Source organism: Spinacia oleracea, chromosome 5, assembly GCF_020520425.1.
Source record: "Spinacia oleracea cultivar Varoflay chromosome 5, BTI_SOV_V1, whole genome shotgun sequence".
In the NCBI taxonomy this organism is placed as follows: domain Eukaryota; kingdom Viridiplantae; phylum Streptophyta; class Magnoliopsida; order Caryophyllales; family Amaranthaceae; genus Spinacia; species Spinacia oleracea.
The window spans coordinates 30,242,306-30,313,507 of NC_079491.1; the positions used below are offsets into that span (position 1 = coordinate 30,242,306).

Here is a 71,202-nt window from a genome sequence, read left to right on the forward strand (position 1 = left end):
GATCTAGAAATCAACCAACTTTCAAAAGTCCATTAAAATAGAGCTTTTGAATGTTAACTTGTTGATATGGTCTAAGCAACAATGCCAAAGATTAGTGGAACTCAAATCAAGGGGTTGATTTGAACCTAGTAAAGTTTTTATTGTTTAAAGAGTTGTTTGTTTTAATCAAGCATATTGACTCATCCCGTAAATGACCATTTCATTCAAATAAACAAACAAACATTGTTTTTGTTTTTCTTGAATGTGAGTCTTTCTGTTTTTGAAACAGAAATCTAGGTATGCTGATTATGGAACAAAATAGCCATTAAGTTCCAGCCTTTGAAAGGACTTTAAAACAAACTAGATGACCCTACAATTAATGTAGAATTTTCATGCTTCATTTCCCACTTGTAGGCCACCAGTGTATCCTAGCTTCCATTGTTTGAGTTATTACCGAAGTAAGAACCTCAAGCGGTATATGATACCAAGGAAGTTTGATTGCTAGGTCACTTCTCTTTAAACATTAACTTTTAGGTAGAAACGGAATTATAAATTCCTTTCATTTGTTCCTTTGTTTTCCTATTTCTTGTACCCTTTCTTATAGTTTTAAGAATTGAATTCTTTAGTGTTGACTTTTATACTTTGTTAGACATGTCCAATGTCACCAACAAGGTTCTTTACCATTTTAATTTATGTTGAATATTTTGTTTCAACTAGATGATCTTACCAGAAGCTTCTAAAGTTCTCTAAGCATCGATCTATTCGAATGTCTAGGGACTAGACTCATTCGAGAATTAAATGGAAAAAAGATTTTAGGTTGTTAACCATTGGTAAAGCTGAGCGTTTAAACTCAATGCTTTATGATCTCAAAACTACATTGTATTTTGAATTCACAAGCACCAATCGGTTCGCCATTCGACTTTGATACTCGAAAACAACCATAAAAGTCGCTAAAAGAAACGTACATTTTAAATTGCTCATTTTCTCTCATTTCCGTGAATCGTTCTTGGATTCACTACCAATCGAGGAAATTTACTGTTACCTTTCTAAAAGGATTTATTGCAGTGCAAGATATTTAATTATAAACAATAATTAAAACATACATTGAAGCATGCAAAGTCTAAACTTTTATCATGAGTAATAACTTGAAATTAAAGCAATCATGCAATTCAAACAAGTTATTAGCATTTTATTCGAATTTATTGTTCCGGCAGGTGTGAATAAAATGATTCCAAGATCCTAAAATCATTGAAGAATTAAGCACAGTTTGTCGACTTAATCCTAAAACATCTTAGGTAAGCAAAAGCCTTTTGCTAATAGTCTAGAAACTATTCTTGGTTGATAGGTACGTCTAAGAACTTATTAGGTAAACCTATCGATTTTGCCACGACATAAAAGGACTCCTTACTTATATCGTTGAGTTTCACCAAAACTAACATGTACTCACAATTATTTGTGTACCTTGCCCCTTTAGGACCAATAAGTAACACCTCGCTGAGCGAAAACTATTACTAGATTGATGTAAAGGATATCCAAGCAAGTGTATATTTTGGCATGGCACCTTTTAACTCAATTTTTAAGTTTGGAACTTAAGGCTCTTACTATGTTGGTTAGATTTTAAGTGAACTAAAATCCTTAATCATGCAACATAATCAAGCTTTGATCTCATGCATATTTAAGACATATTTAAAGCAATAAATAACTTAAAGCATGCATAAGATAAATGTGATCTAGTATGGCCCGACTTCATCTTGAAGTTTTAACTTCAAAGTCCGTCTTGAAAATCTCCGTGGGAGGCACCATTTTCTTCAAATAGGATAAGCTATAATTAAAACTAATTACAACTATTTGATGGTACGCAGACCATATTTGAATTGAAAAACAACTTTGGTACTTTAGACCAATTACATTCAAATTAATGGTACGCAGACCATATTTTCTATCCTATTTGGGCCATACTAGTCACTTCATAACCTGCAAAACAGTACATATACAATATATACCATTCACCCATTCATTATCATGAATGGCCCACATAGCAGGTTAGTAAAACACATTATGCATCACATAAACATTTGCAGCAATTAATCAAGGGCACCAATAATCTACAAATTATTCAGTCCTTATTAATTCTAATCAAGTTGTTTTAACCTTAAGGATTTGTAGACCTAATCAACAGTTTATGACTAAAAGGGGCTCCCACTTAAACCAATAAATTCATATGCTTTACTAATTTTAAACATAAAAATGTATTTCTAGTCTAACCAGAAACATACAAATTTAATTAAAATTTAAAGCTCATATAAATTTATAATTGAATCCATAAATTTAATTTAATTTCAGTCGTATTTAAATTAATTCATGATTTTAATTTTAGTAAAATAATTAGAATAAATAAAATTTATTATAATTACAATATTCAAAATTAAAATCCAAGAAAATAATTTAAATTATTAATTTTAAAATTAATTAAAATTACGTAAACTGAAAATCTCAAATTAAAATTTCAAAACGATCTAATCGCAACGCAACAACCCCACGCAACGCACGCCCATGGGCCACACGCACACAGCCATCGCTGGCCATGTGCGCGCAGCCCATGCGCTGCGTCGCATCGCTGTTGCTTACCATCGCAAGGCATCACGCGAGCTGGTGCTCGCTGCGCGCGCCAGCGCTCGATGTACGCGAGCCATCGCTCGCTGCGCGCCCCAGTGCTCGATTTATGCGAGCCATCGCTCGCTGCGCAACTGCCTTTCCCGCACGCGAGCTTGCGCTCATCGCACGAGGCAGCAGTATGCGAGCTGGCGCTCGCTGCGCGCGAGCCATCGACGTTGTGCGTAGCGCTCGTGGCACGCGAGCTTGCGCTCGTTGCGCGTGAGGCTCCGCATGCTTGCGCGAGGCAGTGCGCGCTGTGGCGCAGCACGCTTGCTGCCCACACGCGACTGCTCGTGCCTTGCTCTCGCCCCTGCCCACACGCCCATTGCTCACAGCCCACGACACAAGGCAGGGCTGCTGCCTTGTGCTCGTGCACCATGCCCTTGCTCGCTGCATTCGTACCGCATGGGCGACGAGCTCCCTTGCTCGTCGTCGCATGCCCGCACTATACAACACCCCTTAAGGGTAACACGTAGCGTCCATTGCTTTGTGCGTGCAAGTTATATGAGCGAATCGCATAAAAATTAAAATTTATTTTCAAAATTAATGACAAATTAATAAATAATATTAATTTCATAATTTTAGGGCGAAAAATCGAAAATTTATTATTTAATTGATTTCCGATTAACATGGATTCATGTCTAGGTCATAAAAATTTCAAATTTAACATAAATTTACAATTTTTATGGTGGTTTTTAATCATAGGTATCTAATTAAATTATAACTAATTATGAAAATCAAATTAATTCTAAATTATTCCAACTTTCAACAAATTAATCATAATTACAAATTAGATTGCATAATTAACAAGGCTAGGCATTCAAACTTGTTAAACATATACAGTAGGTCAATCAAAAATTCAAGATTTATCAACAAGAATCGCAAATATTTAATTTAATATCTTAAATTTACGAAATTTTGCATTCGAAAAACTAAAACCTCCGAAAAGTCATAGTTAGGCTTCGAATTTGAGAATTCTGGCTTCGGCCGAAAAAATTATTTTTGTCAAAATTTTAGAATGCCTTTTACATGCGGAATTGACACAAAAATCACTCGATTTGGATGAGTAACGAAGAAACTGCCGAAAAACTGCGTACGTATAATTAATAAACGCAATTTGCAATTAATTAACAATTACGAAAATTAATCACCCCTTTTAATTCTTGCAAATTTGTAGTATTTAACCATGTTCATGCAATTTAGATTATGAAAATAATAAGAGGCTCGTGATACCACTGTTAGGTTATGATTCATATGACAAAACATAAATCATGCGGAAAAACCATAAAGCCAGGAAAGCATATTATTTACACATAATCATTTAGCATAGTTTAGATGCATACACTTTGTTGCGTGCCCTCCCTAGCTGCGCCCGAACCGAACAAGAACAAGTCTTTAGGACTCCAAGTGTCGTCCCTCCTGTAGATAGTCCACAGCACGTCCGGATCCGCCTTAAGCTTGACCAACTAGGATCGCCCTTAAGGTACTTAGAATTTTCGGCTATTGTAGGCAATTATATGACTGAATTTTTGCTCTCAAAAATCACTTTGAATACTTGAATACTCAATCTAAATTATGAGCCCTTAACTCATATTTATAGACCATGGAATAAGTAATCGAATCATACTAGGATACGAATTAATTAAATTAGAATCCTATTAGAATTCTTATTTTAATTAATTTATCTTTTAGGATTAGGAATTTTAATCATTAAACAAATCCTATACTCTTTAGGTTTCGTATGTGAAGACAAACTCTACACGAGCATGACCCGCAAGCGTGCAGGCCATGCCCGCGCACAGCCCACACGGCCGCTCGGCCCACGCGAGCTACAAGCCCACGCGAGCTGCAGCAATGCTCGCAGCCCACTGCTCGCAGCTGCGCGCGCTGCCACGGCCAGCTGGGCCTGGCCTTGCGCTGGGTCTGGCGTGGCCTTGGCTGTTCGTGTGGCGCGCTTGGCTTGTTGGGCGATGGCCTGGCTTCGTGCTGGGCCTTCGTCTTGCAGGCCTCGTCCGATGCTAATTCGTACGATACGCTTCCGATTAAATTCCCGATTCCGGATTTTATTTCCGATACGAACAATATTTAATATTTTCGATTCCGGAATTAATTTCCGTTTCGAACAAATATTTAATATTTCCGTTTCCGGAATTATTTTCCGATTCCGATAATATTTCCGTTTCCGGCAATATTTCCGATTCCGGCAATATTTCCATTTCCGATAATATTTTCCGATACGTACCATGCTTCCGTTTCCGGCAACATCTACGACTTGGATAATATTTATATTTCCGATACGATCCATATTTCCGTTTCCGGCAATATCATCGTTTCCGGAGTATTCATTTCTTGCCTGTGACGATCTCAGCTCCCACTGAAACCAAGATCCGTCGATTCCGAATATCCATAGATGGAGTATTTAATGCCATTAAATACTTGATCCGTTTACGTACTATTTGTGTGACCCTACGGGTTCAGTCAAGAGTAAGCTGTGGATTAATATAATTAATTCCACTTGAACTGAAGCGGCCTCTAGTCAGGCATTCAGCTCACTTGATCTCACTGAATTATTAACTTGTTAATTAATACTGAACCGCATTTATTAGACTTAATATTATATGCATACTTGGACCAAGGGCACTATTTCCTTCAGTATGAACACAGGGAGGTGGCCTAGACTCAAAATAATGACGTGGCATAAGCCTATAATACTTGACCAAGCGACTCTCAGACTTAGGCTAATTGGACCATAACTTTTGTTAGTTGACACTTTAGATTTTAACCCTTGGGTGTTCATTTGTCATGTGCCATTTTGCTTAATGTTGGCAAGGTAGTTAATTGGGGAGATCGAATTTTATTTTTGCAAGAATAGAATCATTAGTGCGGCTTCTCTCTTAGTGTTTATTGCTTTACCCCAATAGTAGCCTTATGGTATGCCGATCTAGGTATTTTCATGGTTGGTCATGTTGTATTCATGGAAAATCTTTTAGTCCGTACTTAGGAGTATTTAAAGGAGCAGGTGGCTCGAGAGGACTATGATAGTCGTGACCCATGTGATCATTAGCCTTGAGGCCATTAACTTTTGCTAATGGTATTGACACTTTAGGTTCACTTTTGGGGTTGTGCGACTATGGGGAATGATTTTCAGAATGTGACCGTTTTCATTTTGCAAATACTATAATATATTCTTTTTATTGGTGAGAGAGAGTATTGAGGCCGTGGATTCTTAGCAAGGGATGACAATTACATATGGGTGCTTATTGATTTAAATGTTAGGAAGGGAGACTCAATATGGTTTAACCTTTTAGCTTGCAGAACGACACCAAGTATTAGGACCGATTCTATGGATAAGACAACTAAGATTTAGGATTTAGACTGTACTTTGGCATAGCCTAGTCTAGACTCGGATTTTTTTATTTTTTATTTGAACATTTATTTTTCTCTTGAAGACTTTATTCGAACATTATATATTTTTTGAATACTTCGCCATGTGACATTCAAGGTCGTTTAATTAGCATGCTCGGTTTTGGTGCCAAGCATTGTCGCCGTAGGAGGCCTAACAACGACACAAAGAGTTATTTATTTTTATTTTTTAGTCGCTTTTAGAATCGAGTGCCTTTCCATACGCCCTTGCAGCAATTTTTACGAAAAGTTTTTTTTTTGCTACGTGTTTTCTTTTTCGCGGGCACCGAGGCTGCTGCGCCTGACCAGAAGGCCAAACAACAACTTCAGCGCCCAGCGTTGGGCGTGTGAAATTCTGGCGCCCAGCCAGGGGCGTTGAAAATGCGTCCCTGGCTGGTTCTCGTTTTCTGTTTGCGTCTACTTTTGTTTATGCGACTTCGATTTTGCGTGCTTGCTTAGTAACGTCCTTTACGCGTTGTGCAGCGATTGTGGGATTCGTTACAGGCCATCCCGAGCGTCGCTTATTTTTGTGGCGATCGTTCGGGTTTGCGGAACACGTATTTCGGTATAACTCTTTGGCAAATTGGTTTATGAATGTTTGGCCAACTTTTAAGGTCGTTGGTTTTTCTAGGATAGTTTGTCACACACAATCATATATTTCGCTACACATAACTAACATTCCATTATGAGGCAATAATAACATGTCATGTAGTTTATGATAGGCTTCTATGGGTAGTTATTTGCGCCTGGCTTGGTACCGCTTCTATCGTAGATCCAACACATGCCCCGGTCGAGGTAGTGTCTTCAACAGACGAATTTCGCTCAAGAGGCCAACCCGCAAGTGCAAGCCAAGGGGGCATGCAGGCGAGAGGGACCTAATGAGCGAGCGATTGGGTTCGGGATAGGTGTACTACCTGCACAAGTACCGAGTGGGCAACATGCGCGGCGTGTGTACCCCCCTATTGGCAAAAAAAGGTATCCTTAGTCCCAACTCCCGAGGGAGCCGAGATTCGTTATGCGGTTCTGCCCGTTCACATTAATATGCTGATTTTCAGGTCGTTCCAACTTGATGGGGAAATAAACGCGGGGTAGGATCGTTTCACCCTTCGGCTATTTAGATTACCTACAAGCACGAGTATTTCCTTCACTATCCCCAGTGGAGTCGCCACTGTGAGGGGGTCGAAAAAGCACGAGGCTAATGCGTGACCTCGTCCCTCGTGGGTGTGACGCTTCTTTTTGTCAAATCAAGTGTAATTGGATTTCCTGTGAGTTTATACCTAATTGACTAGTAATATAGGAGTCGTCATTCAGTTTTTAACGACAATGAAAAAAACTGACAAAACCCGGTTATCATGACATAAAGGGAGTGCAATTATGTTTGACCACGACGGGCGTAGGTTCCCTTGTGATCCCTGGTGGTAGGGATCGCTCAACGTACACCCGTAGGGTAGAGATTGAGGGTTCGGGGGACTGTAACTACCGAGAGGAGTACTCGGTCTTCGATAACTCCAGAGGCAGGATATCCTTACTAGCTCAGCATAAATAATTGAAGGGACATGCGTTAACTATTAAACTAATATGAGTCGATTTTAATAATATGCAACATATAGTACTAGATCGAGCGCAATTATCTGATTTAGATTGTTTTAAGGGACCTAGCATGATAATCCAATTTCCCAAAAATATCATATTTATTAAGCGTGATCGAACAATCACATTTCGGTTAGTTTTAACAGTTCATAAAAGGGCGAGGAAAGCAATTAAATCAAAGAAAAGGGACACATTACGACGCACCCTTGAGAGGTGCGTCACGGTTCTCAGAAAACTAACCACTTTGACTTTGCTATTTCTCCTTTTATTTAACGAATCTCAAATTATGGGACGGGATACGTTCTGTTCGATTTATGGATCGATTGCGACAGAACGCGTGATCAGTTTTGCAGCGTGAGGCTTAGGCTTAGGGGTTTAGGGTCAATACTCAGAATATAATTGTGTGTTGTGTGTCCTTTTCACGTCGAACTTAAGGCCCTATTTCTAGAAAAGAGTTCGTGGAAAGATAGAATTGCAGAACTCTAATCCACGAGGAATTAGGAAAAAACACGTACCAGGCATTTTCAGCGCCCGGGCCTGGGCGTTGAAATTGCTGTTTGGGCCGTTTCTTTGTCAGATTCGGATTCCTAGAATCCGGAGTATTTGAGATTTAATTGATTCCCTTAGTGCGTATTAACCTTGTGACGGGATGCGTCTGGGCCCGTTACGAACTCTAGGCTCGTTAGGATTTTAATTAATACGTGACTCTTACTTTCGAATCATATTAGGAATAGGATTCTCTCGCAATTTCTATCTCATTTAGGATTTATATATGTTGGAGTGCAACACCTAATTCTGACAGGTTTCTATCTTTTATGACTTGCCACTTTTAACAGCTACCCATTACGGTAGTTACTATTTTTAGCAGGTTTCCATAAATAGCAGGTTTCTATAAATAGCAGGTTTCAGGTGAAATGAAAAGGGGTAATGAGATTCGTTATTTTATAGGAGATGCGTTGTCAAGTGGAGATTTACATTTTCATCATCGAACCTTCCCTTTCGGGAATGGGGACAAAAGTAGGTGTCTACAGAAACCAAGATCCGTCGATTCCGAATATCCATAGATGGAGTATTTAATGCCATTAAATACTTTATCCGTTTACATACTATTTGTGTGATCCTACGGGTTCAGTCAAGAGTAAGCTGTGGATTAATATCATTAATTCCACTTGAACTGAAGCGACCTCTAGCTAGGCATACAGTTCACTTGATCTCACTGAATTATTAACTTGTTAATTAATACTGAACCGCATTTATTAGACTTACCATTAAATGCATACTTGGACTAAGGGCATTATTTCCTTCAGTCTCCCACTTGTCCTTAGGGACAAGTGTGCATTTCCTAATTCCTTTGTCACTTGATGCTTGCTCTTGAACATAAGGTAAGTGTTGTCATCTTTATTATGTCCAGAGGTGTTTCTCGGTTTCAGAGTTCAACTGATCAAATAAACAGATAATCATAGCCTATGATTCATCTGAGAACGGCCATGCATTTTACAGTTTCTAGCTCTCCGAGTGGCCTTGTACAACTTTTCAGCATCTCATCCCGATTTATGGGAGGACAATCCCAATCTTGTGTTCTTGAGATTAGACTTTGTTTAATAGGTGATTACCCGAGCGTTGCCTTTATAGCCTCCTTTTACGGTGCGACGGTTGACAACGTCAAAGTAACCAGTTCTCAAACAAGTAATTTCAAATCACTCAGGTATTGAGGATTAATGTCTAATAATTTTAATGAAATTTACTTATGACAAATTTTTATCTCTTACAGTAAAGTTTCATAGGTCTGTCCGATACTAGTCTTCCCAAAGTAAGTATCTATGCAAATGATTACGACATTGCCATGTCCACATAGTTTAAGAAACAGAACTACTAGTCATCTTGCATTCTAGTCGTCTAACGTTTTCTATGCGTCCATCTTTATAGAAAAATCCGACCAGGGACCTTTTTCAATCTTTGACATTTAATTTCACTTGATAGACATTTCTTAGTCACAGGACTGGTCCTGACAGTCTATCTTGAATATATCGTCAAATTGAAGGGACTCATCATTTACTAAACCACAATTTAAATGGAAAAATGAATTCAATTAATTTATGTGAATGGTCAACCAATAATGTTTTACAAAGTATTAAACTCTAAAACTTTAAAACATTAAACTAGAACATCAAACCCAATCTCCAATATGCTTGATTCCCATTGTCGCAGTGTGCGAGTTGTGCTTCGCTTGTGGCAGAGGTTTAGTCAATGGATCTGAGATGTTATCATCAGTTCCAATCTTGCTTATCTCGAATTCCTTTCTTTCAACGAACTCCCGTAGAAGGTGAAATCTACGAAGTACATGCATGCTTGACTCTTTGGTGGTGTCTAGGCTCCTTTGCCTGTGCAATAGCTCCGTTATTATCACAATATAGAGCTATTGGTCCTTTAATGGAGGGGACTACACCAAGTTCACCTATGAACTTCCTTAGCCATATAGCTTCCTTTTCTGCTTCATGTGCATCAATGTACTTCACTTCAGTTGTAGAATCCGCAATGGTGCTTTGCTTAGCACTTTTCCAGCTTACTGCACCTCCGTTGAGGCAGAAGACAAACCCAGACTGTGATCTGAAATCATCCTTGTCGGTTTGGAAACTTGCGTCCGTATAGCCTTTAACAATTAATTCATCATCTCCACCATAGACCAGGAAATCATCTTTGTGCCTTTTCAGGTACTTCAGAATATTCTTGGCAGCAGTCCAATGTGCCTCTCCTGGGTCTGACTGGTATCTGCTCGTAGCACTGAGTGCATACGCAACATCCGGGCGTGTACATATCATAGCATACATTATTGAACCAATCAATGATGCATATGGAATCCCATTCATTCGTCTACGCTCATCAAGTGTTTTTGGGCACAAAGTCTTGGTTAGAGTCATTCCATGAGACATGGGTAGGTAGCCTCGCTTTGAGTCTGCCATATTGAACCTTTCAAGCACCTGATTGATATAAGTGTTCTGACTGAGTCCAATCATCCTTTTAGATCTATCTCTGTAAATCTTGATGCCCAGTATGTACTGTGCTTCTCCTAGATCCTTCATCGAAAAACATTTCCCAAGCCAAATCTTGACAGAGTTCAACATAGGAATGTCATTTCCGATAAGTAATATGTCGTCGACATATAATACTAGAAAAGCAATTTTTCTCCCACTAACCTTCTTGTATACACAAGATTCGTCTGCGTTCTTGATGAAACCAAAGTCACTGGCTGCTTCATCAAAACGTATATTCCAGCTCCTTGATGCCTGCTTTAATCCGTAGATAGATTTCTTAAGCTTGCATACCTTTTTAGCATTCTTTGGATCCTCAAAACCCTCAGGCTGTGTCATAAACACAGTTTCTGTTAAAACGTCGTTAAAGAAAGCGGTTTTGACATCCATCTGCCATATTTCGTAATCGTAATATGCAGCGATTGCTAACATTATTCAAATAGACTTTAGCATTGCAATTGGCGAAAAGGTTTCATCGTAATCCACACCGTGGACTTGCCTGTAACCTTTTGCAACCAATCTAGCTATGAAAACTTCAAGTTTCCCATCCTTGTCCTTTTTCAGTTTGAAAACCCATTTGCTTCCTATGGCTTGGTAGCCATCGGGCAAATCGACCAAATCCCATGCTTGGTTTTCAGACATGGAGTCTAATTCAGATTGCATCGCTTCTTGCCATTGCTTGGAGCTAGGGCTCGTCATATCTTGTTTGTAAGTCGCAGGTTAATCACTTTCAAGTAATAGAACTTCATGGCTCTCGTTCGTCAAAATACCTAAGTACCTTTCCGGTTGAGACCTGTATCTCTGCGATCTACGCGGGGTTACATTTCTAGATGGTCCTTGAACCTCACCAGTTTCTTCTAAAGAACTCTGAGTTTCAACCTGAATGTCATCTTGTGCATTCTCTAGAGTTTGTTGTTCGACTCGAATTTCTTCGAGGTCTACTTTTCTCCCACTTGTCATTTTGGAAATGTGATATTTTTCCAAAAAGATACCATCTCGAGCAACAAACACCTTGTTCTCAGATGTATTGTAGAAGTAATACCCCTTTGTTTCCTTTAGATAGCCCACAAGGATACATTTGTCAGATTTTGGATGAAGTTTGTCTGAAATTAATCGTTTGACGTATACTTCACATCCCCAAATCTTAAGAAAAGACACATTTGGAGGCTTTCCAAACCATAACTCATATGCATGGAGTCTTTTCAGCAGCTTTAGACGGAGCTCTATTTATAGTGAGTGCAGCTGTATTTAGTGCATGTCCCCAAAATTCTATTGGAAGTTCGGCCTGACCCATCATCGATCTAACCATGTCTAGCAAGGTTCTATTCCTCCGTTCCGACACACCGTTCCATTGTGGTGTTCCAGGAGGAGTCAATTCTGATAGAATTCCACATTCTTTCAGATGGTCATCAAATTCATAGCTCAGATATTCACCGCCTCTATCAGACCGCAGTGCCTTAATCTTCTTGCCTAATTGATTTTCTACTTCACTCTGAAATTTCTTGAATTTGTCAAAGGATTCGGACTTATGCTTAATTAGGTAGACATAACCATATCTACTGAAGTCATCAGTGAAAGTGATAAAGTAGCTGAAACCACCTCTAGCATTTGTACTCATTGGTCCACACACATCTGTATGGATTAAACCCAATAGTTCAGTTGCTCTTTCTCCAACTTTAAAGAAAGGTTGCTTTGTCATTTTGCCAAGTAAACATGATTCGCACTTACCATAACCCTCTAAGTCAAATGGTTCTAGAATTCCTTCCTTTTGAAGTCTTTCTTGGCGCTTTATGTTTATATGGCCTAATCGACAATGCCACAGATAGGTGATATCTGAATATTTCTTTTTGGCCTTTTTGGTATTTATGTTATAAATTTGTTTGTCGTGATCCAGTAAATAAAGTCCATTGACTAATCTAGCAGATCCATAAAACATCTCTTTAAAATAAAACGAACAACTATTGTCTTTTATTAAAAAGCTAAATCCCTTAGCATCTAAGCAAGAAACAGAAATGATGTTTTTAGTTAAACTTGGAACATGGAAACATTCTTCCAGTTCCAAAACTAGCCCAGAGGGCAACGAAAAATAATAAGTTCCTACAGCTAATGCAGCAATCCGTGCTCCATTTCCCACTCGTAGGTCGACTTCACCCTTGCTTAACCTTCTACTTCTTCTTAGTCCCTGTGGATTAGAACATAAGTGTGAGCCACAACATGTATCTAATACCCAAGAAGTTGAATTAGCAAGTATACAGTCTATAACGAAAGTACCTGAAGATGGAACGACTGTTCCGTTCTTCTGATCTTCCTTAAGCTTTGGACATTCTCTCTTGTAATGGCCAATTCCATCACAATAAAGACAACTTAATGTGGACTTGTCCAACTTTGTCTTCTTTCTTGACTCAGCATTGCGCTTGGACTTTCCACCTTTCTTGAAGGGTCTTCCTCTAGTCTTGAGTAAATCTTTGGCTTCACAGTCGAGTATTATCTCAGCCTTTCTGACAAGGTGAACAAACTCTGCAACTGTTTCTTCTCTTGGTTCACTTAGGTATAGTAGCTTGAAGCGACCAAACCCACTGTGCAGTGAATTGAGCAAGATAGAGACTGCCATCCTTTCGCTTATTGGTGTTCCTAGCAGACTTAGGCGATCAAACAATGAAAGCATATGGTCTACATGGAACCTTAGTGGGACGCCTACCCTTTGTTTAGTGCGAAGGAGCTGAACATGTGTTTCTTGGACCTCCATCCTAAAACACCTGTTAGGAGAACTAACCTTTAGAACAGACATTGATTCAATCAACTCATGGACGTTTAGGTCCTTGTCCTCCGTGCTTCCACGGTAGATATCCCTCAGATACTTGATGAGCATAAAAGGTTCGTAAGCTACAAACCTTCTAGCCCATTCATCAGGGATACTGTTCAGCATGAGACTCATAACCTTTTTGAGATCCGCATCCCAGGCGGCAAATCTTTCAGGGGTCATGTCTCTGGCATAGTAGCTTGGCATGGGATGGAGCAGTGCATACTCAAGTCCATTGAGTCTGACTACTTCAACTAGCTTAGCTTCCCATTCAAGAAAATTTGTTAGGTTCAGCTTGACCATAAGCTTAGAACCTATGATGATGTTTTGATTGTTGTTTGCCATAGTTAAAACTACAATTGAAAAAAAAAAAGCAAGTAAATAACCTATTCACAGTTTCTCTTAATAAACTCAAATTCTAGCATGCATGCATAATTTAATGTTCATTAAGCATTTTATTCAAGTTATGTGTTCCGTCAGGTGTGAATAAAATGAATCCAAGATCCTTAAATCATTGAAGAATTAAGAACATTATGTATTTAGACTCAATTCTAAAATATTTCAGGTAAGCAAATCCTTTGCTAATAGTCTAGAAACTACTCTTGGTTGATAGGTACGTCTAAGAACTTATTAGGTAAACCTATCTCATTTGCCACAACCTAAAAGGACTCCTTACTTATATCGTTGAGTTTCACCAAAACTAACATGTACTCACAATTATTTGTGTACCTTACCCCTTTAGGATCAACAAGTAACACCTCGCTATGGCGGAAAACTATTACTTAGATTGATGTAAAGGTTATCCAAGTAAGTGTTATTTTGGCATGGCACCTTTTAACTCAAATTTTAAAGTTTGGAACTTAAGGCTCTTATTATGTTGGTTAGATATTAAGTAAACTAAAATCCTTAATCATGCAACATAATCAAGCCACAATCTCATGCATAATTTAAGACATATTTAAAGCAATAAATAACTTAAAACATGCATAAGATTTAAATGTGATCTAGTATGCCCCGACTTCATCTTGAAGCTTCAACTTCAAAGTCCGTCTTGAAAATGGATTGGAAACTCCGTCTTGAATTTCACCATGGGAGGCGCCATTTTCTTCAAATAGGATAAGCTATAATTAAACTAATTACAACTATTTGATGGTACGCAGACCATATTTAAAAGCAATAAAATTTGGTACTTTAGACCAATATTACATTCAAATTAATGGTACGCAGACCATATTTTCTATCTTATTTGGGCCATACTAGTCACTTTCATTAACCTGCAAAACAGTACATATACAATATATACCATTCACCCATTCATTATCATGAATGGCCCACATAGCTGGTTAGTAAAACACATGTTATGCATCACATAAATATTTGCAGCAATTAATCAAGGGCACCAATAATCTACCAATTATTCAGTCCTTATTAATTCTAATCAAGTTGTTTTAACCTTAAAGGATTGTAGACCTAATCAAGAGTTTATGACTAAAGGCTCCCACTTAAACCAATAACTTTATATGCTTTACTAATTTTAAACATAAAAATGTATTTCTAGTCTAATCGGAAACATACAAGTTTAATTAAAATTTAAAGCTCATATAAAATTATAATTGAATCCCCTTTTAATTTATTTTCAGTTGAATTAAACAATTAAATTTAAATTAATTTAAGGTTTTAATTTTAGTAAAATAATTAGTATAAATTAAAATTTATAATAATTATAATAATCAAAATTAAATTCCGAGAAAACAATTTAAATTATTAATTTTAAAGTTAATTAAAATCATTTGCAAACTGAAAATCTAAAATTAAAATCAAAACATATCAATCGTAGCAAGACGAGGCACTTGGGCTTGCGCCCAAGCCCCATCGAGCCACGAGGCTGCTGCGCCCCGCACGACTGATCGCTGCACAAGGCACGAGCAGCACCGCCACACACACACGCAGCCATCGCAGGCCACGTTGCGCGCAGCCCCATTGCTCGTCGCGTTCTGTCTTGCTCGCTGGGCGAGCCAGCGCGCGCTGTGGCGCAGCCCCATCGCTGCCCACAGGCGTCTCGCTCGCTCGTTTGTGCCTTGCCCCATCGCCCTCGCTCATCGCACATCACACACGCCCAGGCGCTGGGCCTTGCGCGCGCGCCTTGCTTGTTGCTCGCTACATTCGTACCGCACTGGCGACGAGCTCCCTTGCTCGTCGTCGCATTGCCGCACTATACAACACCCCTTAAGGGTAACACGTAGCCGTCCATTGCTTTGTGCGTGCAACATTCATGAGCGTTTTTCATAAAAATTTAAAATTTTTAATTCAAAATTAATGACAAATTAATAAATCATATTGATTTCATAATTTTAGGGCGAAAAATCAAAAATTTATTAATCAATTAATTTCCGCTTATCATGGATTCAAATCTAGGTCATAAAAATTTAAAATTTATCATAAATTAACAATTTTTATGGTGGTTTTTAATTATGGATACCTAATTAAATCGTCAATTAATTATGAAAATCAAATCAAATTCTAAATTATTCGAATTTCAACAAATTAATTACATTTACAAATTAGGTTGTATAATTAACAAGCTTAGGCATTCAAATTGTTAAACATATACAGTAGGTCAATCAAAAATTCAAGATTTAACAACAAGAATCGCAAATATTCAATTTAACATCTTAAAATTACAAACTTTTGCGTTCGAAAAACTAAAACCACCGAAAAGTCATAGTTAGGCTTCGAATTTGGGAATTCTGGGTTTGGCCGAAAAATATTTTTTTGTCAAAATTTTAGAATGCCTTTTACATGCGGAATTGACACAAAAATCACTCGATTTCGTTGAGTAACGAAGAAACTGCCGAAAAATTGCGTACATATAATTAAATAAACGCAATTTGCAATTAATTAACAATTACGAAAATTAATCACCCCTTTTAATTCTTTGCAAATTTGTAAAATTTAACCATGTTAAGCAATTATTATGGAATTAATTAGAGGCTCGTGATACCACTGTTAGGTTATGATATATATGAACAACATAAATCATGCGGAAAAACCTATATGCCAGGATTCAAATTAATTGCACATAACAATTAGCATAATTTAGATGCATAGACTTTGTAGCGTGCCCTCCCTTGCTGCGCCCGAACCGAACAAGAACAAGTCTTTAGGACTCCAAGTGGTGTCCCTCCGTAGATAGTCCACAGCACGTCCGGATCCGCCTTAAGATTAACTAACTAGAATCTCCTTCAAGGTATTAGAATATTCGGCTATTATGGGGCAATTATTTGACTGAATTTTTGCTCTCAAAAACTCACTTTGAATACTTGAAACTTGTGTATAAATTGTGAACTAGGATCACATATTTATAGGGGTATGGAAAACAAATTGGAACCCTATTAGAATTCTAATTAGTTAATTAGAATTTAATTAAAACTCTATTTAACTAATTTATCCTATTAGGATTAGGAAATCAATCGTTAATCGAATCCTACTTGACTTAGGATTTGTGTGGAAGCACAAACACACACACACGAGCATGGCCCACGCGAGCCTGGCCTTGCGGCCCACGCGAGCCTCGCAGCCCACGCGAGCAGCTATGCTCGCAGCCCATTGCGCGCGGAGCCATGTTGGCAGCCTTGGCCTGCTGGGCCTGGCCTTGCGCTGGGCCTGGCGTGGCCATGGTTGTCTTGTGTGGCGCGCTGGCTTGCTGGACGCGGGCCTGGCTTCGTGCTGGGCCTTCGTCTAGCAAGTCTCGTCCGATGCTAATTCGTACGAAGCGCTTCCGATTAATTTCCCGATTCCGGAATTCATTTCCGATACGAACAATATTTAACATTTCCGATTCCGGAATTAATTTCCGTTTCGAACAAATATTTAATATTTCCGTTTCCAGAATTATTTTCTGATTCCAATAATATTTCCGATTCCGACAATATTTTCGTTTCCGGCAATATTTCAGATTCCGGCAATATTTCCATTTCCGATAATATTTTCCGATACGTACCATGTTTCCGTTTCCGGCAACATATACGACTTGGATAATATTTATATTTCCAATACGATCCATATTTCCGTTTCCGGTGTATTCATTATTTGCCTTGACGATCTTAGCTCCCACTGAAACCAAGATCTGTCGATTCCGAATATCCATAGATGAAGTATTTAATGCCATTAAATACTTGATCCGTTTACGTACTATTTGTGTGACCCTACGGGTTCAGTCAAGAGTAAGCTGTGGATTAATATCATTAATTCCACTTGAACTGAAGCGGCCTCTAGTTAGGCATACAGTTCACTTGATCTCACTGAATTATTAACTTGTTAATTAATACTGAACCGCATTTATTAGACTTACCATTAAAATGCATACTTGGACCAAGGGCATTATTTCCTTCAGAAAAAACACCTTGCTTCACATGTAGAAAGATGAGGTTCGTTTCCATTCAATTTTCTGATTTCAATTTTAATTTGCAAACGGAATAAGATTATTTTTGCTAGTCTAAATTTTAGTTAGGGTTTTTGCCCCAAAATTTTGCTATATTCTGATTTATGTAGTGAATTTAGCTAAGATTTTATATAATTTGGGATTTTAAAGTGGGTTTGTATGTCTATTCATTAATTGATGATGTAGATTGGTTCAGCATCAACCAACTCAATATCCAACATCTGAAGAATTGAGCATTGGTAAAATCAATTTCAAGGTCTTAGCTTTGGGAAGATTGGAAGAATTCAGATCGCTTCACAAAGTAAATTTATATCCTTGTGTATTTTTCTTTGTCGATACTTCTATTTACAGATTGATTGATCATCTATGTGTCAAATGTCTGAGGTGGTTTTTTGCTCAGTCTATTTATGTTTACGTTTTTTGATTGCTTTGTTGCTGTATGATGTTGGAATTGAGGTGATTACAAATGATAATTAATGGAGACATTATTATAATTTTTTTCCTTTTCGGTTTGGTTCATTTTGTTAATGAGCTCAATCTTAAGTATTTTTATGAGCATAGAATGTGAGAATAGGATGTTATCTTGGGGAATATTTAGTCAAGGGCTTCCATTCACATTTGGTAATAAGAATTATTAATAGTTATACATGATACTTAGTGGCCAAGATGAACTGCCAATGAAAATAAGAAATCATATTATTCTGTGGTTTATCATATTATGTCTTGTTAGATACTACTTCAAATTTTCTAATAATCAAAGGAGAGATTAATGATATGGATTTATGTTGTTTGCACCATGTATCCTATGATTAAAAGGGGGAGATTATTATATTGTGGAGGAGAGGACGGGGGTTTAATATTCTTGAATACAGATCTTCGTGCATTGTAGTTTCATTAAATCTAAATGGTAACTCAATCATTCAGGCAGTAAAGACTGGTTGGAGTTTTGCTGGGATAAAATCTTTTTGCAGATGATTGGAATGCAACTTTTGTTCAACTTTCATTCCCTTTTTCTTTCATATTAATTGGTGTTAATCTATTTCCCCGCTTTAAGGAGGAGTGATTATCCTTAATTTACATGTAATTCCTCTTTTTTGTTTACTTCTTATTGTTTCATGCTTAACCAGATATAACTTTGACTTCTTTTTCACTTGCAGATTTTTTTAAGTTAAACGCCCAACTATAAATATTCTAGTGTATAGTTGGACTTGCCACACTAGACTTTATACTCCTCTTCACTTGCAACTTTTTCAGGTTTCTATTTGGCAGCAACTGTAGAAGGTTTACCTGATGTTTCATCCCCTTTGCGTTCCTGTTGTTTGTATTTGAATGGTAGGAACAAATCGGAGATCTTCTAGAGCAATGGCTCCGTAACTGAAATGATCTTCTCATGAAGTCGCAGCCATGGTCATATGACTCAACCATGTAAGTAGTTATCTTTAAGTTGGTGTGAAGGTCTGTTGCAACTTTGTAAGACTGAATGTAAAAGTTATTGAGTCTTACATAAATTTTCACTCTATATGCATATATAGCTTATTTGCCTTGCAAATTTGTATACAATACCGTTTAGGAATATAGTTTTCCTTTTGATCTTCATTTGTCATTTTCCTATTATTTGATCGTCATTTGTTGTTTTCCTATTATTTGATCTTCATTTGTTGTTTTCCTATTATTTCGCAGTTTCCTGTTTCTGGTTAGGACAGACTACTGGGAGATTCGTGGCTAAGTCACGCATACAAAGCCAACAAGTATTCACGGGAACATTGACCCTACAGAGGACCATGACTTCAACTTTATTGGGGTTTAGGCCAGCAGTGAAGTTGTAGTAGCCTTTTGTTCTTCAATAACCAAGGATATTGGCTTGAAGACTGCTTGGAGGTTGGCGGAGAACTGGAGGCGGGCAAATCTCCTCTTACTGAAAGTGAGTATCCGTTATTCCTTTTAATGTCTTACATGATACCTTTTTTCACATTATTAGCAGCCTTTTATTGTTCTATTGGATATACAAGTTCGGTTCTCTTAACTTATATAAACTTACAAGTTCTGCACTGAACTTTGACCAACCAAGGATTTGTTTGTTGGAAATCATCAACATGTAACTCAGTTCTCATTACAACTATTGTTCCGTATGCATAATTCTTAGAGTTTTGTCTTTCACGTTTGATTTTGCTCTCACCTAGCTCCATTTGAAATTTTTGTGTCTGCAAGATGTTTTTCAGGGTTTCTATCCAGCTTAGATTCTTTTCCAAATATGATTTATTATATCATAGCGAAGGAAAACGTGTGATATTTAGGCCGCTGAAGCAAGCGTCAGGTAATCGGGTTGAGTTGTGTATGATGAAGAGAAGAAACTGATGGATCTGTGGAGGTTGAGATGTCTGAACAGTAACAAACTTCTATGACATTTCTTCCCTGCATCTCTGCACGCGCACACACACACACACACTAAAGTATGAATTTGATTCTCTGAAACAGAACCAAAAATCTAGCATTTATCAGTATCAACAAGCCTAATGTTTTTACATTCTTGGAAGGCCCACAAAGTCTCTTGTAAACTTTATAGATAGACTACTCTGCATAATTTCTTGTTTTACTTTACAAATTTACTTTTCTTGTTATTTATGTGATTTTTTTGTGCGATGTATAGGTAGCACAGAAGATTTTAAAATCCAATCTCCAGATCGAGTTATAGGTTTTAAAGGAGGAATAAAGTTTAAAAATACAAAGGGACAACAATGAATCCACCAGAACAAAGTTCTTGCAGTTGCATGTCACGTGGAGGAAGTGAAGAAAACAACGAAATGAAGGCCATATTACTTTGGTTGAGTCTAAAATGAAAATATTCGAAGATATGTTGGTGTCACAACTTAATGTTGCAATTCCTACTTCACAAGAAGGTTCAGAAATGTCCTAGTACTTAAAGATGGGTATTTAACACGCTTTATATCGGTTTAGAGTTATTGATGTAGGTGTTTTTTGAAGTTTAAGAACAGGGAGTTGTTTAGATATTCCTCTAGTTTAGAACATGAAATTTGATCTTTAGTGTGGATGTTTGGTTGTGTTGTTGAACCTTATCATAATTATTATTGATTTTGTTTAACGAAAATTTAGTTTATTATGTATTTTGAAATATTGAATAAAATAGCAGGTTTAACCAGTTGAAACGATGAACAATGTTTTTTATATACTCCATTAACGACAAAATATGTTTGTTGTTGTTGGACTACAATTCAAATTTGGTGGTATATTGAATTTCTTTTTACGTCGATTTAGTTGGTCGTTATTCTTTATCTGTTCGATGTTATTGAATGCACAATAATGACAACAAATTAAACCGTCGTAATAAATGAACGACGAACAAACTATTTTGTCGTTAATAAGGAACGACGAACACATCATTTCGTCGTTTAAAATTCACGACGAACATTGTCGTTAAAACCAATAACGTCGGAACCTGTTACGACAAAACTAACGACGAACTTTGTTCTTTGTTAAAGGTTTTAACGACAACTTTTTGGCCTTATAACGAAGAAAAAGTTCGTCGTTATAAACCATTTTTCTAGTAGTGCTCCTGCCACATGCATCTACCACGAATGCTCCTCCATCTGATGAGTCATCCGATCCTTGCTTCATCAATTTTTCGTTCTCTAGAAGAACAACAATGGTCTCTTCCAAAGCCAACTTCGTTTTCCCCACCAACAAAGATGTAATCACAGTATTATACTTCTTTGGTAGAGACACAAGTAGAAGAATAGCTTTGTCCCCATCCTTTAATTTTTCATCTAAATTATTCAGTTGGTTGATCAAGCCATTAAAACGATTCATATGATCTCTCAAAACTCCATCTTCTTCCATCTCGATCGAGTCCGAACAAATCTTTCATGAGAAATAACTTGTTTGTCAAAGATTTGGACTGATATGTCTTTGTCAACTTCTCCCACAAACTTTTAGGGTTATCTTCCTCAAGAACATCATACTCAATTTTCGGTGCAAGGGCCAACCGGATTGTCGATGCCGCACGTAACTTCATGTCTTCCAACTTTGCCTTTTTTACTTCGGTAGGCTTATTATCTTCAAGGGTTCCATACAACCCTTGTTGGATTAGGAGATCTCTCACTGCGCTCTGCCATAAGACAAAATTGTTCGTCCTTCCATTAAACAATTGAATCTCGAACCTTCCACCAACTTTTTCCATCACAAACCTTAGCTTCGATACCACTTGTTAGGAATAGTACGAGATAACAATCTAGACAAAACACACACAACATAAATAATGTGGTATACACACGTCCCAACTTGTATTATTAATCAAAACCGTTATTAATAATACAATCAATCAACCTCACAAGTGTTTCTCTCAAACTATGCTCAAACTCATGATCTCCAGCATGTCAATTATAATGGTATATAAGTCCCTATTAAATTATATACCCAAACTTCCTAACCCTAGTCCTAGTATTAGGAAACACAATATTACGAGAATATTACAATTTAGGAGAAACCAATATACTAGCAAATCTATCCTTAAATTATAACTCGTAAAATAGGAATACAATATATTTCCTAAATAAATATCTAGTAATATACCAAAAATGAAACTGATTGCCATATTGGGTTATTAAAAATAAGTTAATAACAACATATGTTAACACATAATTAACCTTCCCAAACAACACAAATGAATTGTCCCACATTAATAAAAGATGAGATCGAGGGTGAATCACTTTAGAAGACTTAATGAGCTATGTACTCCTCTTGTAGAGCGAGTCTTTTTCTTGTTGTGCACGACCTAAGCCCCATGACAACAAAAAATCATTATGGTATCACAGTCTAGGGTTCATGAAGTATGTCGACAATGAATTGGATTTAAACTAAACACTAATACTGTCCTTCACTCTAAAATGGGTTTGCCTAGGGAAAAAGTGTTTAATTTATATACTTCCTCCGTCTTTTAATACTCGCAACGTTTGTAAGTTTCACGCATGCCAATGCACAACTTTGATCATTTATATCTTAAATTCTCTTTATGCAAAAATTATAAAAAGTTGATATTTTGATAATACTCATTGAGACGAATCTAACAAGATCTCACATGACTATGTTTTATCTTATATAAAAAACACTACGAATAGTCAAAGTAGATTATATGAATAGTGGCAAAAGTCCAAACGTTGCGAGTATTAAAAGACGGAGGAAGTACTACCTTTATTTCAAAATGAATTTTACAGTTTTTGTTTTAGTTAGTTTGATATTGTTGTTTACATTGTGTTTTACTATTTTTGGACATTAATATTTACTACCTTATCCTTCTATCCCGCTACATTTACAATTTTTCACTCACTTTTTTCTTACTTTTATTTTTTCTTACACCCATCAACACTTTTACACATTTCTCTTACTTTATCCATATTTTATTATATTTACCTACATTTTATACAATCTCCTTTTTTATCTTAATATTTATGCAAATACTCCGTAGTACTCCGTATTACAAAGATTCATTTCAAAACAATACGGAGTATTAAATTTTTCGGATATTTCATTAAATACCCCCGAGTTTTGAAGTAATTCACCAAATGCCCATCAAGTTCCAATAATTCACCAAATACCCCTGACAATTGACTTAATGCCCCAAATACCCTTACTTTTAACGGTCCGTTAGTCCGCCGTTAGCCTAGTTTCATAATTCACCAAATACCCCTATTATTAAACTTATTTCACCAAATGCCCCAAACTTAAAAGTAGTTATTCTGATGTTCCAACGGCTAGTTTTTTCGTTTGAAAAGTAGTTGTTGGTCTTGCTTGGCTATAAAAACCCACTTTCTGGATGTTTCTTGTAATTTAGATGTTGTTTTTATTTGTTTTTCTAATTGCATTAGATTTGTGTCATGAGTTTTGTTTCAAATTCATCATCCACACACAATGAGTCCACATATATTAGAGTACCTAACCAATTTTGCTATTGTGATAGGAAATTTGTCATCTGAAGCTCCGATACAACACTCAATCCGCAAAGGTTGTGCTACAAGTGTACAAGTGTGATCCTTGCAACAATCTGAGATGGTGCAAGGGAGTAGTTGAGCAAGAAAACAGAGGGCAGCAGCATGAAGGGACAATACAGGGGAAGCTTAGACGAAGGAGAAAGTACTGAAAATAGGGGAAACAGTAAGATGCAATAGGACTTGAAGCAAATGAAGAAAAAGCTAATATTGTAATGTCAATACAAGGCATCTTACTTTGATTTTGAAATGAAGAAAGGCTAATCCTATTTATGTCATGGTTTGGGATGGACAGGCAGAACTTAGGACTCAGGAGAGTAAGCAAGTACTTTTAGCAAAGAAAGGTCAAGACTTCAGAGAACTCTTAGCAAAGAAATTGGGAGGCAAACAACATGTGAAAGAAGTCCGAGGGCAGGGTCTTATTATTGGTATAGAGTTGGATGTACAAGTTGGCCCGCTAGTTGATGCTTGTCGAAATTTAGGAATGTTAAATTGTTAATATTAACTGCTAGAAAAGGAAAATAGTGAGATTGGTTCCTCCACTGACCTTATTAGAACAGGAGCTCGAAACAGGTTCTGAGATTCTCCTCAAGTGTTTCCCGTCCCTGGGTTGAAGCGGTGGAGTTGAATTTGTGTACGATGAGTTGATGTCTGTCAAATTTCCTTGTGACATCAATAGATCCAAAGCTCATAATTGGCATCGTAGCTGTAAATCAGAAATAAGTTTCCTAGTAGCTTCTCTTTGGATTATGCCTTGGGTTTAATGTACAAATTGTCATTTCAAGATATCCCACTCGTTAATCAGAACATTGATTTTCTTTGTTGCTTGGATTCATTTCATAAGTATCTTTCTCCCTTATTATAAGGCTTAGTTTGTTATTTTGATACCTATAAATTGCGTAGCTTTGTATTGAGTGGAACACACAATCAACATTATTATTTTCTCTTCGTACTACGTTTGTTCAAAATTAGCCTTTAGATATTATCACAACTTTAGTGGATCAAGAAGGCATAAGAAAACAATAAGCAACGACTAATTTTCAAACGAAAAAGCTAGCCGTTAAAACATCAGAATAACTATTTTTAAGGTTGGGGCATTTGGTGAAATTAGTTTAATAATAGGGGTATTTGGTGAAATAATTTTTTTAAAAAGGGGCATTTGGTGAATTATGAAACTAGGCTAACGGCGGACGAACGGACCGTTATCCGTAAGGGTATTTGGGGCATTAAGTCAATTGTCAGGGGTATTTGGTGAATTATTGGAACTTGATGGGCATTTGGTGAATTACTTCAAAACTCGGGGTATTTCATGAAATAACCGTAAATTTTTAGAGCAAACTTTTTCTTTTTCTTATTTTCAAAAAGACCCTCGTTGTTCCATGGTAAACATAGAATAAAATATGGGTTCAAGATTTATGTTTTTTAAATGATTGGTTCACGGGAGAACTTAATGACCTACTTAAACTAGTACTATCTGTCAACCATCTGTGAGCAGACCATACATATGCTGATATCCGGTACTAAGTTACTAACTGGACCTTTGTGTAAACCAACAGATGAACACTGAGAAGAACAAAACGCAGGTAATGATGACCATCCCACTACCACAAAGTGTCATGGACTCATGGGTCATACTCCCTCCGTCCCTTAATACTCGCATCGGTTTGACCGGTGCGGAGTTTAAAACATTGAAATTGACTTATTAATTTAATGGGTGTAAGTTGATAATGGAGTATTTTTTAATATAGTTAATGCGAAATGTGTAAGAGGTGGAGAGTGGTGAGTGGGGGTGTGAATTTTTAAATGATTTTTTGTAGGGAATAGGGATGTAGGTGGGGTTAGTAAGTAAGTGTGAGAAATAATATAATATAGGTATAAATTTCCATTTATAGAAGTGTTGCAAGTATTAAGGGATGGCCCGAAAAGGAAAGCGGTGCAAGTATTAAGGGACGGAGGGAGTATTATTAATTAGTTAATCCCCTTTCCTTTAAATGATCGCCCTAATTTTTATTTCGATCGGTCCTTTTGAATTTATCCCATACCATTTATAGTATGTGATCCTCACAAATTTCCTCTCAGACATTAATATTTATTTGAGCAAAAAAACAACAATATCGACTCACTTGCTTAATTTTCTTTTGCCTTCTCTCTTAAAAAAGTGAACATTGTGATTTGCGGCAATCTTTTAGAAACAAAGGGAGTATTTCTAACAAGTACTCCGTAATATGTGAGCAGATGATAAATGTTAGGCCATTAGAACATCTCCAATGGTTGTAGCTAGGGACTAGCTTGAAATTTATAAAGGTTTCAAGCTAATAGCTAGACCATTGGAGTGAAACTAATAAATTAGCGTGGCCAAGCAAATTAGCTTAAACAAGCTAATTTGCTTGACAATTAGCTCTCAAAATTGCCAAATAATTAATTGACAAGTGGACAAGTGGGACAAATTTAAATAACAAGCTAGTTGCTAGCCATTGGAGCACAAATTTGCTAAACAATAAAATAGCTTAAAATCTTATGTGGCATAACAAGCTAATTATCAAATTAGCTTACTATTGGAGATGCTCTTAGGGTTTACTAGATTAGGTCCCGTGCACGCACGGATATTTGAAAATTATTATTTGACTATCTATTTTATAAAAAAATTAATTGAATTATTTATCCTTAAATCTATTGCGTAATTAATAATCTCGAATGGACTCATTTTATCATATTTTAACTTACTACGTATTATATATTTGATATGTTTAATATAATGATCTGACTAAATTTTTTTAATATATTTAATATGCTAATTTGGCCAAAATATTGAGTAAGAATATTTTCTATTATTGATATGACAGTTTGACTAAAATATTACCAAAACTTTAATAATGGCATAATCCATACTCCTATATTTTTTTCCATAAATAAACATTTATACAAAAGGAGAGAAAATAAAAAAAATAAATATGTTTTTTAGGAAAGAGTTTTTGGCGGGAAAATTTTTCACCTGGAAATGACATGTGTCATTCCTGGTGTCTCTTTTAGTATATAGTAATAGATTTTCTTCTAATACAATGCGGAGTATGATATATGGCCCGATATGATTTTTTTCCCTAGTATGATTTCGATTAACTTAATTGTCTTAGGTAAAACTAAAATTATTTATGATTTATTGTTGCTTATTTAATTTGAATTTTTTAGAATATAGTACTGCGTATTAAAAAGTACGTAGTACGGTGTATAATTATAGGTTTAAATTAAATCAATACTTGAATTAAGCCTGTGCGATGTACGGATTAATACAATAAAATTACAGAGGGAATGTATGATTTGTTACTTTTTTTATGGGATAAAAATATTAATGACAGGATTTTCCGTCGTAAAAGAACAATTACAACGTGATTCCGTCACAAGCCCGTCCTGAAAGGGGGTTAGGTCGTCATAATTGACTACCTCATCACATATATCGATCATCTCAGTAATTAGACACTCTGTCGTAAAATATTTCACTTAAAACACGGGATTTGGGCCCGTCATAAATAGCCCTTCGTTAATGAATTTTTTTTTAAAACGTGATTCCGTCACAAGCCCGTCGTGAAAGGGGTTGGGTTGTCATAATTGACTACCTCGTCATTATATAGAACATGCTAGTTGACTCCTAATAAAATTTATCTATTATTATCTTTTACTAAGTATTTATTTATTATTTAGACTCCTAGCAAAATTTATCTCTTATTGTCTTTTACCAGTATTTGACTCCTATTATATTCAATTTTATCTCATTATTTATCATTTAAAAATAAAATTAATATTTAATTATGTGACTGGACAATCTTACGTGGACGCTCTAAATACTCTTGAAAATACCCCTTATATATATATACATATATATTAGATTCAATTCAATGACATAGTCACTATTAAATGGTGAAGGGAGGAGTTAATAAGCGCAATTTCGATGGTGCAGGCGTGTGCACCTAGATCTAGGTGCACCGGGATTAAAACGCAAACATTTTAAAACAAAACGCGTATTTTCATTAATTCTGCAGTTAAAAAGAACAAGTCTCACAATACAAAAGAACATCATGTGCTCTGTTCTTCCCTGTTTAGTTTTCGCGATTTTTTTTGTTGTTCGCTCCTTTTTGCGGGTATTTATATGTCTGGGCTTCATAATTTTGAATTCAAAAAGTGTGAATAGGAGAGAGAAAGCTTACATTTGTGCATAAATTTTTTTTAGAGAGAGAAACTGATGGAAAATTCTCAAATATTCCATGATTTCTCTGTTTCAACATCAATTTCGAATGATTCTTTTTCTTGTCATCTGAATTCTTCAGCTGAAAATCAGAGTTACGAAGGTATTCTTTCAATTTGTAATAACGAGTTGCATTTTTCTTTGATTTTATGATTTCGATTTCATAATAATCGTACTTTTTATGTTTTTTGTGATTGTAATTAGTTTGATTAATTTAATTTTGAATCTCATTCTTCGTTGATTTTGGTGATTGTTGATAATGAAGGTTACGAATTGGTTTTTTCGTTGATTTCGCATTTATTTCATTTATGTGGTGAAACTGATTCTGTAATAACTATTTTGTTCTTTTATGTTTTTATGAGTTTACATTGTTCTTTTGATTGACAAAACTGATTGTTGATAATTTATGCCGATATTGTTCTTTTAGGTTTTAATGTGTTCTTTTGATTGACAAAACTGATTGTTCTTTTAACTGTTTATTGATTGTTCTTTTAATGCGTAGTGTTCTTTCCAGTCTAGTTGGAGTGTGTAATTTACTCTTGATGCATTGTTCTTTTCTAATAGGTACTGTTGTTTTTTATTCTTTATTGGTTGTTCTTTTATATCTGCCCAAATTGTTCTTTTAAGTTTTAATGTGTTCTTTTGATTGACTAATTGATTGTTCTTTTAACTCTTCATTGATTGTTCTTTTCATGCCTAGTGTTCTTTTCAGTCTACATGGATTGTTCGTTTACTCTTGGTGCATTGTTCTTTTTAATGGCTACTGTTCTTTTAAGTTCTTCTGTTCTTTTCTTTTTCTGATTTTTTTTATTTTATAAATTTCCAGATATATTAAATAATGCAGTTAATAATTCAGAACAAAATGATGCTAATGAGGATCCAGAATCCTATGTGGTTGTTGGCCAAGGTACATGAATTGTACTTTTACTTGTTTATCACAATGTTCGTTTACGTCTTGTGTTTGTTCCTTTATCATACTTATGATGTTCTTTGTGTTCTTTTTTATCGTCATGCAGATTTTGAAGAACCAGTTTCATTAGAGGGAAGTGTAGTTAAGGATGATGATGAGGCGTATGAGTTATACAACAGTCATGCATTTAGGAATGGTTTTGGTACTAGGAAGGGTAAAAAGGAGTATAGAAGTGGTACTAGAATAGTTCGACAACGGTTTTTTGTTTGTGCATACGAGGGGTTTAAAAATCCAGATGGTGTTGTGCCTAAATCCTTTAAAAAAATTGATAGGAGAACTGGATGCAAGGCTTCAGTTCAGTTTGATGTTGATAAGAAAACTGGAGTGTATGTTCTTTCTAAACATTCCCGTCTGCATAACCATTCAATGGTTCCTGCTAATAAGAGACACCTTATTAGGTCACATAGGCACATTTCAAAAGAACAATTGGCTTTTCTTACTACTTTTACTTGTAGTGGCACGAAGCTTGCTGATGTTCTTAGAGCTATGAGGAAAGAAGTTGGTGGTGAGGCGAATTTAGGGTTCACTGTTCCTGACGCGTATGATGCTGTTTTGGCAGAGAAGAAGAAAAAGTTGGATGGTTGTGATTCAAATCAGTTGATCAGATGGTTCGCTATGAGGCAAGCTAAAGAACATGATTTTTATTATGATTTTCAATTGAATGAAGAGAATCAGTTGATCAATTTTTTTTGGAGAGATGGAAGAATGCGGTCTGATTATGAAGCTTTTGGTGATTTATTGATTCATGATACAACTTATCGTACTAATAAATACGATATGATTTGTGGGTCTTTTGTTGGAATGAATCTTCACACTCAAAATATCATGTTTGGAGTGGGTTTTATATTGAATGAGAAGGCAGGTACTTTTGACTGGCTTTTTAATTCTTTTTTGACTTCAATGGGAGGGAAGCAACCTGTGACTATCATGACTGATCAATCTTCTGCCATGGACAAGGCTATAAGGTAAAGTTCTTTTAGGTTGTTTGTATGTTCGTTCATCAAACATTTTTGTTCTTTTGTATTTTTGTACTATTTTTTATGTTCTTTTTCTTTTGTCTTTCTGTTTAGTTTATATTTTTATCTATTTTTTTGGTTTATGTTTTTTTAGGGAAGTGTTTCCAAAATCGAGGCATCGGTTGTGTACATGGCACATTGGGGAAAATGTTGTTGTAAACATCAAAGGTGTTATGGCCAAAGAAGGTTTCAAACGTCGGTTTGATTATGTTTTGAAATATATTGACACAGTTGCTGAGTTCGAGCATTATTGGAATAGGTAAAAATTATTTTGCTAATAGACTGATTAGTATTTAAAATTTTGTTTTGTTCTTTTCATTCGACAACATGTTTTTTGTAATGTTAAATAGTGTTCTTTTCATGGTTGATGAAACTTGTTCTTTTAATCTGGTATTTTAATGTTCTTTTCTTTGTTTAATAGAGTCCATACTTCTTGAACTGTGATTGTGTGTACTTTCTTTTCAAGTTTTATTGTACTGTATATTGTTCTTTTTTTGTCTTCATTTGTTCTTTGTTTTACTCAGGGTGTTCGTTTTGTGTCTCTGATTGTTCTTTTGTTCTCCTTGTTTGTTCTTTTGTAGTCTTTTGGCTGATTACAATTGCGCTAAACATTCATGGATAATAAGATTAAATAGTTTGAAGGAGAAATGGTGTCCTGCATATAACAAAGATTATTGTTTTTTTTTGTGTGTACGTTTTGTGTGACTTATTGTTCTTTTTTTTTGTTATATGTTCTTTTGTAGTCTTATGACTGATTACAATTGCAAGACACACAAATGGATAGAGAGGTTATATGATTTGAAAGAGAAATGGTGTCCTGCATATAACAAAGAGTGGTTTTCTGGGGGTATTTTATCTTCTCAAAGGAGTGAGACGACAAATCATTCTATTTCTAGGAGGTTGCATAAAACGAATGGTTTATGTGATTTTTATAAGTGTTTTTTAGATGTAATTGATGAATGGAGAAGGAGAACAAGGGAGATTATAATTCTTCTACTGGAAATAGATATTACGCATGTGCGGATAACATGTTATGTTTGCATGCGCGGGATGTGTATACCATTGCAATATATTTGATATTTGAGCAACGATTCATCAAAGCAATTGGTTTGAGGTGTCAACGCATTTCCTATGAGTTTCCAGTTTCTAAGTACATTGTTGGGCATCCTACAAAGGATTTTATTAGACATGTTGTGATGTTTAATGAGAAAGAGATGGTTGTTGATTGTACTTGCAAGTCATATGGAGAGATAGGAGTTCTTTGTTCTCATATTCTTCGAGTTTTCATTGTCCATAATGTTGAAGAGATTCCCAAACAATACATTATGAAGAGATGGACCAAAAAGGCTATGAACACGATTGTTGAAGAAGGAGAAGACAGAGATAATGAAGTAAGTGTTGTTTCTGCTTCAGTTTGGAGGATGCAAAGCATAAGAAATTGCATTAAAGTTATAAATGAAGCTCAACATTGTCCGGCTGCAAGGAAGCTTATTGATTTGGGTGTGTTGGATATGTCATGCAAAGTAAAGGAGTATATTGGTGGTGTTGAAGGGGATGGTAATGTATCAAACAAGTATGTGCGAGAAGAAACTCTACTTGATGTCGTTGAGCCTTCAACAGACACAGTTTTGCCGGATGTTGTGGAACCGATTGCTGAAAAAGTCATTCCAACAATGATTCAAAATCCACCAAAGCGAAAGAGGAAGATTAAGAACGGGACTGAAAAGGCTAATGAGAGGAATGTGAGACCTAAAGGAATTGTTGAGAAGAAACGCAATAAACTGAAAGGTTGGAACAAGAGAAGAGAAAGACATGTTGATAATTTGAGGGAGGAAACTCAGTCTACTGATCAGGTAAACTGTTCTTTTTAAACATTTATTTGTTCTTTTATTACTTTGGAATGTTCTTTTTGTTTATCATTGTTCTTTTTTCCATTTTTATGTTCTATTTATCCTTTTTGTTTATGATCTTTTAGTTTACTTTATTATGTTCTGTTGGCAAATTGTTCTTTTTAATAATCTATTTGTTCTTTTATTCCTTTAGTTTGTTCCTTTTGTTTATCATTGTTCGTTTTTCTTTCTATATGTTCTTTTGTCTTTTTGTTTATGTTCTTTTGCTAAACAGTTCATTTTTTAAAAGAACATCTATTTGTTCTTTTAATGTTTATTATGTTCTTTTTTGAACTGTTCTTTTTTATTATCTATTTTGTTCTTTTTTCTTCTTTATCATGTTCTTTTTTTCCTTATTGTTTCTTTGTTCTTTTTCAGTGTATCATAAATTTACCTGTTGGTGGGGTTTTGGTTCATCCAACATCTTCAAATCCAAAATTGGAAGCATATGTTCCAGATGATTATTTTGGAGTACACATACAACCTTTGTAGATTCATTTACGATTGGTAATATTTTGATTTTTAGTTTATTGTGTTTTTAATCATTTGTTTTTGTATTCTCAATAATGTTCTTTTACTCTTTTGATGTATATTTTTACGGGCTACTGATGTTTCGCTCAATCAATATTTTGAAATGAGAATTTTTAGTTGTATATATTCTTATTTTTGTTTTGATTTTTGTGCAATTAGGATTGCAAAATTATTGCATAAAGGAGTATATGCTTAAATGTGAAAAGAACTTACTAAAAGAGAATAAAAAGAATTTTGGAAAGGAAAGAACATATCCCATGATATAGAAGAACATGGTCTGGGATTGAAAAGAACTTGAACCTTTAATTGAAATACTTGTTTAAAATATCCAAACTACTTTATCTGCAACTACTAGAACATCTAATTGTTTCCAAAAGAACACCACACATGTTTAAAAGAACAACCCATAACTCCAACAATAACCATATCTACAAAATATACCATTGTTTTTTAAAGCATACTTCTAATAAAAGGTAACTATTATTCTGCCTTCATGAAAACAACCAACTATTCAACTTGATTAGCTCTCTTCAATGCCAGATACATTAGCTCATGCCTTTTGTTCAGAACGGATAATAAGATTTCAGTACCGTACCGCATTCTCAGCTTGCAAATAAAGTCTTTCTGAAAACATAAAATAGTACATTAATAAAATATTATATATTAAAATAATATACGTACATATATTCAAAATTTACTTACATCTTCATCTGTGTTTTTGAAGCCACAATTCCAAGTCTGGTTGCCTTTGTAGGTCTCCATATGCCTCATTGCATATACCCCACAATCAGTCTTGTTTGTTCTGTTCTTCCATGGCATTTCAAGCAACACAATTTCATATGCTGAAATCTGTGCCTTCCGCAAAGGATGTCCTTCTTGTTCACAAAATATTGTCCATGCTTCAAACTGAAATAAAAAGAACATTTAACTTAGTAAAAGAACAAAGAACAAAGAACAACAAAGAAACAAAGAACAACAAAGGAAGGAAAAAAGAACATTTAATTTAGTAAAAGAATAAAGAACAACAAAGGAAAGAACAAATAAAATATATAAGAGGAAATTCTTCAAATAGACTTACAGTTCTTTCTGCAAATGTTTTATATTTATCATCATATGTAATTCCTTCAGGTAAGGAGAGATTGTCAATGATCTCCACCTTCTTCGCCTTTTGGTTGATTACAATGAGATAAAAATGATCACCAGACCAGACTGGAAAGAACAACTACAAGCAGAGAAAAGAACATTAAACAAAGGAAAACGAACATATGTAAAAAAGAAAAGAACAATTTTATAATTTTACCAGATGGAATCCCTTCAAAGACTTCACACCAGCAGTTACATACTCATGGCGTACACTTAAAATAAAATTTTCTAAGAGTTTGCCCTCAGTTGCTTGACTATCCTGTGATCCACCATACGGTTCATTCTGGCAGAGCATATTCTGCACCGAAAAAAATAATTTTAAATATATGTTATATAATAAAATAACTGAAGAAGTACGAAAATATGATTTTTTAGTGATATTAAAACTTACGAAAGGGATTGTAGAGAAATAGAACTTCAAGTTACTCTTGACACTTTGATCTGGATCATCATTCAGTATTCTTGCAAAAGTGTCAATAACATTATTCATCACCCACACATTGGGAGCTGTTTTAAAGGAAAAGAACAAAAATATGAGTAAAAGGAACATCAACAGCATTTAAAAGAACATTTTAAATTCCAATAATTAAATATATACCTAGGGTTTGAAACTCTTCTCTGGTAACTATATTCCAATCATCAGTGTACAACACCTGACTGTTATAAGAATGAAAATAAAATTTCCATAAGAACATGTACAAAAAGAACATCTACATTCAAATACTTGTAATAGTATAAAATTCTTACGTTGGGCTTCCCTTTCCAAAGGCATAATCCAGTACGCATCGCATGTCCTTTTCCTTTTGATTCAACTGTTCTTCCCCAACCAGTAGGTGTGAATACTGAGTTAAGAAGGGTGACAGTAACTTGAGGGGAACATTTTTCTTTCTCTTAACAAGTTTAGGTACTTGTACGTTATCTGGATCCTCTTCCTCACTTATGAAAACAAAGACATTATAAAGTAAAAAGAACATATTAGAGGGAAAAACGAATTCAGACTAACAATAAAAAGAACAACAAAGTGAAAAGAAAAGAACATTTTATAAATGATAATGAAAAATAACTTGTAATAATAAACGAAAAATAACTTATAAAATAAAATGCAGTAGTCATACTCTATGTTCATAGATGTAGGTGCATTTTCTGGTTGCGAGTACACCGCACTTGGAGTGCTAAAAGAGTGGAAAGAAAAGAATATATTACTATAAATAAAAAGAACAAAAGCGAGAAAGAAAAGAACATTAAATTGAAGATTATGAAAATTATATTTTAATAAAATACAGTAGTCTTACTTCAGGAATATTGATGGAGTTTCCATTTTAGTCTGCGACTCAGCGGCAGTCGGAGTCTTAAACTCGGATTCTTCAGTTCTAACAGTTGGAGACATGGGGTTTCCATCTTCAGCTCCTTTGATTAAACCTTCCATAGTCTGAAACTCGGAGTCTTCAGTTCTAACGGTTGGAGACATTGGTTTTCCATCTTCAGCTCCTTGGATTAAACCTTCCATATCTGATCTCACATTTTCAGGTTCTCTGTGTATTACAAAAAAAAAAAGAACATGTGAGGAGGAACAAAGAACACAATGAGAAGAATTAAAGAACAAAAGTGCAATGAAAAAGAACATATAAGTTAATATTAAAAGTAGGAAGATATTAAAGTAAATATAGAAAGAACATAAAGAAATATATGAAAGGAACATTCCGAATAAAAGAAACAAAAGATCCATTAAATAATTGTATAAAGACAGAGAATTAATAAAAAGAACAAATCAAACGAATAAAAAAACAAATAATTGTTTATAAAAGAACATTGTGAATAATGAAAGAAACAGTCACATATTTATTATACATGTGTATGTGAACTGTTTTAAAAGAACGCATACTCAGTTTTTTCTGTAGGTGGCTGTTGTTTTTCAGCTTCATCTTTGTTGTCCCCTGAAATTGTCTCCAAATCACGTTCAGTCAAAGTTTTGTTTGCCAAGATTGCTTCTAATCTCATTTCCTCTTCAAAGTCGTGTGCCTGAGGAGGAGGATTTGAATCGGAAACCATTCCAAGCTTCAATGTCAAATCAGCAAATACATTAGGCTGGGAAGGCATGATCAGAGGTGTTAAAAATGGTGGCAAATCAAATGGAACATCCTCAGATTCCTCGATTTCCTTTCTTTCATTTCCTTCTGTTGCCTTTCGTACTGCTTCCTCAAATAGTATTGTGAAGTAGTCTGAGCTGAAAAATTCTTTATCTTGACTGAGGATTGAACCAATCTCCTCAGTATTCCTTCCTTCTTGCCGCTCTTCTGTAGAGTTGCCCTTCTCAAAAGTAACTGGAATTTCAGTTCCAGAGCATGTTGACCACATTTTTGCCATATTGAATGGCAGACTTTTTTTGACATCAATAGTAGTGTCAAAGAACTTTCTGGACAACGACAATAAGTCGTTGAACTTGTTCATGACACTACTGAGTTCAGTAGTGGTTTTAGTGAATTCAGCATGGAATTCCTGTTTAACAATAACAACAATAAGGACTGGATAAATAAAAAGAACATTCGAATGGAAAAAATAACAAGAGAGATTCCTAAAAGAACATTCAAGTAGAGCTTAGAAACATTGTTAAAGATCGAAAGAACATGTTAAAGAGATAAATGAACATGTAAATAACATGCTTAAACATATAAAAGAACATTCAAATGTAAAGAACATCTTTTTAAGAAAAAAGAACATGCTTAAATAACATGAATAAACATTTAAAAGAACATGTAAAAGAACGTAAAGAACTAGTTTTTGATAAAAAGAACATAAACACAGAAAGCAAAAAACATGGTAGGAAAAAAGATTATATTGAGGACGTAAAAGAACATTTGTTGGAGGAAAAAGAACATTACAACAAAAACGTTGAAAAAATAAATGCAATGGTTTTGTTGAGTGAATTTAATTTTTACCTCAATTGTAGAAGGGACTTTTGCTTTCTCACTGGGGTCTGCCTGTTGCTCTGGCAAATCTTTGTCATCCCCGAGTTGAGTCACTGGTGCACCTTGATGTTCTCTGGGCACATCATTTGTGGACCAGTTAGGCTCTTGGTGTTGATGTTGCTGTTGTGGTTGCTGCAGTGGTTGCTGCGATGGTTGTTCATCATGTTGCTGCTGTTGTTGTTGTGGGTGTTGAAGAAGAAGTGGTGGTGGTTGTTCACTGAGTGCTTTATGCTGTTTGAGCAGCTCCATCTCCTCCCTGTACAGTTGTAGCTCAGGTGGACCTTGAATTCTGTCCAGAATCAAGCCATGTCCGAAGCCTGTAGCATTGTCATTGCGTACCCTGCTGCTTATCATATCTCTTGTCCAGCAAGAAATTAGGGGGAAGATCCTTGGAGGGTACTCTTCCATGATCTGCACCCGATCGAAATAACATACCTAATTTAACAATAACAACATAATTTATTGTTAGTTAGGTGAAAGAAGAAGATGAAAGTAATATATATAACAAAGGGAAATGCTAGCTTAATGATTGAAATTTACCATTAGAAATGGTAGTGGACCAGCAAACCATCTGCTACGGTCCACATTCCAGTACATAGCTGCCCCAAGAAGGCTGGTGTATGCATACTGGCACCAATTTAGATTCCTCACTTGCTCCAAGTCAACAGTGCTTGCTAGGAATCTGAAGTTTGGCTTTTGAAACAGAAAAATATAAAAGAAAAGAACATTAATTATGATTTTAAATAGAATAAGAAAATAGAACATTCAATAGAAAATAAAGGAACATTAGAGAGAATGAAAAGAACAATGAAAGAAGAGCAAAAGAATATTGAATACAACTGAAAAGAACACAACTAACATTCATATAAAGGAAAGTACAACAATAGGACATTTAATGGAAAAGAAAGGAATATCATACAGAATAAAAGAACAGTGAAAGAGAAAGAAAGAACATGGAATTCGACAAACAAATAAAAGAACAATAAAAATAATAATAAACATTTAAAAGAACATAATACGCAAACAAAAGAACATTAATGAGAAATAAAAGAACATTAATGAGAAACAAAGGAATTTTGATGTATACCGATAAATTAGTAGTGGATTTAATGCAGGTGTTAACTGCAACCACTAGGAAAGATCTCTTCCAGTTATCATCAACTGGAGTCTCATCTTTGATCAGTTTTTCAACCATTTCTTTCAATTTTGGGCATCCAGACTTCACTTTCCAGTATGCCCAAAATTCAGCAAAAACCCTCAACACTTTAGGATCTTGTTCATCAGTCCATTCCACGACCGGAGCTCCTCCAATAGGTATATCGTACACCAGTTATACATCCTCTACAGTAATATCAAGGGAAGACTTTGGTAGATGCAAGGACCGGTTGGACGAGTTGAAATTCCTAACCAACTCGTACGGGAATGGATTTTCATTTTGTGGGATGTCAAGTTGCAGAAGAGATCCAAAGCCTAACTCCACGATGGATTGTTGTTTTCTTATATCATGTGGTTCATTAGATGCAATTCCCCTCAAGAATCGCATCATCAATTGCGGAGTTTGCCTTAGATTTAGTTTCCTTTCTTCAGGTTTTGGTTTGGCAACAACCAAAGATTTTGGTTTCTCATCATCCACCACCTCCATGACCTCATCAGAAACAACAATTTGTTTACTTCTTGTTGCTCTCTGGAAAAAAGAAAAAATATAAAGAACATTAGTCAGGGAGTAAAAGAACATTATATGGAAGAAAAAGAACAAATAACTTAAGAAAATTTTTGACCTTCTCAACTACTTTTTTCCCCTTCTTCATTAAGGGTTCACTTTCCTCTTCTACTTCTTCACCTTCTTCTTCACCTCCTTCTTCATCTTCCTCGTCTTCATAAACCTCCCTCACAACTATCTGATTAACTTTGCTACCCCTCTGAATGAAAAAAGAACATAAATGATGATGTAAAGAACACAAGACAGGAAAAAAAGAACATTCTTTATTTAAAACACAGCATTTATCTCTATTATAATATAACATTAAGGTAAATAAAAAGATATACAAAAAGGGTAATGTGAAGTTTACCTTAAGTGCTGCAGTCTTTTTCAAAGTAACTCCATTCCCCTTCTTAGCATTTGGTGCAACTTTTTTTGTTGAAATTTTCTCAGCAGGCAACAAGCTCTTCTTCTTATGTGCCTCTTCCAATTCCTGCTTTACCTCTTTGATAAGATCGGGAAATTCTTCTTTCAGCAATTGACTTCTGTTGACCAAAACAATAGAACATAAGTAGTAAAAAAAAAGTAAAACACAGAAAATAAAAAGAACACCATTTATGTAAGTTACCTTGTCCTTTTCCTGTTTGGTATTGATTTCCTAGACTTCCCCTTTGCTTTTTCAGGTTCCTCACCAGCTTCTTCTCCGTCTTTTTTCTTTCTAGTAAAAACATAAATGCAAAAGTATGTTTAAGAAACGAAAATAAGAACTACAATGTAAATATGAAATAGTATTAACAAACACAGATGATACCTCAAAGTAATTTTTAAGTTCGTTTTCTTTTCTTTTCTTTCTGGTTCATCCAGCTCTTCTGGAACTTTTACCTCAGCCTCCTCTTTTTCAGGTTCTTTCACTTCTTCATGCACTTTTACTTCATGCTCTTTCTTTTCAGTTTCTTCCTGCTTTTCAGGATCTTTGCTGGAATTTTTTTGTCCTTCTCCACCCTTCTTTTTTTGTTCAATCAGATCCAGCTGCTTTTCCTGTTGTAGCAGCTTTTCCTGAAGTGCTTGCACCATCTTCTGTTGTTCTTGCAATGCTTTCCTTTGTTTGGAAAGTCTATAATGAAAAAACATATGTCATGAAAAAAAGAACAACACCAAAAACACATGTTATGAAAAAAGAACAACAGAAAAATGTTTGAAATAACACATGTAATGGAAAAAGAACAACATGTCGTGTACAAAAGAACACAGCTATGCTTTTGGAAAGAACACATATTATGAAAAAAGGAACAACACAAAAAACAAGTGCACAGTTCTCATCCTGCACCCTTGTACAATATCTTATTCATCTGATTTTTTTTATTTTTTCATATACAATATATAAATAATGTTTGTCCTCCATATTCTCATTCATTCATCATTTCATAATTTTAGCAACACATTTTAGAGAGAGAAAAATGAGAGGTTTTATTTTCTCTCAACAGAAGAGAGAATTTAAGAGAGAGAAAGAGTGAAATGCGATTTCTACTTTCTTCTCTCTCCAACTTTTCGCATTATTGTTCCTGTTTTTTTGAGAATTAGTGAATTAATCAGAATACTAATTCTCAGGAGATGAAAAAATACAATTTGCTAATTTTCGTAGAAAGAAAATTGAAGGAGATAATGAAATTCAAGAGGATTGTGATCATTTGCTGAGGATTTATGTTGATGTTGTTGATAAATGTTGTTCAACTGTTGATCAAGGTATGCTTATATGTTCCTTTTCTTATGTTCTTTTTATTAAGTGTTCTTTTACTGTGTGCTAACAGTTTTAGGTTTGTCTTTTAAATGTAGATGGTTTGTTCTTTTATCCGTGATTGATTGTTCTTTATTTTTTAAAATACATTTAAGAACAAGTAAAAAGAACACCATCTCATCAAATCTAAGCACATTGTTCTTTTTAATTTTCATTGATTGTTCTTTTAATGCCTAGTGATCTTTTAAGTAGACATGGACTGTTCTTTTCTTCTAGATGCATAGTTCTTTTTAAGCCTACATTAATACTGTACTGTTCTTTTGAGTGTACATTGGTTGTTCTTTTGAGTCTACATTGATTGTTCTTTAAACCTGCACAGTTGGTTCTTTTAAGTTTTTATAGATAAGAACATAGATAAAAAAGAACATAGATCAAATTCAATAGATAAGAACAAAATTATAGATCTAGGTTTAAGTTCGTCAAAATTGTACTGTTCTTTTTAGTCTATTTGTTGTTCTTTTAACCTGGGCGAATTGTTCGTCAAACAGTAGGGCTAATAAAAAGAACAGACAGTAAATAAATAAAAGAACATAGATCTACTTATTTAATTTAAATTTCCACTGTTCTTTTGAGTTAACATTCGTTGTTCTTTTAAATCTATACCATTGTTCTTCTAAGTGTATGATTCAGTGACTTAAAATACATTTAAAAAAAAACATAAATGTAGATCTACTTTTAAATTCGTTAAAAAATGTATTTGGTTTCGTTATTGTAATTAGAACATTAAGGAAAACAAAAAGAACAAACAGAAGGTGTAAATGAACCTAGGTTTTTGTTTAAAAAATCCACTTACTCGCTCTCTTCTTCTTCTTCCGTTTCTGAAACTTCTTTGTTGATATCTTCCAACAAATCCGCATCAATTGTTGGTGTAATTTCTTTCTCTTTCTTCTTTTTGTTTCTTAAGTTCAATAAAGTCGTTGTCAAAGGAACATCATCCCTTCAAATGAAATTTTATAGAAAATTAAAATTCATGGGAAATTCTCTAAAAATTAAAATTAAACTGAAATTCAAGAAAAAAGAAAAGAAAAATGAAGTTGAATTCTTACTCAATAGAACATTTCGCATCAACTTCTTCTCCTTTTTTCGATTTCCCCATTTTCAATTGTTAGGGTTCAAGTTTTTGTAACCAGATTATCACTTCCAAAAAACAAATTGGGGAAGTTTTTAGAGTGAAAATAGTAGAATTCCAAATTGGAGAAGTTCGGATTTGCAATAATTTGAAAGGTTTTGCACTGTTTTTTTGATTGTTGGTGAGTGAAGGTTTTGCATGTAGGTTGAGTGTGAAAGTGAAAATAAATGTCGCATTCAATGATGTATTTATATATGATAAATTGAAGAGAGAGAAAATAACTGCTACAGTATTTTCAAATTTAAACTTCCTTTTTTTTTTTTTTGTTCTTTTCGTCCGCTCTTTTGTTCTTTTGGCCTATAAGTAAAGAAAATGATGTTCGTTTGAGTCTCCTTTGTGTTCTTTTTATTATCTGTTGTTAGTATTTTTAAATTTGTTTTTTATTACTGTTTTTACTTAAATTATATTTTTTAATTTTTTTTTATTTTAAACAGTAATCTATTTTTCAATTTTTTTAACGGATATTTCATGAAATACCCCCGAGGTTTAAGTTAATTCACCAGGTACCCTCGTTGTTTCAGTAATCTACCAGGTACCCCTCAGGTTTCATTTTCTCGCATGACTTAACCCTGCCGTTAAGTGGCCGTTAGAAACTTTTTTTCACCAGGTACCCTCGTAATTTATTTCACCAGGTACCCCTGAGGTTTTTTAGATTTTCACCAGGTGCCCTTGTGCTTTATGGTAATTTCACCAGATACCCCTGCTCAGCAACGGCTAGTTTCACCAGGTTTTGTTCTGTAACAGTTGCTGGGGGGAGGGGAATATGAAGTGAAAGAGGGGGCTGTCAAATACCCTATTAAGTTTGATGCAAGGACTTGTGGTTGTGGTGTATGGCAAATATCTGGCATACCTTGCAGACATGGCCTTAGGGTTATTTACCACCAAAGACTTGAGGCTACTGATTTTGTGTCTCACTACTTCAAAGGGCAAGCATACAAGTTAACTTACTCAGAGCACATACACCCCATGCCTGACCCAACCCAATGGCCTTCTTTTGACCTTCCTATTATCCTCCCACCACCCATGAAGAGAGCATCAGGTAGACCCCCTAAACTGAGAAAAATAGGTAAACATGATCCAAAAAGGGGAAAGAGAAATAGCACTGTGAGGTGTGGTAAGTGCAAGGAGGTGGGACACAATGCAAGGACATGCAGAGGTGGGGCCACAGCAAAGCAAAAGAAGGATGCTGCTGCTGCTGCTGGTGCTTCTGGTTCTGCTGGTGCAGCTGGTGCAGCTGGTTCTGGTGCAGCTGGTTCACAGCAAGGGGGAGATCAAGGTGCTTCCAGTTCACAGCAACAACGTAATGCATCAAGTAAGGGAAAAAGGAAGCGTACTTGATTTTGTGATTTATGCATAACTTTTTGCTAAACTTATCATGTATATCTTTTGCCAATGGGAGCAAGTTTTTGTAGAGCTACACTTAAAGTTTTTGCGTGTCGGGGGCACACTTTTGTAAAGCTACTTAATTCGGAAATGAAATATCATATTATTGATGAAATGTCATCATTCACTTTCTCATTACAAATACTAGAATAAAAAACATTACAATGCCAATATTGATAGTTCCATGCATTAATTTCTTTTGCTGCTTGAGTTTCTTCTTCATTTGGTGAATTTCTTCATCCAAGCTTCTGTTTTCTTCAATTTCTCCTTCCTTTGTGCTACCTCTGTTGTTTCTGATTGGCAGTGGTTGCTTAATGCTTCCCTTGCACCACTTGAAGTTGTCACATAAGTCACACTTGTAATATAGTCTTTGAGGATTTTTCATTGTTTCAGAACTTCTTATTGCAAATTTTTTCCCACATATGTTGCATGTTTTGTTTGGAACTACAACGTATGAGGATTCATACGTTGTAGAAGAAGATTGGGATTGAGAATATAAGCTCATTTGAAGGTGAGTTGGGAATTAGGGAAAATATGAGTTGGTTAAGGGGAAGAACAGAAACTTGTAGTGAAGAGTTGCAGCGGCTCCCCCTTTAAATAGAGAAGGCTTACCAACGGCTAGTTTTTTTAAAAAAAACTAGCCGTTGGTGAGCAGGGGTATCTGGTGAAATTACCATAAAGCACAAGGGCACCTGGTGAAAATCTAAAAAACCTCAGGGGTACCTGGTGAAATAAATTACGAGGGTACCTGGTGAAATTTTTTTTTCTAACGGCCACTTAACGGCAGGGTTAAGTCATGCGAGAAAATGAAACCTGAGGGGTACCTGGTAGATTACTGAAACAACGAGGGTACCTGGTGAATTAACTTAAACCTCGGGGGTATTTCATGAAATATCCGTTTTTTTAAATACAAAAAGAAAGACAAGTAACTTATTTAATTTTTTTTTTATTAAAAGATTTTGAGGAGAGAGAAATTAACTGCCACGTTTTATGTTTTCATAGGAAAACTTCTGTTTTGCGGTTTTTTTCTTGCCACGTTCATTATTTCAATAAAAAACTTCTGTTTGGCGGTTTTTTCACTTTTTAACGTTTTTGTTGTTCTTTTCGTTGGTTCTTTTCTTCTTTTGTGCGTCTGGTGTTGCATTTGCCATGTTCTTTTTAAAAGTGCAGAGAAATCGTTCTTTCCTTGTTTTAACCTTTCTGGTTTTTAATATGTTTGTGTTTTTCTTTTTTTCTTTTTGTTCTTTTCCTTTACTTTCTGATCTTCTCTCATTTTAGTGTATTATGTTCTTTTACGTGTTTTAATCTTTTTGGTTTTTAATATGATTGTTCTTTTCTGTTTGTTCTTTCGTTTAATTGCTGATGTTCTTTCTTTTTAGTGTTTTATGTTCTTTTACGTGTTTTTACTTATTGTTCTTTTACGTGTTTTTACTTATTTGTTGTTTTAACCTTTTTTGGTTTTCAATGCTATTGTTCTTTCCTGTTTTACTTATTGTTCTTTTGGTTTAATTCTTGATGTTCTTTCTTTTATATTTTTGTGTTCTTTTATGTTTTTTGTTGCTTTTTTATGTTTTTGCGTTTTGTTCTTATTTTTCTGCGTTTTCAATGCTATTGTTCTTTCCTGTTTTACTTATTGTTCTTTTGGTTTAATTCTTGATGTTCTTTCTTTTATGTTTTTGTGTTCTTTTATGTTTTTTGTTGCTTTTTTATGTTTTTGCGTTTTGTTCTTATTTTTCTGCGTTTTGGTGCAGGTGCACCTAGATCTAGGTGCACGCGCCTGTACCATCCGCGCGTTGGTTAATAAGTTCTTAAAATCTCCCGTAAAAAAAAAATTCTTAAAATCTACTCCTTATAAATTTAACATGACTAAATGATGAGTTACTTGCAATTAGAGCATTTCCTAATCTTATCAAGCTCCTAATCCTATTTCTCTTATTAATTACTTGCAATTAGGTTGATTTTGTTTTTTTAAAGAACAAATGGACCTGAATGTTTTGTTTTCCATAGGAGAACAAAGGTTGTTTGGAAGAACAAAGTAATTAATAAGAGAAATATACAAGCACAAATAAGAATAACATTCCACAATCAATAGAACATATTAGGTGATGCATCCAGGTACACGGTACATCGGCCCTCTCACATTTTCCCTTATATGCGAGGAGAAAATGAGAGAGGGACCAACCATGGCATAAAAATACTCTCGATTACATGGTGTACTCGGAAGCACCTAATAATTTTTACACAATAAGTATGTATTATGTACTACTCTCTCCGTCCCAGAATACTCGACCCGGTTTAACCGGCACAGAGTTTAAGGGACTTAAATTGACTTATTTAATTTAATAGGTAGTAGTTGATAGTGGGGTATTATTTTAATGTGGTTAGTGGGAGGTGGGTTAAGAGGTGGGGTTGGGGAAGAGTAGGGGTTAAATTTTTAATTATTTTTTGTATGGAGTAGGGGGTAGGTGGTTAATAGGGGTGGAGTGAGAAATAATATAATATTGTTAGAATATTTTCATTTTTAGAAACAGGTCAAGTCAAGTATTAAGAGACGGCCCGATAAGAAAAACAGGTCAAGTATTACGGGACGGAGGGAATAGTAATGTTTAGAGTGTTGTATTGTAGCATAATGTCTTGATTGTATGACATTGTGTGATTACATTAGGAGTAAAATTGTCTGATGGTGGTTGGTGTTTTCTCCATTGTGTCATTGCATTAGTATGTACTATTCCAACCTCCTTTCCTTTCTCTCTCAGCCTTTCAATCATTCACTTTATCAAATTACAACTCTCCTCCTATCAACACCACATAAATAAGGGATCCTAATTTAAATTATAAGAAAAAAAGAAAAAAGACAACAAGATATTTATAATTCAATACACAAGGGTCCCTCCCATGCCTAACTTTTCCTAGCTTTTTATCTCTTAGTTTTCCTTCTCTATGTTCCGATTAAGCAACAACTGTGTATTAGACAACTTATTATAACTACTGAAATACGCAGCGTACTCACACTTAAACCCATATCATAATGGTTTGGGGGCGTGTCTATGCTACAGTTTATAGACACGTCAAGATAAGTGAAACTTAATTCAGGCACGACGTAATTTTTGACTTGTGAGTTGTATTATATGTGGGCTAAATTGCCAGGCAAAAGTCAAAGGTACACGGCCGAGGATTCAGCATAACCATAGCCAATTAGCCATAAGAAGTCATTGATTCCCTAATTAAATTACGATATTATTTTTTGTAACCGATAAAATTTTATGATCAAGGAGGGGCTTTGTTGGGAAGTAGACGTTTCCTCGTTTTTCAGCTGTTGGCTTCTTCTCTGCCCCCACTTTCTAGTGTGTTCTCAATTCTCATCTCTCTCTTTCTCTTTATAGATTTCAAAAATAAAAATAAATTAATAAAAATAAAAAAAAGTGGGACTTGAATTTCCTTTTGTCTTTCAATGCTTGTGCAAACGTGCCTTCATCAAATGATTTGAAAAGAAGAGGTAATTATTTTAAATTAAAAATTAAAAATAAAAAATGATAAAAATCCATTTATCTCAGGTAGCTTAGACATAACTTTCATTATCTATCTCATTTGTGTAAGAGGTCTGTCCAAGCAAAATAAATAAATAATTTTTATATAAACAAGAATAAAAAGGCTGCTTTCTCAATCAATTTCTTATTTTTGTCAGTGATCTAAACAAAATAAGATCTTCTATACAAATAAGCCACCTCTTTCTTTCTTTGTCAGAAACTCATCTCTCTCTCTCTCTTTCTCACACAAGTAGCAGAGTAGTTTAGTATATTTCCCCAAATCAGTTGGAGAAGTTGCAGATATCAATTTTTTCTGACAGAATCATCAGATCCTTACACAAAAAGGTATGTCATCACTCATCTACTTAGACGTACTCTCTCTCTGTATAAATATTTATATGTTCGATCTTCCTTTTTTTTCCACACTAGATCATCATCATATATATATATATATATATAGTATATAGTGGAGTATAGCTATCTTCTACTCTATAACTAAATGAGCGGCTAAAATAAGATCAATCTAACTCGATCATATTTTCGATATCATTTTCGATTTTCTTGAATCAATATTAGTCATGTTTTTTCCCGAGCTTAACAAATTAATCATAGATAGGTTAAGTTATAGTAGGTTAACAATACAATATTGTGCTCTTCAATTAACGTCAAGGCTGTTACAAAACGTTTGTTTTCTTTGGATTGCTACATGAAGTTGAATCCTGATGTATTTTATTTTTCATACAGGTCTGGTGGGTCAATATTTGGTTTAAGCATCAAATTATTCCCGGTTAAATGATACGGAGTATGGGAATAAGTAACCCAGCTTTTCCTGCTATACTTGGATTTTTATAGCTTCAGAATCATACAATAATTTTTTGAATTAAAAATAAAAAAATAAAAAAAATCAAGAGTTCAATGATGGCAACATACTTTCATGGAGGTTCAGAAATCCAAGCAGCAGGAGGAGATCATAACCTCCAAACACTTTACCTAATGAACCCTAACTTCATATCTGCCTATTCTGAAGCACAAACTCCACCCAACATGCTCTTTCTCAACCCTCCCAACGCTCTCTCCCAGGGTAACCTCTCTCACGCGCCTCCTTCCCAACAACAGCAGTTCATCGGGATCCCCCTTAGTGCTGCTGGGGGACCCCATCCCTCGGATGATCATAGCCGTCCATCCCCATCCTCCTCAGGTTCACAACAACTGCAACACCAACACCATCACCATCACCACAATCAGATCCCTGCTGCTTTGCATGGTGTATCAGTTTCTAGAGTTCATCCCAATCTCTGGAGCCCAAACCATCCAGGTCCAATCCAATCCACTGCATCTGGGCCAGATATGGCGGAACAGATGGGCTTCCGCAGACCCATGACGGCCCAGGGTTTGTCCTTGAGCCTCTCTCCTGGTCAGCAGCAGAATCAGAGTCAGGTGACACTGGCTGGAGTGTCCTCCACGTCCTTAGCAGCGTCAAGTGGAGTCATATTTGGGTCCAAATACTTGAAAGCGGCCCAAGAGGTACTGGAGGAAGTGGTGAATGTTGGAACTAATAATGGGAATAATAATGGAGATAATCGCATTGGTGAGTCAAGTGGGGCCCACAAGGAGAAGGCGAAAGCGGTCACGGCAACTACGAGAGAGCAGTCAAGTGTCGGTGAGGTTGCGAGCCGCGGTGGTAATGGTGGTGGTGAGGGGGAGAGTAGCATTAGTGGGGGTAGTAAGAAGGTAGCTGAGTTATCTACTGCTCAGAGACAAGAACTACAGATGAAAAAGGCCAAGTTGATCAACATGCTTGATGAGGTACTATTGCTATTATTGCTACTCCATTTATTTCCACAACATAAATTTAGAGAATTTTTGTTTCGATTATATTAAATACAGTTAAATCCATTTAATTAATAATACAAAGAATATAATTGTAATTAATTTTACCAACATACGGAGTATAGATTAACCTAACGGTACGTAGCTACGTACAATAGGATAGGATTACAATTTACAAGGGGATGCTATTTTCTTTCTTTTCCACCTTACGCATTTGACTTGTTTCCCACCATGCAATTAAAGGACAATACATCTTTATTAATTACTCCATTTTTTTTTAAAAGACTGTCTGATAAGATGTGATGTCATTCATCTCATATCTAGCTGTCATACTATTATATGATATGATAATTAATTAGGAACTACTATTCTAAATGCTGACTAGTATGTAACGCTTCCTTGTGACTAGTGTAATACGGAGTACCAATTATTATTTTCCATCATAGTTTGAGATTATACTATTTCGCAATAGAAATTCAGAAATTAAAATATCTTCTCCGGCATTTAAAAAAAAAATAAAAAAATATCAACGACACTAGTGCTTGATTTAATATTTGTGGGTTGTCATTTATAGTTTATATTATTATTTGAATATAGGTAGAACAAAGATACAGGCAATACAATAGCCAGATGCAAGTAGTGGTATCATCGTTTGAGCAAGCAGCAGGAAATGGATCAGCAAAACTGTACACATCCTTGGCTTTAAAGACGATATCTAAGCAATTTAGATGTCTTAAAGACACGATTATGTCTCAAATAAAAGGCACAAGAAAGAGCTTAGGAGAAGAGGATAGTAATAGTAATGGGGTGAAACTGGAGTCAGGAGCCGGTTCGAGGTTAAGGTTTGTGGATCACCAGCTACGACAACAACGAGCCTTACAGCAGCTAGGGATGATGCAACAGAATGCTTGGCGTCCTCAACGTGGTTTGCCTGAACGTGCTGTTTCCGTTCTTCGGGCTTGGCTTTTCGAACACTTCCTTCACCCGTATGCATTACTTGTTACTTTCTCTCTTGCATATAGCATATAGCATATAGCATATAGCATATAGCTTCATTCTACTTCAATATGTTTTTGATTTATTTTTTTTACTTACAACGTGATTTGTTTTTGCATGAATAGATACCCTAAGGATTCAGATAAACACATGCTTGCTAAACAGACAGGGCTTACAAGAAGCCAGGTACGTACTTACAATTAAAACGCCCTTCATACACTACAAGAAATTGTACTATTAACGACCCGTCGCTAAAGGCCAATAATTGTTGAACCCGTCATAAAAGGGGATCGTCGTTAATGGAAAATCCGGTCGTTAATCCGTTGTAAAAGACATTTTCGATGGTTGTTCTCGTCGTTGTTGGGTTGTTATCCCCGTCGCAAAAGCTCTTTTGTTATTAGGTTGTCATAAAAGATACAAATTCTTGTAGTGATAGTACAATTCTTAAGTAGTTGCATTTATTTATTAACTCTTCTATGTACATCGAATGAATACTTGTAATAATAGTCTGCAACACCTCTCGATTCTTCAAACTGATAAATTAGGTGTACCCCAAAAGAGGAGATGGAGCCTCTTAATTGTATTTCTTTTAAGTACCTTGTCTATTAAAAAAAATAAAAAGCATGCGACAATGATTAAACAATTATATATCCCTTAGTTTATTGAATGAATTATGCATGCATGCATATAACGTTGATGATTGATTGATCGAACATCTTGCTATTATGCTATATGCCTTCTCCAAAAAGTTCCCTTCCTTGCACTTATATAACAAAGTTTGTCAATTCAGCCTAGCTAGCTTTGTTTGGTAACGTTGTGACGGTTATTTTATTTGGTAGATAGAAGTATATATTTTTGAAAAAAAGGAAATACTAGTACTACGTATTTGTGACAAGGTTATTATTCTAGGTGTCAAATTGGTTTATCAATGCTCGTGTCCGGCTTTGGAAGCCAATGGTGGAAGAGATGTACTTGGAGGAGGTGAAGACTCAAGAGCAGAAGAGTGGTAATTCAGAGGACAACACAACTAGCGCAAACAAGAACAACAAGTCACCGAAGAATATTAATGACCAGTCCACAACGAAAGAAAGTGTTATGGAGCAACAACAACAACATGAGGCTGACCACACCACCAATGATATGATATCCAACTTGTCTGCAATGTCTACAACTTCATCACAAGGGTTTACTCTAATTGGGTCATCATCAGACATGGAGTCACTAATGGCACGAAGCCCAAAGAAACAAAGAAGCAACTCAGAGATGCAAAACTCTCCAAGTAGCATCCTCTCCATGGACATGGAGCTGAAACCAGTTGATCATCATCATCAGAGACATTCTTTCATGATGACTAATCATGAGGATGCAGGCACTGGATTCAACCCTTACCTAGTGAATGACATGACAGGGAGGTTTAACCCAGACCAAATGAATTCACACCCATACCATGGGAATGGGGTATCCCTTACATTAGGTCTTCCTCATTGTGAGAACCTTTCACTTGGGAATCACCAGCAGAATTTCATCCCAAATCAGGGAATCCAATTGGGAAGGCGCCTTGATATTGGATCTGGAGATCACCCAGATTTTTGTGGGATTAGCATGGCTCAACCTTCTCATCCTAATAATGGCTTTCAAACTATTGATATCCAAACCCGTAAGAGGTTTGCTGCTCATCAACTCTTACATGATTTCGTTGCTTGACCATATATACTTTCAATTCCCATAAACAACAATCCAATTAAGCATTATTCTTGATGAACAAGAAAAATTTGTTGAACAAAAGTTGGTAAAAACAAGCTAATTAATTAAGTGGAATTGCTATATAGGTTATACTTAGGGTTTTATGTATATTATTATTGGTACGTACCAAACTAATAGGATTATTAAGTAGCAAAGTAGGCGTTGTTAATTAATATGTTAATGCATATGCCATTGGATTAGCTGGATATTGATCATTATATACTTCAGTTTATGTTGTAAGCTAGATACAGAGTACTTAAACTTGTATATATGGCTTGTAATATATAGTTTCGGTGAAGTTGGATATTCTTAACTTATGTTTCGTGCCATGTATATAATTTCTTGTATTCCTTTTTACAATTTTTGTTTTTTATGGTGCAAATCACTACAAAATTATGCATCAATTTGAGATGGGTTTTGAGACGGATACGATAAACGTCTCAAATTTGAGACGGATTACTAAAATTTCGTCTCTAAATTAAAATTGAGATGGAATCGTATATGGAGTTTCAAAATTTTCGTCTCAAATTTGTAACGGATTTGCAAGAATTCCGTCTCGAATTTTTTTGAGACGCCTTCTATAGAGACGCCCTACTTTCGTCTCAAATCCGTCTCTAAACATCATTTTGAGACGGATTTGGACCATATAGAGACGAAATTTCTCGTCTCTATAAAACAATTATTTTGTAGTGAATGCGCCATGAGAGAAATATAAGTTACAAATGGGGTGGAGATTCCAATCTAAGATCTATTGTACACATACCCTCAGTCTTAACCACTATGTAAATAAAAATGTAAATAGGTATATAACAAATTGAAACCGATTAAAAATTCGAGTCCGGGAACGAAATATTTATTTTGAATAGGCTAAGGCATGAGTAAATTCAATACAAGAGTCATTTTCATGCAAATAATTCTAGCATATATCAATCTAATTTAGGCGGGTGATCGAGCATGCATTTGAAATTAGAACATTGTATTCTAGAAAGGTGGATCACTTCTAATTACTCAAGAATAATAGAAACATAATCCGTTTGTCTAAAGTAATCTTATTAATTAGTCCATATCGGGTTTTTGTAGGTCTTGTATTTAGCATGGAAATGGTGGTGAAAACAAGCATAAGCCAACATCACAAAATTTAGAAGTGAAAATTGTACTTGAACGTACAACTTGAAATTAGGAGGCTTAATGCATGTTTAAGGTTCCGTTCTATTCGACTTACTCCCTCCGTCCCTTAATACTTGACCTGTTTTCCTTATCGGGTCGTCCCTTAATACTTGACATGTTTCTAAAATGGAAATATTTAACAATATTATATTATTTCTCACTCTCCCCTATTAACCCACCTACCCCCTACTCCATACAAAAAATAATAAAAAATTCAACCCATACTCTACCCTTTTACACATTTCCCACTAACTATATTAAAATAATACCCCACTATCTATTAAACTAATAAGTCAATTCAAGTCCCTTAAATTCTGTGCCGGTCAAACCGGGTCGAGTATTAAGGGACGGAGGGAGTATTTTTTCTAAAGTTATATGATCTTAACTAGACTTATCTAAACTTATTTTATCTGAAATAAACTTATTTGTGTGTGAAAATGTCTGGAAAGAACTTATTTTTTCTGAACTTATATTATCTGAACTTAACTGAACTTATCTGAACTTAACTGGACTTATCTGAAATTAACTGAATTTATCTGAACTTATTTTGTCTTAAATAAGTTAAAATAAGTTGAACCGAACATAGACTAAAAAGAAGGATGAATCAAGCATAGATTAATCCTAACTTTTATGTGCTCCAAATATTGAAAAGATCTAGTTTAACGAGAGGTTACTCTCATTTATACATCCTTGAACGTTGAATTTGAAAGTTGAACATGAAACTTGATGTTCATGACCGAGTTCTAGTTTGAAAATGGATTTTCATATCTTCAAACATCTTTAAACATTTGCAAAATTGTACTTTTAAGTTGGAAAATTGTATGATGATTATTGTAAAGAGAGTTTTCAAGAAATCTTGTATACTAATCATGTTTTTAAAAGGGTCTTAAAAAGTTGTAACTTGGAATTGTAAGAAGAGTATGGAAGATCATTTGAAGGGAATTTCAAGAGTGAAGTCCCTCTAAAAATTACTCTTTTTTAAGGCATGTTCCTAGTTCATGTGAGTTCGTCTTTGGAACTTGGACAAATATGTAAAATTTGAATGCAAAGAAAGGTAGAACCTTAGATTAGATTACAGCCTCGAAAGCTAAGCTAGGTCTTCTAGGTTGTATCTAGTTTGCTTGAGCTTCAATTGCAAAGACTTGAACTTGAATTTAGAGGATTTTGATAATTGAATTTTGTGTTTGAATAGTTGTATTTTTCTTATGAGGTTGAGAGTGTATTTTGGCAAAGTTGAGCTACTAAAAGTTTCTCCAGAAACTCCTCCAACTTGCTAAAAATGGGGTATTTATAGGGAAATGAGGGCGGTGCCTCTGCCCAACAAGTTCGCTTGATGCATGGGCTGCGTCTGAGCTCCTGCTGCGTTGGGCGCTAGCCCTACACGATTTCCGCGAACAAAGACACGCTTTGGGTTTTGTTGGGTGATTGATGGTTTGCATTAATGACGAGGTACTACTGTCTTTCTTGGGGATATCAAGGCTTAGACAATGGTTAGCATCTTTGAAAGAGACATTTTCAGGGAAATGTGCGTTTTGGAAACGGGTTTTTGGAACTGTCTGTGTTACTCAGTTTTGTGGGTCGGCTCACGCGATGCTCGATTTTGTGGGTCAGTGCCCAAATTTGAAGGGCTTTATGTGATTTTGAGTGAAAACATATATGTCTCGGAGTTGAATCGTGGAATCCACTTCGGGATATTGCACTTGGATTTTGAACTTGTACTTGGAATTGGATTTTGAACCGATGTCCAAGATTTGAACAAAGTTTGGCAACCGAGTTATGTAATGTTTCTAAATAGAAGCACATGTTATTTTTTTGGTTGCCAAGTTAAAATGTTAGCAACGATTTTTTTTGTTTGTTGCCATTGGAAACCATTTTTCTTACTATTTGTTGTTAGATGTCATCATATTTCTTATTTGTAGCCATGTAGCAACCAACTATGAAAACATGTATTTGAATTGTTGCAAATAAAAAAAAATTATTTTTAATATTTGTTGCGAGATGTCATCATAGTTTTGATTTGTTTGCATTTAGTAAGAAAATATGGCAACGAGTACTTGATATTTTGCCACTAGAAACAAGTCCTTTAACTATTGTTGCTAAAACATGGAATCGGATTTATATTTTTAAAAGATAAAAAAAAAATAGTTTTAGCAACACATTGTGGAAACAAATGTTCGATTTATTACCATTGAAAATAAGTTGTCTTATTATCTGGTGCTAACATGACATAAGATTTTTAATTTGTTTCCATTAGAAACAAGTTTTAATTAAAATTCGTTGGTAAATTATATGGACATTTCGTTGTGGTAAAAAAGTTTGTTGAATCCATTTTAGCAACAACTTATGGCAAGTGGTTTTTGTTTTGTTGTCATTAGAAACAAGTTTATGCTTTATTGTTTGCTGCTATAAAGGCACTAAATCTTAATTTTATTGTTTGTCAAATCATTGATAAAAAAAAAAATTAAAAAAAATCGAACAGTTTAGGAACACGCAACAACAACGTGCTATACTGGACAATATAATTTATTGTCACGGAAAACAAGTGGTCTTACAATTTTGTTAGAATGACATCAAACTTGTTTTTTTACTATTGCAAATTTGTGATTAAATATATTTTTATGCTATTTACCTATAAGTAGGAGTTCTTTATTTCATTAAGTTTGACGACTAGCTAGCCTTATTTCCAAGAATTCAAATGTCAACGTGTGTAAATAGTTTTGGTGATTGTAATATTCTTTTGTGAACATAAAAGTGGATAAAACTAAGGTTAAATAATACTTGTAAGACATTAAATAAAGTCTATAATCGTGTGGAAACATCAATTATACATACTTTATAGTTCATACTATGCAACATTACAAAAAATACATGAATAGCGAACATAGTTGTAGGGGGAAAACGATAACAAAGTAGAAAAGCTGGATTTAGTGTATTAATTTTTTTTTAACGGTAGAGAATTGAATCTAAGAAGTTAAGTAGTATATGTCATTACTTATTGTAATTATCTTGCGATAGTACCAGTTTCTACTTTGAGTAGTTAAATTTTAGATTCTTCTCGAGCTTAATATTAGACCAAGTACAAATTGCAACTGAATAAGTTATGATTAATAGGTTATATATATGCATAAAAGTATATATGCATGTTAATTAGGTCCATTTAAATTATATATGCATGATAATTAGGTCCATTTAAATTCATATACATTAAAAGGTGAATATAACACACCTTATTAATTATCTTATTTGGACTTATCTGAAATTACTAGAGCTTATCTCAACTTACTTTTCATGAAATAAGTAAAATTCTATAACTATAACTAAAACAGACCTTGCTTACATTAAATTTGTACACATGTACGTTAACCGAATACGTAATAACTATAATTTTAGCAATAAAAAAATAAAATTATTTATATTATATTGTGCAGTACTCCGCATGACTTACCTAGTAAGGTGAACAAAACACTATCTTTATAAACCGTAGTAATTATATGCAAAATATTATGATTCATAGTATTGATGATTTGATTTTTTTTTCCATAGTGACCAATCTTTACAAATGAAATTCAAATATTTCAAACATGGAAATATTGGTGAAACTTAGTCTTAAAGATATTTTCAAACGATTAATCACTTGAATTTATATGAACTTATTTTAACTTATTTTTAATTATATAATTCGAACTTGGGTAGCCCTTTATAAAATTATTGATTCGACTAGATTCTTTTTTAATATTAAAACTGATTTTTAATTAGTGCTTGAAACTAATTTTACTTCTTATAAGTTATAATTATTACCATCCTTTTATTGTTGTAATTAAAAAACAAATTATTTTACCATCCATTTTTAAACAATTTTCAAAGACATAAATTTGTAACTAGTTTTAATTTTGGCGGAATTCCCAAAAAAAATGGCGCCTAAAACTTAAATTTATTAAAACATAAACTCCCAAAAGAAAGGAATGTAAATAACAACATAGGCATAAAGCCCTAGGAGCGTCTTTATCACCGCCTTTCTCACGCTCGTTGCCTTCTCTCCCGCTCCTCCTCGCCTTCTCCTTCCTCATCTCGTTCTCTCACGCCATGGAATCATCCGGCACTGGCGCTCATTAGGTACGTAATTCTTCTCCTTCTTCCTCATCTTCTTTTGTTAATATGTTTTTAAATTTTAAATTTTAGGTTTCAATTGATCGAACAATTGTTTCTTGATTAAATGAGTTAGGAAGATGGATATTCTATCTGAATTGATTAAACTTAAATGATTTTGGATAGAAACTTTTAAACGAGTTTAATTTATCTCAATTCTAAATAACTAATTTCCTTGTTTTTTCCTCGTCATCATCGGGTGGCATCGATACAGAATTCCGACCACTCTTGCTTTCCTAATTGTCTAATTGGGTTTACAGGTATTTATTATTATCCTTAATTATTAAAATTGAGTCAGTTATCTTTATTTATTTAAATTAATTCAGTTATTTAGAGTCTTCTTCTGTTTTTATTTTCCAAATGATTTTCTGAATTGAGTGGTTGAATTACTGCTAATGGATGGGTTAAATAAATGATGAAAATTTTGTAATTGAAAATCATAAAGGCGTTTTGTTGTAGCTTTGTAAGAAATTAATAATTCCCAGAAATAAGTAGACATAATGGCTCTTGTAATCTTGTGGATTTTTTACTAATCCGATGGGCTTGCTTTCTGATCAACTGTGCTTCAACTTTTGCTCCACTTGCATGGTTAGTGTGAGGGGGTCGAAAATTCCCTCGTCTGGATGTGGCAAGCATATTAAGTAAATAGGGACTAACTATGGTCGTTAGCCTCTTTTTACTAGTCTTTTAGGAGTCGCCATTCAATTTTAAAAAACTAACAAAACCCGGTTATCGTGACATGCCTGGTGTGCAAACATGTGTGATTCACGACTATCATAGATTCCCTTGTGATCCCTGGTGTGGAGATCCCTCAACGTACATCCAGCGGAGCAGAGATTGAGAGTTCGGGGGACGTTTACTAATACGGGGAGTGCCCATCATTAGCCCACGCGGCGCGGTCCTTAGTAGTTCAATTGTGAGGATGATGGGACATGCATTATGCTACATTACTACTCTGGATTTATTTTCATGCACATATATTACTAAACATATGTCAAAAGCTGATTTAGGTTGATTTAAGGGGCTTAATAATAAACCGGCTTGTCCAAGTATTATCTGATTTAGGCGTGGGCAGTATAACAGATTAAAGTTAGCAAATTTATGTGGCGGGGAAAGCAATAAAAATATAATTCACGTTACAGTAAAGCGTAGGCTTTACTGCGGTTCTCAGGAACACCTACTACTTGACTTTGCTAGCTTTCCGTTTGGTTTTTGAACTTTCCGACGACTGATCGACTGATTATGGGGCAGGATTCTTCCAGAGTTTTGAGTATTTTAGGCTTAAGGATTTGTGTTTAGATTTCAGCAGTACTTCGACAGTATTTGGTGAGCAGGCGGTCGTGTGGGCAGGGTCTTCTTAACAATGTGTTAAAGCGGCAGACACACGAATCGGAACTTAGAAAGCTTCGGTCAATACTCAAGCTTAAGGGATTAGGGTTGGAATTGTTGTTATTTTTCAGGTTTCAGAGGCCCTATTTATAGTAAAATAGGCCAGAATAAGATAAAATTCCGGAATGAGAATTTTCCAACTGAGATTTGCTGAGCGCTAGAAAATGAGCGCTGGAATTTTCTAGCGCTGGAAATTTGTGTGCCAGATATGTTCTGGTAGCAGCTGGACAATTCTATCTTTTTGCGTGATTGTATAAGAAGCAAACTGCAGCGCTGGAAATTTCCAGCGCTTAAGGTTTGTGCGCTGGAAAATAGTAGCGCTTGGAATGCCAGCGTTTTCCAGCGCTGGTGTTTTAGTCTACTTTTCCAGCCTTTATTGGTTTTTGCCGAGTCTTATCACGTTTTCTATCCTTTAGGAACACGAATTGGACTGCAACTCTTAGTCCTTACCTAATGATGAATCGTAAGGCGATTCAAACACTTAGATATTTTATCTTACATGGTTACTATTTTAAGCAGCGTTTTAAGCATAGCAGTTACTATAAATAGCAGTTTCTAAAAATGGAAATGTGGTTTACGGGACTAACAGTCAGTCATGGATCATTCGTCGCATACTTAAGAAAGCTTAGTCAAGTGGTGTTTGATTTCATCATCGAACACATCGTGGATGATTTCTACCAATAATTTGAAGATTTGCAAAATACTAACAATGATTGATTAATTAGGTTTAATTCGAGGTTATTAGAGAGTTTGGTTTAGGGATTTAGGTATAGATTGAGTCCAAAATGTTTTGTTAAATTTTTATGAAAGTCGGGGTTTGATGATTAATGAAGATGTAAATAACGTTTCTGCCATTTTCGTGAGTGCGGACTCACATGATTAAGGTCGGACCAAATAAACAACCTTGATTAAGTCCGACCCTAAGACACTTTTAGGAAGAGACTTTTTAAGTGTCTACACTAGGTGGACATTAAATTTGAATCACCAAACAACAACACAAGTAGACTAACAGAACTAATTACCAAAATTAGGTATTTGTGATTCTTGATCACATGAATCGATTTACCTTACAAGGTCTACAACAATGATTGCTAGTTTGCTACAGAGTTGAAAATTATGTACAAAAATTCAATCCACCCTTTAACCCAACCTTGCTCCACTAAAAACAAGAAGACATGTATCTTATCCACTACTACAAAATGCGTGTATTCTCGACGACACTTCCTCGACGCTGAGGATTACCGTCAACATGGAACACTTGTCCGCGTTATTTCTAGACGATTTTAAGTGTCTATTAAATTCCTTGACTGAGGATGGCGTCGAGATATCACGGGCCTATCACGTGAATCAATTTTTGGGGGAAAAAGAAAAAAACGCTCAGGCAAACCCTAAACCTCATTTCAGTTTTCAACTTCTCACTTCACCGCCTTCATCTCTTTCATTCACCCGCACTGCTGAGAAATTCCGCCATTTCTCAATAATGGAGATTTTTTTACCTGCTAATTTGTTTTCCCTTGCACTTTTTACCGGCGCACAGAGTTTTAGGAACTTGAATTGACTTATTTAATTTAATAGGTAGTAGTTGATAGTGGGGTATTATTTTAATGTAGTTAGTTGGAGGTGGGTTAAGAGGTGGGGTTGGGGGAGAGTAGGGGTTGAATTTTTAATTATTTTTTGTATGGAGTAGGGGGTAGGTGGGTTAATAGGGGTGGAATGAGAAATAATATAATATTGTTAGAATATTTCCATTTTTAGAAATAGGTCAAGTATTAAGGGACGGCCCGATAAGGAAAACAGGTCAAGTATTTCGGGACGGAGGGAGTATTATCTCTGATGTATTTGTATTCCTTTGCCATTTAATGATTTTCTTGTATTCTTCTTTGGACTTTCTTTGTTTCCTTCTGGACATCTCTTTTGCTTCATTTATCTTTCAAAGACACAAGAGCAACCAGTTTAATTGGTTAGCTGACTAGATTTAACAACTCAAACTCATTACTGGATCAAAATTTCTGGTTACTTTAACAAGTTAACTCGGCTTTTGGTGGAGTATTAAACAGGTGTTAGCACCAACATCTGGCCATGCTCCAAGGGGAATCCTACTGCCTACTCAATATTTAAGTCCAGCACCAACTGTGCGGCCCCATGTACAATCCTACTCCATGCCCATATTTTGTGCCCAGATCAGTTCAAACTCCACTGCAAAGTCCCAACTCTCAGCATTATGGACTGACTACCAGGTCAACACGACTTGTGACGCCACCTCTAATTCAAAGCCTGCATAGGTGCAAGTGGAGATTTATAGTAAGTGAGAGTGATTGTAAGTGAGAGTGATTGTAAATGTGGTTAGAGATTTTGAAAGCTAGCTATATGCAAGTGGAACAAACCAGGAAATCTTATTGTGGGGGGGAATTTGAAAACCAAGAAAGAGGCATTGTGGTGGTCTTATAAGATAGCTTCATAAATACTAGATAACCGACTAATTCCCACCTTGTATAGAGTTTTAGTTATCTTATTTTTATAATGCATTACTTATATACCAATGACCACACTAGCTTGATTACTTTCATAGCAAATATTTGTGATTCTCATGCTCATTTTGTACTGATTACATTTCGTATTTTTCCTTGAAGGTCGTCCAACGTGACAAAGAAGACACGCAAGGACACGACAAAGAAGACGCGCAAGACTTGAGCTTCACAAAGCTACTACCATCATATATATAGTTAGATCTAGTTTTTCTAGGCTTTAGTTCTTTGGTTTAGTAGATATTGTTTAGATATTCCCACTTTGGTTTAGTAACATGTGTGTACTATGATCTATGGATATTAACTAGCTACTTCCAAGGTTTTATAATTAAGTTAATTTTATTGAAGACCAATTATTCAAAATTCAAGTTCATTATTGATCTTGTTGCTTTAATTTTAACTTCATAATTATATGATCATTTAGAATTAAAATTCACGTCAACACAAATTTATGGATGATAGTAGGCGTCGCGAAAATAAATTTCTGGACGCATGTAGGCGTCGTGAATAAAAATTTTTGGACGCCTGTAGGCGTCGCGAACGGTACATAGGTAAATGTTAGGCAAAGTGGGAAAACATTTTGTTGACGCGAAAATAAAATCTCTAGGCACTTAAAATCGTCGTTGTTGTCGACGCTGAACAAAGATTGTGGACGCCAGAAAGCGTCTTCTTTCTCGACGCCTATAAGCGTCGAAAATATTCTCGACTCTAATTTTCTCGACGCTTCTGGAAAGCGTCGAGGGCTAATTTGTCGACGCTTTTAGGCGTCGAAAAATGGTCTGAAAAGCGTCGATAAAAGGAGGGATTTGTAGTAGCTAGTGATCTTAAATCAAATAAAAAAAATATGAAATTTCCCAATATTTTATTCAACAACAAATCAAACTTGAAATTCCTATTCAAAATACCTAAAAACAAATGAATCCAAAATTAAATAAGAGCATTGAATTTTCTACAAATTAAGCTAGCTAACTGATTCTAATAACAAACAATTGAACCATATATGCACAAATTAAACAGTAGACACACAATTGAAAAAAACCTTTGAAGTGAGCCCAAATAATACGAATTGAAAAGTAGAATCAAAATTGAAATCGTACCTTTTGATTGAACCTAAATAGTACTCTGGCTCTGTCCCTTAATACTCTTTTAGGCAATTTAATTGACTTATTAACTTATTAGATGGTAGTTGATAGAGGGTATTTTTTATTATAGTTAGTGGAAAATGTGTCAAATAAAGGGGTGCAAAGGGGGGGGGGGGGGGAGGTTTGAATTTTTAATTTGTAGAAAATAAGAATATATGTGGGTCCATGGCTAAGTGAGAGAATGATATAATATTAGTAGAAGTATGTCATTTATAGAAAAGGAACGAGTATTAAGGGACGACTTTATAAGAAAAGCAGGACGAGTATTAATGGAAATTTGTTGAAGAAATCCATTGTATTTGTGTAAATTTTCGCTAATTAAATTAAAGAAATCCACGGAATTTGATGAAAAGCAATACCATTTTCAGGTCAAAAAATTAGATAGAGAGATGGGGAACATCTGCTGCTCTTTTTAGAGAGAGAAACGAAATTATGCGCAAGGAAAAAAGACTAGGATATACGTTCACAAAATTACAATAACACCATTACTCGCATGGATATTTTGAGCGGTTATATATGAAATTTTCAATATACCAGATTTATTCTTATATATGAAAGTTTTCTTATATAAAACTAGGTGTTCTTACGCCTTCACCCTTATAAATTTGGACCCTTAGATCATCAAATCAGATGGTCCAAATAATTCCCCCTGTCATTAAATCATTTTCGTTATTATACAATATTCTAAATTGGTTCTCAGTTTCTTTACTTTTAATTAAATTTCATACATAGTATACCTTTTGACTAATTTTATATAAATTTACGGCTTTCCATTTACTTTTACTATAAAATTATCGAAAATTCATCCAAAATGACATTTAATAATAATTAAAAAAAGATTAAAAATGTTAGTTGTTAATGTTGATATTTGGTTTTAATGTGTTTTCTTCCTTAAAGTTTGAATAATTGAGTATAAGAAATTGCACATTTTGGTGTTATTTATATTTAGAAAGTATAACTATAATTTTGATTGATTATAAATTATTGAACATGACTATTTTATTGATTATAATTATTGAACATAACTATTTGATCTATCACAATGTATAACTACTTGATTAGAAAGTATAACTATTTGCTAAGAACTAGATCTTATACATAATATCGCGCATCATACATAAGTTTGTATAATTAAATAATTTACTACCTAGGTATAAATATACTTTGTATATATTGTCATAAGAACCTTGTGGGCATTTGGTATGTGGGAACGAGAGGTTTGGGATTAAGGGGTGGGATGAGTATTGGAAATTGGTTGTTGGAAATTTGTAAAATGCGGCAATTGCCTTATTTGGTAAGTGTTGGAAGTATATTGGGAACAAATAAGAAAGTTACAGAGTTACCCTTAGAAGTATACTATTTTCCTTAGCTTCATTAAGAGTAAAAGGGTAGTTTGCTTCTAATTTTATTCCCACCCCCTAATACAAGGATGAAGTCTAAAACAATAACAGAGTTGGTCCATTTTGGAAGCTAACAACCTTTATCGTAAAAAAATTATTATGTTTTTGGTGTACATTTGTATGTTTTTGGTAGTACTACAAATAATTCTTTTCTTTTATTGGTACTAGCAAAACCTTTATTGGTATTCGTCACTACCAATAACAAACTAATTTATACCAATAAAGTTTGTTAGCGATCTAAATGGACTAGCTTTAATATTGATATATCAATCTTTCTAATACCAGACCCCTCCCCAAACGTGAAAATTTGAGTACTTGGGATTAAAACTCTCATTTCCACCTTCCAACTCCCACAATGCCAAAAATTTATAAAAGATTACAAACATCGGTTGGTTACGGGACGAGTATAATCGATTCGAATATAATAAGATAATGTAGTTGTGCGGGGCCATTGGATTTATGCGTTTTAATGTGTATTTTTTTCGAGTCACTTTAATATTTGTCAAAAATCGTTAGTCTGGATCAGTTTTGACAGCCCTATCTATACTAATATATTAAAAGGCGTTTTGAAGAGCGTATACGTGTCACGTAGATCTCTCCTTATTACGCCACGTCACCACTAATTAGCATCATGACATGTCATTACAACCAAAAAATATATAACAAGGATCGAACACCAAACCTTTGTGTTAAAAGTTACACTTCTTACCATGTTAACCAACTACAACTTATGTAATATCTTTCTATATAAGCCTACATATTCTTTTTACAATAAACAATACATTGAATAAAAGTGAATGCAAATAAAGGAATGATTACTTAATCCATAAATTTACAATTATTATTTTGAAGAAAAGGATATGACATTGTTTAGATTTTTGGATGTGGGGTTTAATCGGGGAGGTTGTTGATCGGCTACTAATCTTATGTCACCACCGTAATTTGATGATGCACCATCTCTACGTGCAACCGCCCGAATAAAAGTCAAAATCCGGGGCAACCGCCCGGGTTACATACTAGTTGCCTTGTAAATTGCGAATTGCGTACACATAGTCACATGGGCCATATTCGTTCGGTATCGTTTTTTGTTTTAAGTTTTCTTTTTTTACAAAACTAAAAACCAATATGAAAACCACAAAAAGTAGTTTCAGTTTTTTATTGTCAGTTTTCAAAATCAACCTGATTACTATAAGTATGACTAATTTTTAGATTATGATTCAATCCAACTTATATGACTTTCGAAACCAAAAAAATCGAAAACAGAAAACTTATCGTGATACTGAACGAGATAATGATGCATTTTCGGGTAATGTTATAATTTTGAACTTCATTCAGCAAATCCACTTCATAGAATCAAAAGCCTAATCCAGATTAACAAGAGGTCGGAGGCCCTCTGAGTCTCTGACTCCCAATCCCGGAATCCGTTGGAAGTGCGTTTCAGTCCATTGCTGAAGCCGCATACTGGTTCGTTTTTACCCTTTTTGTTGCCATAAAACTCAAATCCCCTAATTTTATGCACCAACTTTTTCGATATTGTTTGAATTCAGTTTGTTCTTTTTGAAAATTGATCAATTTTAGGTTAGCGTCCTCTGGTTGCTACTAATTGTAAAAATGATCGCTTGAGTTCCTACTTCTGGAATCCGGAATGGTGTATACCCAGCTTTCCCACTTGATTGTTAAATTTCAACCAAGTTTTTAGAAATCGGTATTCAATACTACAAATTCGATCAATTTCTCTCTTTCTTAGTACGAGTATTAATATTGATTATTTCTCCTTTTTAGGGATACGAATAAATTGCAATAATTTTGCTGACTTCGAACTTGAGAACGGTAGGGAACATGGAGAGTGAAGGAGACAAGAATTGGAGTGAGAAAGTGGAAGATTTAGTAGAATCTGGAGAAACAAATGCTGCAATCTCTCTCCTTGAATCCCTAATTTTGAAACTCGAGACTGTTAATTCATCAAATTCACTGCCCCAATTAGCCTCTGCACTCCTTGAATTGGCCAAGCTTTACTCCTCCAAAGGCCTCTCTCTCAAATCCGATGATGCTCGATCCCGTTCTTCCGCCATCAACCTCCGCGTTATCTCTCCTTCTTCTAGTTCAGCTGTGTCAGTATTTCGCTCCATTTTATTTCTGATCATTTCTTTATTTTTCAATTGGGATTTAAGAATTGGATTGATATTGATTTTAGTCCTTATTTGATTAGTTCAGTGAAACTTCCACAACAGAAGTAGAATCTAGTGTTTCTACTAGTAATAACGTGCCTGGAAGTAGTTCAACCAGAGATGGTAAAGTTTCTACTTCATCATATATTAATGTTAATTTCAACTTTATTATATAACCATGCTTCTTGCTAAGTTGACATATTTGATGGGAAATGTGTTTGCTAGCAGGGGATACTGACTTGTGTACAAAATCTTCAATGGACAATGTATCTCTCCAGGAATCTTCAGATGATGGTATAATGTGTTCTCTCTTTGCAATTGCCATTTTAGGTGCTTTCATAGGCCGCTGAACTTTTCTCTGTTATGAATGTAATTTGTTGAGGAGACCATAGAATTAAAGCATACTCCCTTTGATCCTAAATATAAGCATTTTTAGCGATCTTCACACTTTATAATAATTTGGTTATATGATATTGTATTGATGATTACACAATAACAGTTAATGTTGCATTGATAGTATAAATGAGTCGTATTTAGACTAGAAGGAATATGAAGACTAGGAATGTAGTTAGCAAGAACACCAAGAACTTATTAAGGGTCCATTATAGAAATTGCTGAACTCAAACAAGTTATGCAAGAATGAAGGGATTTTACCCTAACAAAATACTTTCTTAGATACCTCCCTGCTGGTCCTTATCCACAGTAAGGTTCTTAAGCTTAATGATGAAGAAAATGTCAGATTGATTTCTTGAGGAAGAAATAAACATTTCGTAAAAAAGCCTGTTGTGCACTTCAATTCTCTGATGGGTTATTGGAACCTTAATGAAGCGTTATAAGGCTTAATTCTTATGGTCTTGATGAAACATCTGATTCTCATGGAATGCTTTTTTTGACAAATCAACAATTCCATTACATAGTCTTTTTAAATCTTTTGTGACACGTGGAGATACAATATTGTTGCATTTCCTGTAGTAATTCATCACTATTTATATGAATAATCGTGCATAATGGTGTTTTCATGGGTGATAAGACTGGGAAGCCGCAGCAGATCGTGCGCCAGATGAGTTGCTCTCTCCACAATGCTTGCCAGACGTATCAAAGCTTACATTGTATGACACAGAAGTGAAGAAAGAGGTCCCAAACAGACGTGGGAGGGGAACCTTCACATATAATAAACAAGGAATGTACAGTGATGAGAAAATTCATGACTCTATTGCCTGTGATACATCATCAGAGATAGTTCATGAGACATCTGAGAAAATTTCGGAAGCCAAAAATTGTGAGTGAGACTTGTTTGTTGAATGTTTATAATTGTGGATAAGTAATTGTTTATGTCATGCTGTTTTACTTAGATTATGTGCTAGTTCCTTGATGAACTTTTAGTGGAAAAGACAGAAGTTTGTACTATGCATATCTTTGAGCTATCTTGACAAGGAAAAATATTTTAGGCATTTAGACGCTTTTCTGTTGTCTGAATTAGCTACCTATATCACTGCAAGTGTTCTTGTGCTTGTTGTCGGCTGTTAATACTGAAATATGATTCTTAATTTCTGTTTCTTGTGTTAGCTGTATATGGTACACGTCATGCCCTTGTCTTGGATGGGTTTCACACGAGTACTACAACAACAGATTTGGAGAGACTTTTTGAAGATTTCAGAGACCGTGGATTTTCAATCCGTTGGATTAATGATACACTTGCACTGGTAGTATTTCGAACTCCATCAATTGGTACGTTTTGCTTGTCTCGCATGATATTGGTTATTGAAATTCTAAGAGCTATTGTGTATCGCATGGCAAACATGCTCCGTTGCTTGATGTTGAAGTGTTGAACCTTACTCAAACAGTTTAAAGCGTCTATGCCCGTGATTCTAATAAAGAGTTTTCGTTGTCATTTTTCTGTAGTATGGTGAGGCTATAAATTTAGTTTTTGTAGTTATCTACACACTAAGTTCCTTTACATCGGATTCTTTTGATCTCTCTGTATGGATGACTCAAAATTGAAACCAACCTAAAATATGGCATTCTTGAAATTCTATTCAGAAGTCCGGTCCCTCACATCCATGCGACTTTTCTAGTTAATTTCAACATTTTCTACAAATTTTTTAATTAATTGTAGATCTTGTATTTAGAACTGTCATGAGAGGTAATCAGTGAAGAGAAAGAGTTGCGAATCCTCCAAGATCTTACTTTTGGGATACTCCAAGCCTCCAAAATTTCTACAGGCGAAGGAAGGTGCTACTTTGAGAGCCCAATGAGTAAAGAAGAAGATGCCTGAAATGTGAACATAGAATCGCCTCTTTTCTACCTAACCTCATTCGTCTAGTCTATTAGCTAACAGATACGAGTAATTTGTAAAAGTGCGTTAGTTTGTTTTCCTATTCTCTGTTTTGTTTGGGAGCTAAAATGTCTGACGAACTTGCAGCTGTGTTCCTATACCAGGAGTTAAATGTCAACTTACTGTCAGGATTCAGTTCGTTGTTAAACCCCCCCCCCCCCCCCCCCCCCCCGGCGGCCCGTTGCATGTGTTTTTTGCTGAGAATTATCTTCCCATATACTGCTAAGAAGAATTAACCTGTCAATCAAAATCACACAGAGAAGAATAGGGAAAATTTATGATAACTTGTATTAACTGATCAGAGTAACCAATTAATTACAAGTAGCCACACTTCGAGGGGTGGGTTTCCTCCAAAAAAAAAAGATAGGACTAAACAATATTCTCAATGCCCCTCTCTATTACATGTATCTCCTTATTTATAGTTGTGCTACCAAGAAGGCTTGCAGCTTACTCCTCTTGCATAAAAAACTCTGGTGATAAGGCCTTCTAACAACTTTCCGTTACTATTCTGCCCCTCCACATGTGTTTCCTTTCTTGCCCTCTTCCTAGCATATGTGATCGTAATAGGTGGATGCTTAGCATTACCCCACCCAAACTGCCACCTTGTCCTCAAGGTGGAAAGAAGGAAACCGGTAAGAGATATTAGCCATGTCTTCCCAAGTGACCTCAAAGTCCTGGAGTCCTTTCCACTTAGTCAATACATCAGTTCTGGTTGGGTCAGCAGTGTGCTTGACTCTTAACATAGCTGGTTCCACCTCCAAGGTGAGGTCAGCAGACCACTGTGAAGGGACAGTAGCAGACACAGGGACCGCCCCTACAACAGCTTTCAATTGTGAAACGTGGAACACAGGGTGTAGGGCCTGAGCTTCAAGAATACCTTATCCCCCTTGTTGAAATTGACCTCCCTACGTGTAGCATCCTCCACCTGCTTCATCTTGTGTTTGGGCTCTTAGTAAGTGTCCTTTGAGGTCATCAAGGATGCCATCCCTCTCTAGCAATTGTTCTTCCAAGGATGCCATAGCTGTAGTAAGGTGGGAGGGTCTCTACCATATAAGGCCTTGAAAGGAGAGTGCAGTGGGTAGAAGTGTGAACGGACGTGTTATGGCAATACTGAGCCCATGGTAACCATTTGGCCCAACTCTTAGGAATGTCATTAATGAAACATCTGAGATAGGATTCCATACCCTTGTATACCACTTCTGTCTGCCCGTCTGGTTGGGGATGATAAGTAGTACTACGGTGAACGGTGAAGAGCAGTGCCTTGCTACTTGAAAACCTCTTTTCAAAACAACCTCAGAAATATCTTATCCCGGTCATACACAATAGTGGATGGAAACCCGTGCAACCGGACAACTTCACTTATGAATGTGGAGGCTACCTGAGATGTCGTGTATGGGTGTTTAAGCCCTACAAAGTGAACATACTTGGTGAGTTTGTCTACCACCACCAAGACGAGTCAAACCCCATGGATTTAGGGAGACCCTCCACAAAATCCATGGATATGTCCTCCCAAACCTTATCTGGAATGGAAAGTAGTTGTAAAAGCACAGCGCGGCTGGGAGTTGATGTTTTCTGGCAAACAACACAAGCTTGAACATAGGTAGCTCCATGTTTCCTCGTGCCCGACTAGTACCATTCTTGTGCTAATCGTTGATAAGTCTTGAATTCCCAAGAGTGGCTTCCCATGGGAGAATTGTGGTATTCATGTAATAAGGTAGACACAATGGTAGAATTCTTGGGTAGGACGATTCTGCCTTTGAACTTGAGTACTACACCTTCCACATAGAAGCCCCTTAGGCACCTGTTTCCCCTCCAAGTAAGCCTTGGTTAACTATTGTATCAAGGCCAACAAGGCATCTTGCTGGATCACAGTGTGTATGGTCGACCAATCTACCTCACAAGTAGTCACCATTGACCCCAACTCCTTTGCAGAAGCACCTTTACGGGATAAGGCATCAACAACCTTGTTTGATGCTCCCGGTTTGTAGTGAATATCAAAGTCAAAACCCATAATCTTACTAACCCATCTTTGATAATCATTTCCCGCCTCTCGCTGCTCCATGAGATACTTGAGGCTTTATTGACCGGTTCGAATAATGAACTTCCTGCCAAGGAGATAGTGCTTCCATTTCTTGACAGCAAGCACAATTGCAATCAACTTTTTCTCATAAATGGATTTAAGCCTTGCTCGTTGTCCCAATAGTCCAATACTTTACCGTAGAAGGCTATTGGATGGCCGTCATGTAGCATAACCGCACCCACACCATACCCTGAGGCATCAGCTTCAAGAATGAATATTTTGTCGAAGTTTGGCATGGCTCGTGTCTTGTATCCCGCGATGAACTTTCTGTAATACCCAGTCAAACCCAAGAAACCTCTCAACTCTGTGATGTTTACAGGGATGTTCCACTCCATCATGGACTGAACTTTACTCTTGTCCACGGACACCCCATCTGCTGAGATTATATGGCCTAAATAGGCCACACTTTGCTGACCAAAATCGCATTTCTTTGCTTTGGCATAGAGCTGATGTGTGGCTAGCAGTTCCAACACAATGGAAAGATGTTGTTGGTGCTCCTCTTCACTCTTGCTGTAGATTAATATATCGTCAAAGAACACTAAGACAAACTGCCTCAAGTACGACCTAAACACATCATTCATGAGAGCTTGAAAAGTTGCGGGGGCATTCGTGAGTCCAAAAGGCATTACGAGGAACTCATAATGCCCGTCATGTGTTCTAAACACTGTTTTTGCCACATCCTCCTTTCTCACCTTGATTTGGCGATAACCAGATTTTAAATTAAGCTTAGAGAAAACTTTAGACCCATGTAATTCATCCAACAATTCATAAATTACTGGGATATGGTATTTTTCCGGTAATGTGACTTTATTCAAGGCTCTATAGTCAACACAAAACCGCCATGACCCGTCTTTTTCTTCACAAGTAACATCGGGCTTGAGAAAAGGCTAGATGATATCTGAATAATGTCTGCGTTCAACATATCGTGCACAAGCTTTTCGATCTCGTCCTTTTGGTATTGAGGGTACCTGTACAAATGTACACACTCACTGGGTCTGTCCCATCCTTGAGCACAATAGCATGTTCATGCCCCCTACCTGGGGGCAAGCCATTAGGCATGTTGAACACCTTTTCAAAGTTTTCCTGCACCTGTTCTAAGAAGGGTGGGACTGTGGGTAGTGTTGAACTTTTGCCCTTCCAAGTGGTTGAACTCGATCAAGAACTCTCAAAGTTTTTCAGCATCCGCTCTAAGAAGGGTGGTACTGTGGGTGTGTTGTCTCACTCCCTCATCTGTTCTCCTTGCCCTTCCAAGTGGTTGAACACGATCAAGAATTCACTGCCCTCCTTGAGTAAAGTACGAATCATCGCCTTCTATGACACGAGTGACCTTCCCAAATAAGGATCACCTTGCAATTTCATTCAACACGAACTTGAGAGTTTGGGTCTTCCAATTAGTGGTCATTGTACCCAATTTCTCGAGCCACTGAATACCGAAGATGAGATCGGAATTGCCTAGAGGTCGTGGAAAGAAATCCTCTACCACCTCAATGCCCTGTAAGTGCAATGGAACGGCATGACGAACCCCTTCCCCTTGGACCGATTCCCCATTTCCCAATGATACCCAAAAGCTCTCGACAGCGTCAACAGAATGAGTATTTTGTCCACGGTGGTCGTCAAAATGAAGTTATGCGTCGCACTGGGATTGATCATGACTACCACCTCTTTTCTGCCGATACGAACCACCTTCTTGATAGTTTTAGAATTGGTCAATCCCATGACAGAGTGTAAAGAAATCTTTGGTTGGAGAAATTCATCTGCATGACCGTCCGGCGCCTTCAGATTGGGGCCCTTGTCACTCAAGGACCCAAATTCATCATCGTCTCCAACATTAAGCAACACACATAGTTCCTTCTTGCTACAAACATGGCAGACACTCCATTTCCCATCACAACGGAAACATAATCCCTTCTACCTCTTGTACTGGAACTCCTTCTCACTTAAACGCCGGACCTCGCCGGGAGGCTTGGTGGTGCTTTAATTGTGATTGCCGCGTCGGGTAGAGCGTGGAGTTGTGGGTGATGATAACAAAGTTGAAGTACTATTATAAGAAATGTGGCCAGATATAAAAGAGTTTGAGTTAGAAAATTGACCCACTTTACTA

The 71,202-nt window shown here is 35.6% G+C and overlaps 6 protein-coding genes across 10 annotated transcripts in view; 3 read left to right on the top strand and 3 right to left on the bottom strand.

The window, feature by feature from the left end:
* Positions 1-27,839: 27,839 nt before the first annotated feature.
* LOC110804655 (protein FAR1-RELATED SEQUENCE 5-like) lies at positions 27,840-32,499 on the top strand. The gene is made up of 7 exons (XM_056829485.1): positions 27,840-28,235; positions 28,959-29,039; positions 29,149-30,067; positions 30,213-30,377; positions 30,862-31,148; positions 31,262-31,971; positions 32,386-32,499. Exons 1-7 carry the CDS (start codon positions 28,130-28,132, stop codon positions 32,497-32,499), a joined length of 2,382 nt encoding a protein of 793 aa, XP_056685463.1. The 5' UTR covers positions 27,840-28,129.
* Positions 32,500-33,881: 1,382 nt separating this feature from the next.
* LOC130461394 (uncharacterized) lies at positions 33,882-35,188 on the bottom strand. The gene is made up of 7 exons (XM_056829486.1): positions 34,974-35,188; positions 34,797-34,853; positions 34,429-34,617; positions 34,280-34,338; positions 34,073-34,188; positions 33,932-33,979; positions 33,882-33,893 (listed from the first exon to the last, which is right to left on the bottom strand). The coding sequence occupies exons 1-7, from the start codon at positions 35,186-35,188 to the stop codon at positions 33,882-33,884; spliced, it is 696 nt and encodes a 231-aa protein (XP_056685464.1).
* A 233-nt stretch (positions 35,189-35,421) lies between these two features.
* Positions 35,422-37,901, bottom strand: LOC130461996 (uncharacterized). Its single transcript, XM_056830326.1, has 4 exons — positions 37,735-37,901; positions 37,188-37,340; positions 36,618-37,082; positions 35,422-36,177 (listed from the first exon to the last, which is right to left on the bottom strand). The coding sequence occupies exons 1-4, from the start codon at positions 37,840-37,842 to the stop codon at positions 35,548-35,550; spliced, it is 1,356 nt and encodes a 451-aa protein (XP_056686304.1). The 5' UTR covers positions 37,843-37,901; the 3' UTR covers positions 35,422-35,547.
* Positions 37,902-37,977: 76 nt separating this feature from the next.
* LOC110790050 (uncharacterized) lies at positions 37,978-41,679 on the bottom strand. The gene is made up of 7 exons (XM_056829487.1): positions 41,188-41,679; positions 40,935-41,078; positions 39,158-39,460; positions 38,975-39,064; positions 38,717-38,891; positions 38,426-38,566; positions 37,978-38,331 (listed from the first exon to the last, which is right to left on the bottom strand). The coding sequence occupies exons 1-7, from the start codon at positions 41,235-41,237 to the stop codon at positions 37,978-37,980; spliced, it is 1,257 nt and encodes a 418-aa protein (XP_056685465.1). The 5' UTR covers positions 41,238-41,679.
* Positions 41,680-46,235: 4,556 nt separating this feature from the next.
* LOC110797068 (BEL1-like homeodomain protein 1) lies at positions 46,236-51,066 on the top strand. Its single transcript, XM_022002162.2, has 5 exons — positions 46,236-46,525; positions 46,925-47,986; positions 48,608-48,996; positions 49,132-49,192; positions 49,916-51,066. The coding sequence occupies exons 2-5, from the start codon at positions 47,096-47,098 to the stop codon at positions 50,708-50,710; spliced, it is 2,136 nt and encodes a 711-aa protein (XP_021857854.1). The 5' UTR covers positions 46,236-46,525; positions 46,925-47,095; the 3' UTR covers positions 50,711-51,066.
* Positions 51,067-63,765: 12,699 nt separating this feature from the next.
* The window catches only part of LOC110797069 (uncharacterized), a 10,385-nt gene continuing 2,948 nt past the window's right edge, over positions 63,766-71,202 (top strand). Inside the window, exons 1-7 of one of the 5 annotated variants that reach the window (XM_022002164.2) lie at positions 63,766-63,982; positions 64,097-64,223; positions 64,301-64,629; positions 64,733-64,809; positions 64,912-64,980; positions 65,717-65,965; positions 66,253-66,414. In XM_022002164.2, coding sequence (XP_021857856.1) covers positions 64,358-64,629; positions 64,733-64,809; positions 64,912-64,980; positions 65,717-65,965; positions 66,253-66,414 — 829 coding nt within the window. In that variant the 5' untranslated portion in view covers positions 63,766-63,982; positions 64,097-64,223; positions 64,301-64,357. The remainder of the gene's footprint in view (positions 63,983-64,096; positions 64,224-64,300; positions 64,630-64,732; positions 64,810-64,911; positions 64,981-65,716; positions 65,966-66,252; positions 66,415-71,202) is intronic. The other 4 variants (XM_022002166.2, XM_022002167.2, XM_022002165.2 and 1 more) reach the window with 4 other exon arrangements.

What these genes read in the sequence shown, in the direction of transcription:
- LOC110804655 (XM_056829485.1), top strand. Translation starts at nt 28,130, where the DNA reads ATGGAAAATTCTCAAATATTCCATGATTTCTCTGTTTCAACATCAATT. An exon ending in TGAAAATCAGAGTTACGAAG is followed by an intron (nt 28,236 to 28,958) that starts GTATTCTTTCAA and finishes ATAAATTTCCAG; the next exon opens with ATATATTAAATAATGCAGTT. An exon ending in GCCATGGACAAGGCTATAAG is followed by an intron (nt 30,068 to 30,212) that starts GTAAAGTTCTTT and finishes ATGTTTTTTTAG; the next exon opens with GGAAGTGTTTCCAAAATCGA.
- LOC130461394 (XM_056829486.1), bottom strand. Translation starts at nt 35,188, where the DNA reads ATGGAAGGTTTAATCCAAGGAGCTGAAGATGGAAAACCAATGTCTCCA. An exon ending in CCTACATCTATGAACATAGA is followed by an intron (nt 34,618 to 34,796) that starts GTATGACTACTG and finishes TGTTTTCATAAG; the next exon opens with TGAGGAAGAGGATCCAGATA. An exon ending in ATTTCTCTACAATCCCTTTC is followed by an intron (nt 33,980 to 34,072) that starts GTAAGTTTTAAT and finishes TTTTCGGTGCAG; the next exon opens with AATATGCTCTGCCAGAATGA.
- LOC110790050 (XM_056829487.1), bottom strand. Translation starts at nt 41,237, where the DNA reads ATGGGGAAATCGAAAAAAGGAGAAGAAGTTGATGCGAAATGTTCTATT. An exon ending in GATGCGAAATGTTCTATTGA is followed by an intron (nt 41,079 to 41,187) that starts GTAAGAATTCAA and finishes TTTCATTTGAAG; the next exon opens with GGATGATGTTCCTTTGACAA. An exon ending in AACTTAAAAATTACTTTGAG is followed by an intron (nt 39,065 to 39,157) that starts GTATCATCTGTG and finishes TGTTTTTACTAG; the next exon opens with AAAGAAAAAAGACGGAGAAG.
- LOC130461996 (XM_056830326.1), bottom strand. Translation starts at nt 37,842, where the DNA reads ATGGTTGAAAAACTGATCAAAGATGAGACTCCAGTTGATGATAACTGG. An exon ending in GTCCACTACCATTTCTAATG is followed by an intron (nt 37,083 to 37,187) that starts GTAAATTTCAAT and finishes TTGTTAAATTAG; the next exon opens with GTATGTTATTTCGATCGGGT. An exon ending in AAGTCCCTTCTACAATTGAG is followed by an intron (nt 36,178 to 36,617) that starts GTAAAAATTAAA and finishes ATTGTTAAACAG; the next exon opens with GAATTCCATGCTGAATTCAC.
- LOC110797068 (XM_022002162.2), top strand. Translation starts at nt 47,096, where the DNA reads ATGATGGCAACATACTTTCATGGAGGTTCAGAAATCCAAGCAGCAGGA. An exon ending in TGATCAACATGCTTGATGAG is followed by an intron (nt 47,987 to 48,607) that starts GTACTATTGCTA and finishes ATTTGAATATAG; the next exon opens with GTAGAACAAAGATACAGGCA. An exon ending in CAGGGCTTACAAGAAGCCAG is followed by an intron (nt 49,193 to 49,915) that starts GTACGTACTTAC and finishes TTATTATTCTAG; the next exon opens with GTGTCAAATTGGTTTATCAA.